This window comes from Salvelinus fontinalis, chromosome 1 (assembly GCF_029448725.1).
Source record: "Salvelinus fontinalis isolate EN_2023a chromosome 1, ASM2944872v1, whole genome shotgun sequence".
Taxonomy (NCBI): domain Eukaryota; kingdom Metazoa; phylum Chordata; class Actinopteri; order Salmoniformes; family Salmonidae; genus Salvelinus; species Salvelinus fontinalis.
In genome coordinates, this window is record NC_074665.1 from 91,767,780 (window position 1) to 91,839,868 (window position 72,089).

At 43.1% G+C, this 72,089-nt stretch overlaps 2 protein-coding genes across 5 annotated transcripts in view; both read right to left on the minus strand.

Annotated features, from left to right (window-relative positions):
• Positions 1-18,029: 18,029 nt before the first annotated feature.
• LOC129863671 (cdc42 effector protein 4-like) lies at positions 18,030-56,538 on the minus strand. Of its 3 annotated transcripts, none has more exons than XM_055935828.1 (2): positions 56,403-56,538; positions 18,030-24,277 (listed from the first exon to the last, which is right to left on the minus strand). In XM_055935828.1, the coding sequence occupies exon 2, from the start codon at positions 24,066-24,068 to the stop codon at positions 23,028-23,030; it is 1,041 nt and encodes a 346-aa protein (XP_055791803.1). In that variant the 5' UTR covers positions 24,069-24,277; positions 56,403-56,538; the 3' UTR covers positions 18,030-23,027. The 3 variants fall into 3 exon arrangements, with proteins under 3 accessions (XP_055791803.1, XP_055791794.1, XP_055791785.1); XM_055935819.1 differs by having other exon boundaries at positions 56,378-56,538; XM_055935810.1 differs by lacking the exon at positions 56,403-56,538 and adding an exon at positions 55,774-56,313.
• Positions 56,539-66,199: 9,661 nt separating this feature from the next.
• LOC129863688 (protein sidekick-2-like) overlaps positions 66,200-72,089 on the minus strand; it is a 221,182-nt gene continuing 215,292 nt past the window's right edge. For both annotated transcript variants that reach the window (XM_055935861.1, XM_055935854.1), the window contains one exon: positions 66,200-72,089. This exon is cut by the window's right edge and continues 1,490 nt beyond it. The gene's annotated coding sequence lies outside the window, so the exon portion shown is untranslated.

The following is a 72,089-nucleotide window of genomic DNA, read 5'->3' on the forward strand; positions in this document are numbered from 1 at the left end:
AAAACATTTTATTATTTAGATTTTTATGAAATTCACTGAGGATGATGGTCCTTCCCTTCCTCCTCTGATGAGCCAACACTGGTAGGGATGGTGGGCATCTCACGGATGAGGGCAACGACCTCTTCCTTGAGAGTCTGAAAGCTGGGCATGTCAATGCATCTCATGTGACCAATACAATTTGATTTGATTTGAGATATCCTTGATGAAAACCTGCTCTAGAGGGCTCAAGACCTAAGACTGGGGCGAACAGGACAACGACCCTTCCAACAGTACAACTACCCTAACCACACAGCCAAGATAATGCAGGAGTGGCTTCGGAAAACCTGCCGCCCCATCATTATTTTACTGTATGATTCAGTGCAAACTGCCTATCACATTATTCAAAATTGGTAAAAAAAAACTAACAAAAAAGGTTATGCATGCCAACATATTAAGCAAGAAACAAGAGTAGGAAAAGTGATCGTGTCAGTGAAAAATTATATCAAACATTTTACCATTGCAACATTTGATTCACAGTGGTTGTCTGAAGTGCCTATACATTTCACAGCTGGTGATGCCTCTTCGCGATTGGTTAATCCCCATAATTTGCAAGATGTCAATTAGCGTCATCGCTATCTTTCCTTTGCAGTACCTCAAACTCATGAGAAACTTTTATGAGTGAATTTTACTCATGGCTCAAAGTTTGTGTGAGCAGTGTCTTATCATCATCCTAAAACTTCCTCTGCGCTGGGAGTTTCTTTGTTGTTGTTGTCTTAAAACTGGTTTTAACAGGATTCCTAGGGCCTTTTCTGAGACACTTTGTAGATACGGGCCCTGGTCTCTCCTCCATTCTAGCAAGATGCACACAGTAGTACACACCACCACACTCACTGCCACTTGCCTGCCCTCCATGAAACCAAAGGCTCTTTTAAGAGCCACCTAGTATATTAAAATAAGTGTGTGTGAGGAAGGGGGGGGAGGCTGTCAAAACGGTTAACCACTTAAATGTAACTAAATGTAATCGAAAATGTAATCTACTTAACCCCAAAAGTAATTTATCATGACAGGGCCATAAACAATAACGAGTAATGCTGCATACTCAAAAAAAAAAAAAAAAAAACTCATCTTTTATGGTATTTTTTATTTGTTATTGCTGAGTTGTAGTCACTTTTGAGGACACAAGCTCAAGTACACAGTACAAATATTATATAAATATGAAATATTTTATATGATGTATTTCCTATTCAACAAAACTGTATTAATTAGGCTTGATGCTTTCTAGATATAGTATAATCAAATTAAAAAGCGAATAACTAAGATTTCACCTTCCTTAACTGTAAAATAAATATTTGTATGTTTAGTGTTAGAGTAAATGTATATGTATAAAATGTATATACATATTTTCTAAAGGTTTCTCTTGATCAAAACGTCTGCCCCCATCGCTGTGAACGTCTCAGAGTTCTAGCTTAGCTTCTTCAACTTGTTAGGAACGCATCGTCATCTCATATTAATCTTGTCCGACTATGACAAACAAAGTGTTTTTAGATGAATGGCTATAAATCGATCTCTGAATGCAGGGGCGCAACTTTCACAGGGGATAGGTGAGGACATAACCCCCCCACATTCTGAAATTGCATTTTTGTTCCCACTAGTTTTATCATTGCACTGTGATACAAAAAAGTGTCTCTAGTGTGCTTTAGGACCATGCAGACACCTCAAAGCGTTTCAGCTGGCTGGATTTAGGACCACACAGACAGATGTGCGAACAGAGGCAGCTGTTGTCTGCGTGTGTTGTGCTTTTTCTCTGAGTTTTATTAAAAGCAACCAGAGAATTGATGTAGCTGGCGAGGTAACTGCTGTTTGACTTGACAGAAAAAAATATTTATTCCCAGTGCTGAGCTAATAGTGTAACTGACATATAACGTTAGCTAATGTTTCATCCCCTCTCGACTGAAGTTCTGTCTGAAGTGAATGAACTAGCTAGCTAACGTTAGCCTCAAGCATACTAGACCTGAATCAAATGATGAAACCAGCGGCCAAACGATTGAAGACCGATATTCTGGCATTTTTTAACAGGTCGATGTGAGTTTTTATTAGAGTCAGTATAGCAATGTAACATTTTTAATCTGTCAGTTTCCATAGGTAATTCCCTACTTTTCACTGACACGGTATAAACAGCTCTACAGGCTTCACTGTCATACTGCACGGTCAGTACACAACACTATGCTCATCATGTTTTAGCAGGATTGGATGGTGACAGGTGTCCCAGTAGGGTCAGACAGCCAGAGAAGACCAGGCTATGGAGCGCAGGTGAATTTTGCAGTATATTAAAACAATCAGTGAATAGATACAAAGTTCCATCTTGAGTTGATGGGTAGAATACAGTCTGAGATCTGAGAATAATGGTCATTTCAATTATTGAACCATTGATTTTATTCTTAGATAATTATTTTCATTGGTAATTCTTTGCCATGCCTCATCTGAGCAGGATCAGACGGTGACAGTGGTCTCAGCAGGGTCAAAATGTAACGCTCTGATCCAGTGAAACCGTCATAAAATATCAGATTACTTCTTGTCCCTTGCACAAATAGCCGACAGCTGTGTCTGTCCCAAACTCACTGGCGCGGGAAACTGAGGGCCCAGAATATTTTATATAATCTTTCAAGTTTGCAAGCACGAGTTTCTGGACGACCCAGTTGATAGTTGATACATTGTTTCAAGTTTGTTGCAGACAGAACATGTGTAGCCAATGTAATTTATAGAATGTTTTTTGCTCAAATATTTTTTCTTGAGCACACACAACAATGGTGTACAGGTACTTTGTAGCAAAGACATGTATGCAATTCTTATATAAACATAAAAAAAGCAGACAGATACAGAAAATACCCCGATTTATAGGTACAAAATAAATAATACAAAATAAGATATACAGAACAAGGACAGGTAAACAGATATTACCTCCCACATCCATCCCTCATAGGATATGTATTTTTATCAGTATTGCAGCCTGCAGGCTGAAGCGTTTTTATGTGTTGTAGGCAATTTTACATAGTTGCCAATGGCAATAAAAGTTACTTATAGATTTGTATAATTTTCATTTAAATTTAGATAGAATGTAGATGAACCACAGACAATGATTTTGAGATAAAAAGACTATTATAAATGACATGTAACTTTTCCACTAAAATGTGCATATAAAAATCATAACTGGTACGCAGATTGGTAGAAATGGTAAGATAAATTGTTGCTCCAAATATAAAAGGTTGCCGATCGCTGGTGTAGCCTATTACCGGCAACTTCAGGAGTTTAATGGCAGAATCTACAAAGGCCAGCATCAGCGGGAGAAAGAGGGTCGGGAACAGGTATTTTTCTTCTGGTTAGTATATATTGATCTCTGGCTCATTCTTGAGTCATTTGTGTGTCTGTTAAGAGAATTATGTTCTCAATGTTCATAAACTGAACTTCAATTGAACTACTCGGTCTGTTACCAAGAATTTGTAAGATTCTTGTTGAAATTAACCAGACTACAATAGACAGCAATGTTTATTTACGAGAGCTCTGCTTATCATTTCCTGTACATTGGTTTATATACCTCTCATTTTGTCATAAATGTCCCTCCTCCTCTCAGACAATATAGTTCACAAGTCTTCTGCTACTCATACATTGCTTATCCCATCCTGCCACCTGTTATACAATCTACTACAAGCCCAAGGTTTCTCGCCTCCATGGGTGGGGAGACTTCCTTCCCTGTTATCAGTTTCACAGGGGTCACAAGTTGTCTGCCACAATTCCTTGTCTGCTAACAGTCCCTCTTTTCTTATCGACAAACATTCTTCATCATTATACAGAGACAGGGTAGAATTCTGTTAGATATAGTCCTATCATTACTTTAAATGTATACATCATTTAGTCATTATACATAAAATTCATAACAGTGTCTTAATTATTTAATCAAACAGCATGCTTAAAGCATCAGAAAAGGTCAGTACATATAGTTAATTTTAATAAAACACATCGGGTGTGTCTATATGTCGAAAAATACACGTTTAAAATGTTTAACCAGTCGATTCTGAGGGAGGACCCCCAGACTTCCTGCCAGGTTACGTCCCCCCCACTTCTAAAACCAAAATTGTGCTCCTGTCTGAATGTGCTACCGTGATAAAACCACTCTCTCCTGCTGCTCTACAATGTTTGCAGGCATGTCCTTTGTCAGTGGCTGTGACGTAGGGTTCAGTCAGGAGTTGATGGACAGTTAGAAGAGCAAATTAAATGGTAGGAGGTTCAAGTGGTTTCAGACTTCACATCCATCACACAGGCTCAGAAAATATACTCTGTGTCCATGGGAACCAGGGCTATCCATTTTCATGTACGGTATCCACAAATCGATGTCTATGCAAAAATATCAATCGGAACTGGTACCAAAACCACGCAGAATGTGTGACTGTATGCAAGCACCTACCTTTTGACTGTATCATTGCTTGTTGTAACAAAAACACAACGTCATAACAAACCTTTTGACATTTCACTAAATGGCCCAGTACCACTAAAACTACATCCCCCAGAAGGCTGAGTGATGCTTCCATCCTCTCCATGAATACAGAATCCCCTGTTGTAAAATTTTCTGACTATGACTGCAGTGATGAAAAGGGTACTCCATGGAGTATAACCAGTCATAGTAGCCCACTGATTCAATGGATAAAGACAGAAAAGATCACTACATTCACTAGTCACCATGCATACTCTAATTTCTCTATGATGCTACCCAATTTGACCCTTCTCACACCTCACAGTCATACTACACCATCATATATCATGCCAGAGATGGGGTAGAGACCTATTGTATCTCTCCTGTGGCCATGGAGGAACCTTCACGTGTAGCCATTCCTGCACTGTCTGCATATCCAGAACTGGAACACTATGACCCTCTTACAGTGGCTTGCGAAAGTATTCACCCCCCCATTGGCATTTTTCCTATTTTGTTGCCTTACAACCTGGAATTAACATGGATATTTGGGGGGTTTGTATATTTTGATTTACACAACATGCCTACCACTTTGAAGATGCAAAATATTATTTATTGTGAAACAAACAAGAAATGAGACCAAAAAAAAACAGAAAACTTGAGCTTGCATAACTATTCACCCCCCCAAGTCAATAGTTTGCAGAGTTACCTTTTGCAGCAATTACAGCTGCAAGTCTCTAGGGGTTTGTCTCTATAAGCTTTGCACATCTAGCCACTGGGATTTTGTCGCGTTCTTCAAGGAAAAACTGCTCCAGCTCCTTCAAGTTGGATGGGTTCTGCCTGTCTTTAAGTCATACAACATATTCTCAATTGGATTGAGGTCTGGGCTTTGACTAGAACATTCCAAGACATTTAAATGTTCCCACTTAAACCACTCGAGTGTTGCTTTATCAGTATGCTTAGGGTCATTGTCCTGAAGGAAGGTGAACCTCTGTCCCAGTCTCAAATCTCTGGAAGACAAACAGGTTTCCCTCAAGAATTTCCCTGTATTTAGCGCCATCCATCATTCCTGACCAGTATCCCAGTCCCTGCCGATGAAAAACATCCCCACAGCATGATGCTGCCACCACCACGCTTCAATGTGGGTATGGTGTTCTCGGGGTGATGAGAGGTGTTGGGTTTGCACCAGACATAGCGTTTTCCTTGATGGCCAAAAAGCTACATTTTAGTCTCATCTGGCCAGAGTACCTTCTTCCATATGTTTGGGGAGTCATATGCCTTTCGGCGAACAAGTTTGCCTTAAGCAATGGCTTTTTTCTGGCCACTTCCGTAAAGCCCAGCTCTGTGGAGTGTACGGCTTAAAGTGGTCCTATGGACAGATACTCCAATCTCCGCTGTGGAGCTTTGCAGCTCCTTCAGGGTTATCTTTAGTCTCTTTGTTGCCTCTCTGATTAATGCCCTCCTTGCCTGGTCTGTGAGTTTTTGTCAGCTGCCCTCTCTTGGCAGGTTTGTTGTGGTGCCATATTCTTTCTATTTTTTAATAATGGATTTAATGGTGCTTTGTGGGACACTCAAAGTTTCTGATATTTTTTTATAACCCAACCCTGATCTGTACTTCTCCACAACTTTGTCACTGACCTGACCTGTCACTGAGCTCCTTGGTCTTCATGGTGCTGCTTGCTTGGTGGTGCCCCTTGCTTAGTGGTGTTGCAGACTCTGGGGCCTTTCAGAACAGGTATATATATACTGAGATCATGTGACAGATCATGTGACACTTAGATTTCACATAGGTGGACTTGATTTAACTAATTATGTGACTTTTGAAGGTAATTGGTTGCACCAGATCTTATTTAGGGGCTTCATAGCAAAGGTGGTGAATACATATTCACACACCACTTTTCCATTTAAAAAAATAAATAATATTTTTTTCATTTCACTTCACCAATTTGGATTATTTTGTGTATGTCCATTACATGATATCCAAATAAAAATGAAATTAAATGACAGGTTGTAATGCAACAAAATAGGAAAAACCCCAAGGGGGATTAATACTCTTGCAAGGCACTGTATCTCTGTCGCTACTGTGGCAGCCTGGAGAAACAGGCTGAGGGGAGAGGACATGAGGGGAGAGAAATTAGGTTCCATATCAGTGCACTCAATGTAAAATGTGCTACCTGACGCTAGGGGGCAGTAGATACTAAAACAAGCTCGTGATTGTGGTTCAACGTGATGACAGAGCAGAAGAGAGCTCACGTCATCACGAAAGCCATTATTTATACGGATTATATATGTGTGTCTCTTCATTGGCCTGGGCTATTGTTTGCATTCAAGACCAGGTCGATTTTATTGCTCTCAGTTTGTCACTGTCAGATTAGCAACTCATTTCTGTCATGTGTGTGGTATTGAAAAATATTCAGCTGATGTCTAATGTAAATGACATATAATTGTTAAAAGGACAATTTTGTCTTTCCCAGACCCGGCTAAATAATGTTCCCCATGAGTGAAAATCCTAAAAACTTGACTGCTCAACTGTATGCCAGTACACATGCATTTATAGATGCATACAATGCTATATTGTAAAGGGGATTTTTTTGCACTCCCCTGGCAGCACCCCCAACAGGCCATGTATCTGTCTAAACGCAGCCAAAGAGACTTTTGATGTAACCCACACATCCACACGTTTAGTCGTCCTTCAAATAGTTTCCCCTGATCCAATGCACAAACAACAATTGCCGACTACAAATACAGGGATACAGCAACATTTTAATTATAGAGCAAATAAGTTGCATTTTCCTATCTTCATCAGCCTAACTCACTTCATCTGGTTTGTGTGCATTCAACCTCATAGCAATTGAGCATCCCTGAGATTACAGTGCTTTCAGAAAGTATTCAGACCCCTCGACTTTTTACACATTTTGTGGAGAAAGCCTCCACAGCCTTATTCTAAAATTGATTGAAAAGTTTTTTTTACTCACCAATTTACATACAGGATATGTCATAATGACAAAGCAAAAAATGGTTTTGACATTTTTGCTCATTTATATAAAAAAAACATTACAAAAACATTTAAATAAGTATTCAGATCCTTTACTTAGTACTTTGTTGAGGCACCTTTGACAGAAATTACAACCTCGAGTCTTCTTGGTTATGACGCTATAAGCTTGACACACCTGTGTTTGGGGAGTTTCTCCCATTCTTCTCTGCAGATCCTCTCAAGCTCTGTCTGTTGGATGGGGAGCGTTGCGGCACAGCTACAGTATTTTCAGGTCTCTCCAGAGATGTTTGATCGAGTTCAAGTCCAGGCTCTGACTGGGCCACTCAAGGGCATTCAGAGACTTGTCCCGAAGTCACTCCTGCGTTGTCCTGGCTGTGTGCTTAGGGTTGTTGTCCTGTTGGAAGGTGAACTTTCGCCCCAGTCTGAGGTCCTGACTGCCCTGGAGTAGTTTTTCATCAAGGATCTCTGTACTTCGTTAATCTTTACCTCGATCCTAACTAGTCTCCCTGTACCTGAAAAACATCCCCACAGGATGATGCTCCCACCACCATGCTTCAGCGTAGGCATGGTGCCAGGTTTCCTCCAGATGTGAAGCTTGGCATTCAGGACAAATAATTTAATCTTTGTTTCATCAGACTATGTGCCTTTTACTGAGGAGTGACTTCCGTCTGGCCACTCTACCATAAAGGCCTAATTGGTGGAGTGCTGCAGAGATGATTGTCCTTCTAAAAGGTTCTCCCATCTTCACAGAGGAACTCTAGAGCTCTGTCAGAGTGACCATTGGGTTCTTGGTCACATCCCTAACCAAGGCCCTCCCCCGATTGCTCAGTTTGGCCGGGCGGCCAGTTCTAGGAAGAGTCTTGGCGTTTCCAAACTTCTTCCATTTCAAAATGATGGAGGCCACTGTGTTCTTGGGGACCTTCAATTCTGCAGAAATGTTTTGGTACCCTTCCCCAGATCTATGCCGCAACACAATCCTGTCTCGGAGCTCTATGGACAATTCACTCGACCTCATGGCTTGGTGAATGCCTTTCCAAATCATGTCCAATCAATTGAATTTACCACAGGTGGACTCCATTCAAGTTGTAAAAACAGCTCAAGGATGATCAATGTAAACAGGATATAGAGTTGAAGTCGGAAGTTTATATACATCTTAGCCAAATACATTTAAACTCAGGTTTTCACAATTCCTGACATTTGATCCTAGTAAAATTCCCTGTCTTAGGTCAGTTAGGATCACCACTTTATTTTAAAAATGTGAAATGTCAGGATAATAGTAGAGAGAATGATTTATTTCAGCTTTTATTTCTAAGTCAGAAGTTTACATACACTCAATTAGTATTTGTTAGCATTGCCTTTAAAATGTTTAACTTGGGTCAAACGTTTTGGATAGCCTTCCACAAGCTTCCCACAATAAATTGGGTGAATTTTGGCCCATTCCTCCTGACAGAGCTGGTGTAACTGAGTCAGGTTTGTACGCCTCCAAATGTTCTATGGGATTGAGATCAGGGCTTTGTGATGGCCACTCCAATACCTTGACTTTGTTGTCCTTAAGCCATTTTGCCACAACTTTGGAAGCTTGCTTGTAGTCATTGTCCATTTTGAAGACCCATTTGCGACCAAGCTTTAACTTCCTGACTGAGGTCTTGAGATGTTGTTCAATATATCCAAGTAATTGTCCACCCTCATGATGCCATCTAATTTGTGAAGTGCACCAGTCCCTCCTGCAGCAAAGCACCCCCACAACATGATGCTGCCACTCCCGTGCTTCACGGTTGGGATGGTGTTCTTTGCCTTGCAAGTCTCCCCCTTTTTTCCTCTAAACATAATAATGGTCATTATGGACAAACAGTTCTATTTTTGTTTCATCAGACCAGAGGACATTTCTCCAAAAAGTACAATCTTTGTCCCCATGTGCAGTTGCAAACCGTAGTCTGGCTTTTTTATGGCCATTTTTGGAGCAGTGGCTTCTTGTTTACTGACAGATTAAACAGCATGATCATTACACAGTTACACCTTGTGTTGGGGACAATAAAAGTCCACTCTAAAATGCGCACACAACACAATGCCACAGATGTCTCAAGTTTTAAGGGAGCGTGCAATTGGCATGCTGATTGCAGGAATGTCCACCAGAGCTGTTGCCAGATAATTTCTTATTCATTTTTCTACCATTCTACCTCCATCGTCATTTTAGAGAATTTGGCAGTACATCCAATCGGACGACGTGTATGGCGGTTTTCTGATGTCATTATTGTAAACAGAGTGCCCCATGGTGGCGGTGGGGATATTGTATGGGCAGGCATAAACTACGGACAACGAACACAATTTAATTTTGTTGATGGCAATATGAATGCACAAAAATACATGACGAAATAGGGAGACCCATTGTGAGGCCCATTTTTTTAAGGTATTTGTTACCAACATATACATATCTGTAATCTCACTCACGTGAAATCCATAGATTAGGCCCTAATACATTTTTTTTTAAATAATGTTTTATCAGACCAGAACATACCGGATCTATTTTTCTCTCCATATCCCCGGATTTCAACCGCAAGCTCTGGACATTTACACCTGGATTTCGCAGCTAGCTAGCTGCTATCCGTGTGACTATTGGCTTACGTCGATCCCGGAGCAAACATCAATTATTCCGGAGCTAGCCAGCTGAAGAATTCCATCAGCCACTCCTGGGCTATAATCACCTATCCGGACCCGTTTTACTGCCAATGTAGCCCCCACCGGGCCTTCACGACTGGACTACCGACGTTATCTGTGTCCAGCTGTGTGTCCAGCTGTGCTCTGGACACAATATGTGAACTGATTAACCCCCATCTATCTTCAGAGCTCGTGCTGCTAGGTGACCTAAACTGGGACATGCTTAGAACCCCAGCCATACTACAATCTAAGCTTGATGCTCTCAATCTCACACAAATTATCAATGAACCTACCAGGTACCACCCCAAAGCCGTAAACACGGGGACCCTCATAGATAACATCCTAACCAACTTGCCCTCTAAATACACCTCTGCTGTTTTCAACCAAGATCTCAGCGATCACTGCCTCATAGCCTGCATCCGTAATGGGTCAGCGGTCAAACAACCTCCACTCATCACTGTCAAACGCTCCCTGAAACACTTCAGCGAGCAGGCCTTTCTAATCGACCTGGCCGTGGTATCCTGGAAGGATATTGAATATTGATCTCATCCCGTCAGTAGAGGATGCCTTGTTATTTTTTTTTAAATGCGTTCCTCACCATCTTAAATGAGCATGCCCCATTCAAGAAATTTAGAACCAGGAACAGATATAGCCCTTGGTTCTCTCCAGACCTGACTGCCCTTAACCAACACAAAAACATCCTATGGCGTTCTATATTATTATCAATGTTCTGAAAAAGCTGCAAAATCTGGACCCCTACAAATCAGCAGGGCTAGATAATCTGGACCCTTTCTTTCTAAAATGATCTGCTGAAATTGTTGCCACCCTTATTACTAGCCTGTTCAACCTCTCCTTCGTGTCATCTGAGATTCCCAAAGATTGGAAAGCAGCTGCGGTCATCCCCCTCTTCAAAGGGGGTGACACTCTTGACCCAAACTGCTACAGACCTATATCTATCCTACCCTGCCTTTCTACGGTCTTCGAAAGCCAAGTCAACAAACAGATTACCGACCATTTCGAATCCCACCATACCTTCTCCGCTATGCAATCTGGTTTCAGAGCTGGTCATGGGTGCACCTCAGCCACGCTCAAGGTCCTAAACGATATCTTAACCGCCATCGATAACCAAACAATACTGTGCAGCCGTATTCATGGACCTGGCCAAGGCTTTTGACTCTGTCAATCACCACATCCTCATCAGCAGACTCGATAGCCTTGGCTTCTCAAATGATTGCCTCCCGTGGTTCACCAACTACTTCTCTGGTAGAGTTCAGTGTGTCAAATCGGAGGGTTTGTCGTCTGGGCCTCTGGCAGTCTCTATGGGGGTGCCAGAGGGTTCAATTCTTGGACCGACTCTCTTCTCAGTATACATCAATGATGTCACTCTTGCTGCTGGTGAGTCTCTGATCCACCTCTACGCAGACGACACCATTCTGTATACCTCTGGCCCTTCTTTGGACACTGTGTTAACAACCCTCCAGGCGAGCTTCAATGCCATACAACTCTCCTTCCGTGGCCTCCAATTGCTCTTAAATACAAGTTAAACTAAATGCATGCTCTTCAACCAATCGCTGCCTGCACCTGCACGCCTGTTCAACAACACTACTCTGGACGGCTCTGACTTAGAATATGTGGACAACTACAAATACCTAGGTGTCTGGTTGGACTGTAAACTCTAATTCCAGACTCACATCAAACATCTCCAATACAAAGTTAAATCTAAAATTGGCTTTCTATTCAGCAACAAAGCATCCTTTACTCATACTGCCAAACATACCCTCGTAACACTGACCATCCTACCAATCCTCGACTTCGGTCATTTACAAAATAGCCTCCAATACCCTACTCCATAAATTGGTTGCAGTCTATCACAGTGCCATCCGTTTTGTCACCAAAGCCCCATATACTACCCACCACTGCGACCTGTACGCTCTCGTTGGCTGGCCCTCGCTTCATACTCGTCGCCAAACCCACTGGCTCCAGGTCATCTACAAGACCCTGCTAGGTAAAGTCCCCCCTTATCTCAGCTGGCTGGTCACCATAGCAGCACCCACCTGTAGCACCCGCTCCAGCAGGTATATCTCTCTGGTCACCCCCAAACCAATTCTTCCTTTGGCCGCCTCTCCTTCCAGTTCTCTGCTGCCAATGACTGGAACAAACTACAAAAATCTCTGAAACTGGAAACACTTATCTCCCTCACTAGCTTTAAGCACCAACTGTCAGAGCAGCTCACTGCACCTGCACCTTACTGCACCTGTAAATAGCCCATCTATAATTTAGCCCAAACAACTTCCTCTTTCCCTACGGTATTTATTTATTTTGCTCCTTTGCACCCCATTATTTCTATCTCTACTTCGCGCATTCTTCCACTGCAAATCAACCATTCCAGTTTTTTACTTGCTATATTGTATTTACTTCGCCACCATGGCCTTTTTTTTTGCCTTCACCTCCCTTATCTCACCTCACTTGCTCACATTGTATATAGACTTATTTTTCTACTGTATTATTGACTGTATGTTTGTTTTACTCCATGTGTAACTCTGTGTTGTTGTATGTGTCGAACTGCTTTGCTTTATCTTGGCCAGGTCGCAATTGTAAATGAGTACTTGTTCTCAACTTGCCTACCTGGTTAAATAAAGGTGAAATAAAAAAATAAAAAATGTTATTGTCTGACTTCCTCATATGGACTGCAACTCAGTAAAATCTATGAAATTGTTGCATGTTGCATATATATTTTTGCATGTGGCATACATAATTAAAATTAATGTTAAATCTTCCAGTCCATTGTCATGGTCCAAATGCAGAAGCATCTCAACATATGATTTCTTCAACAGGCTGAATGTAGACGTATTGTCTCATTAATGGATGACATGTAGACCTATTGTCTCATTAATGGATGACATGTAGACCTATTGTCTCATTAATGGATGACATGTAGACCTATTGTCTCATTAATGGATGACATGTAGACCTATTGTCTCATTAATGGATGACATGTAGACCTATTGTCTCATTAATTCACGGCATGTAGACCAATTGTCTCATTAATTCACGGCACATAGACCTATTGTCTCACTAATGGTGAGACAGGTGGTCGCCCCCAGGTGGAGAAGGTAGGAAGCAACATCTCCCCCCCACTGATCCTCAACACTGGCTCCAGGGTGCGTTCTCAGCCCTCTCCTGTACTCCCTGTTCACCCATGACTGCGGGGCCATGCACGCTTCCAACTCAATCATCAAGTTTGCAGACGACACTACAGTGGTAGGCCTGATTACCAACAACGATGAGACGGCCTACAGGGAGAAGGTGATGGCCCTCGGACTATGGTGTCAGGAAAATAACCTCTCACTCCTCGTCAACAAAACGAAGGAGATGATCGTGAACTACAGGAAACAGCAGAAGGAGCCCCCCCCCCCCCCCCACCCCATCCACATCGACAGGAAGTAATGGAGAAGGGGGAAAGTTTTAAGTTCCTCGGCATACACATCGCAGACAAACTGAAATGGTCCACCCACACAGACAGCATGGTGAAGAAGGTGCAAAAGCGCCTCTTCAACCTCAGGAGGCTGAAGAAATTTGGCTTGTCATCTAAAACACTCACAAACTTCTACAGATGCACAATCGAGAGCATCCTGTCGGGCTGTATCACCGCCTGGTACGGCAATTGCACCGCCCTCAACTGCAAGGCTCTCCAGAGGGTAGTGAGGTCTGCACAATGCATCACATGGGGGCAAACTACCTGCCCTGCAGGACACCTATACCACCCGATGTCACAGGAAGGCCAAAAAGATCATCAAGGACAACAAACAACTGAGCCACTGCCTGTTCACCCCGCTATCATCCAGAAGGCGAGGTCAGTACAGGTGCATCAAAGCTGGGACTGGGAGACTGAAAAACAGCTTCTATCTCAAGGCCATCAGACTGTTAAACAGTCATTACTAACATAGAGAGGCTGCTGCCAACATACAGACTTAAATCTCTGGCCACTTAAATAAATTGATTTAATAAAGGTATCACTAGTCACTTCAAATAACGGCACTTTAATAATGTTTACATATCCTACATTACACATCTCATATGTATATACTGTATTCTATACCATCTACTGCATCTTGCCTATGCCGCACGCCCTTGCTCATCCATATATTTATTGTATACCATCTACTGCATCTTGCCTATGCCGCACGCCCTTGCTCATCCATATTTATTTATTATTTAGTTGTTGTGAATTTGTTAGATTACTTGTTGGATATTACCGCAATGCCGGAACTAGAAGCACAAGCCTTTTGCTACACTCGCATCAACATCTGCTAACCATGTGTATGTGACCAATAAAATTTGATTTTATTTGATAATGGATGATCAAATCAAATCAAATTTCCTTTGTCATACGCTCCAAATACAACAGGTATACAACCTTACCATGAGAGGCTTACTTATTAGCCCTAAACCAATAATAATTCAAGAAATAGAATTAATAAAATATTTACTAAATAAACTAAAGTAAATCAAATCAATCAAAAAGTAACAAGAAATGTACATAGCAGTACGAGGCTATATACCGGGGGTACCGGTACCGAGTCAATGTACGGGGGTACAGGTTAGTGGGGGTAATTTGAAAAGGGGGGGGGGGTCAATTTAAATAGTCCGGGTGGCCATTTGATTAGTAGTTCAGCAGTCTTATGGCTTGGGGGTAGAAGCTGTTAAGGAGCCTTTTGGTACTAGGCTTGGCTTTCCGGTAACGCTTGCCGTGCAGTAGCAGAGAGAATAGTCAATGACTTGGGTGACTGGAGTCTTTGACAATTTTTTGGGCCTTCCTCCAACACCGCCTAGTGTATATGTCCTGGATGTCAGGAAGCTTGTCCCCGGTGATGTACTGGGCCCTATGCAATACCCTCTGTAGCGCCTTATGGTCAGATGCCGAGCAGTTGCCATACGAGTCGGTGATGCAACCGGGTCAGCATATTCTTGATGGTGCAGCTGTAGAACATTTTGAGGATCTGGGGACCCATGCCAAAATCTTTTCAGTCTCCTGAGGGGGAAAAGGTGTTGTCGTGCCCTCTTCTCAACTGTCTTGGTGTGTTTGGACCATGATAGTTTGTTGGTGATGTGGACACCAAGGAACTTGAAATTCTCAACCCACTCCACTTCAGTCCCGTCGATGTTAATGGGGGCCTGTACGGCCCTCCTTTTCTTATAGTCCACGATCATCTCCTTTGTCTTGCTTACATTGAGAGAGAAGCTGTTGTCCTTGCACCACACTGCCAGGTCTCTGACCTCCTCCCTATGGGCTGCCTCAGTGTTGTTTCGTTAGCAAACAATGATGTTGTTGGAGTCGTGTTTGGGCCACGCAGTCATGGGTGAACAGGGAGTACAGGAGGGGACTAAGCAGGCACCCCTGACGGGCCCCAGTGTTGAGGATCAGCATGGCAGATATGTTGTTGTCTACCCTTGGGGGCGGCCCGTCAGGAAGTCCAGGATCCAGTTGCAGAGGGAGTTGTTTAGTCCCAGGGTCCATAGCTTAGTGATGAGCTTTGTGAGCGCTATGGGTTTGAACGCTGACCTGTAGTCATTGAAAAGCATTCTCACATAGGTGTTCCTTATGTCCAGGTGGGAAAGGGCATTGTGGAGTGGGATTGAGATTGCATCATCTCTGGATCTGTTGGGGCTGTATGTGAATTGGAGTGGGTTTAGGGTTTCTTGCATGATGGTGTTGATGTGAGCCATGACCAGTCTTTCAAAGCACTTCATGGCTACCGATGTGAGTGCTACGGGGCTGTAATCATTTAGGCATGTTACCTTCACTTTCTTGGACACAGGGACTATGGTGGTCTTTTTGAAACATGTAGGTATTACAGACTCAGCAAAGGAGAGGTTGCTAATGTCAGTAAAAACTCTTGCCAGTTGGTCCGCGCATGCTTTGAGTACACGTCCTGGTAATCCGTCTGGCCCCGCAGCTTTGTAAATGTTGACCTGTTTAATGGTCTTGCTCACATTGGCTACGAAGAGCATGATCACACAGTCGGCCGGAACAGCTGGTGCTCTCACGCATGCGTCAGTGTTGGTTGCCTCGTAGCGAGCATAAATACATTTAGCTCATCTGGTAGGCTTACGTCACTAGGCAGCTCGCGGCTGGGTTCCCCTTTGTAGTCCGTAATAGTTTTCAAGCCCTGCCACATCCGATGAGCGTCAGAGACTGTGTAGTAGGATTCAATCTTAGTCCTGTATTGATGCTTTGCATGTTTGATGGTTTGTCTGAGGGCATGGTAGGATTTCTAGTAAGCTTCCGAATTTGTGTCCCTAACCTTTAGTTCGGTGCGGATGTTGCGTGTAATCAATGGCTACTGGTTGTGAAATGTACATACGGTCACTGTGCACTTATTGATGAAGCGGTGACTGAGCTGGAATAATCCTCAATGCCATTGGATGAATCCTGGATAAATCACGGAACATATTTCAGTCTGTGCGAGAAAAACAGTCCTGCAGCATGGCATCCGCGTCATCTGACCACTTCCGTATTGAGAAAGTCACTGGTACTTCCTGCTTTAGTTTTTGCTTGTAAGCAGGATTCAGGAGGATAGAATAATGGTCAGATTTTCCAAATGGAGGGCGAAGAAGAGTTTTGTATACATCCCAGAGTGTTGAGTAAAGGTGGTCTGGAGTTTTTTTGTCCTCTGGTTGAACATGTGACACGCTGGTAGAATCGGTTTGTGGTGGTAAATAGACGGCTACAAATAACATAGATGAGAACTCTCTTGGTAGTTAATGTGGTCTCCAGCTTATCATGAGGTATTCTACCTCAGGCGAACAATACCTCGAGACTTCTTCAATATTAGATATCGTGCACCAGCAGTTATTGACAAATAGACACACACACCCACCACTTGTCTCACCAGACGTAGCTGCTGTCTCCTGCCGAAACATGGAGAAGCCAACCAGCTCTATATTATCCGTGTCATTGTTCAGCCAAGTCTCGGTGAAACATAATATATTACAGTTTTTACTGTCCAGTTGGTAGGATAGTCATAATCATAGATCGTCCAGTTACAAAGCATCCCGCCCTCTGCCCCCTTTTTCTCTGTCTGTCTTTTCTTCATGCTGATTATTGGGATTTCGGCCTTGTCTCGACAAAGCAGTATATCCTTTGTGTCGGACTCATTAAAGAAAAAATCTTTGTCCAGTTTGAGGTGAGTAATCGCTGTTCTGATGTGCCGAAGCTCTTTTCGGGCATAAGAGACGGTAGCAGCAACATTATGTACAAAATGAGTTACAAACAATGCGAAAAAACTAACAAAAAAGCACAGTTGGTTTGGAGCCCGTAAAATGGCAGCCCTCCCCTCTGGTACCATTATTACCTTAATGGACCTATTGTCTCATTAATGGACGACATGTTGGCCTAAATCAGAGTTGCTAAATATAAAAAGTCTGATTCTTCTAAACCATATATCCCAATCTGACTGTGTAGGCGCCTCGTATTTATCCTTCTCAGCAAGAAAAAAATAAGCTTGACATTTTTCTGGGATTAATGATCTGTACTGTATCTGGCAGACAAAAAGCTAACACAAAAGATGAGATTATACAATGCACTCCCTATCAATACAGCTATACTAGCTTGTCTATGCTCATTACCAATGATCTGTATAGCAGTTATAATTTAAACTGAGGTTTATTTGGTAAGAAACACAGATTGGCTGTATTTTAATGTCGAATGGTATGTGAAGTGTGTGGACTTGATGGAGAGGAGCATCTCTGTCAACACTGAGTGTGAATACCAGCGTCTTACACAAGTTCCACCTCAGCCCCTTCTGCTGCTACCTGCATAAATAAAACGTGAACTGACTTGTTCAAGTATTTTCTCTATGAAACAGGTTCCCATAGGGACAGATAGACAACATAACATAACACAGAATACGAAATAAGACACAACACCGCTCCAGGTAAAGATTACCAACTTTCTTTTTATTGAAAAATATTGCTGTTATTTCAAAGAGGAGGACGTGTGAGGGAGGTAAATACACTGAACAAAAACATAAACACAAAATGTAAAGTGTTGGTCCCATATTTCATGAGCTGAAACAAAAGATCCCAGAAATGTTCCATATGCACAAAATTTCTCTCAATTTTGTGCACAAATTTGTTAACATCCCTGTTAGTGAGCATTTCTCCTTCGACAAGATAATCCATTCACCTGACAGGGGTGGCATATTGAGAAGCTGATTAAACAGCATGATCATTACACAGATGCACCTTGTGCTGGGGAAAATAAAAGCCCATTGAAATGTGCACACAACACAATGCCACAGATGTCTCAAATTTTGAGGAAGCATGCAATTAGCATGCTGACTGCAGGAATGTCCACCAGAGCTGTTGCCAGATAATTGAATGTTAATTTGTCTGAAATAAGCCATCTCCAAAGTTGTTTTAGAGAATTGGGCAGTATGTCCAACCGGCCTCACAACCGCATACCACGTGTATGGCGTTGTGTAGGCGAACGGTTTGCTGATGTCAACGTTGTGAACAGAGTTCCCCATGGTGGTGGTGGGGCTATGGTATGGGCAGGGATAAGATACAGTTTCATTTTAAATCGATGGAAATTTTTATGTACAGAGATACCGTGACTGTCACATTCCTGACCTGTTTTCTCTTGTTTTGTATGTGTTTATTGGTCAGGGCGTGAGCTGGGTGGGCATTTCTATGTGTTGTGTTTCTATGTTGGGTTAAAGGGTTAATTGACCTTGTATGGCTCTCAATCAGAGACAGGTGTTTTCGTTCTCCTCTGATTGAGAGACATACATAGGGAGGTTGTTTCTCACTGTTTGTTTGTGGGTGATTGTGTCTGTGTCTATGTGTAGTGGTTGTGTCAGCACTATCTAGATTTATAGCTTCACGGTCGTCTGTTTGTTGTTTTGGTTCAATTTTCTTCTTAAAATAAAAGAGAAGATGTATTTTCAACACGCTGCGCCTTGGTCCTCTCTCAGTCCCGTTGACGATCGTGACAGTGACGGCCCATATTGAGGCCCAATTTTTTCTTAAGGTGTCTTTGACCTTCGCAGTCATGAAATCCATAGATTAGGGCCTAATGAATATATTTCAACTGACTGATTTCCTCATGAACTATAACTCAGTGAAATCTTTGAAATTGTTGCATGTTGCATTTATATTTTTGTTCAGTATATATGTATACACAGTAGATTGAGAAAGAAAAAGAAAAGTAGCACATACCTGGCATAAAAACTAGCCTTGAGTAGAGAAAAATGAAACACTCTCCAGCTGAACCTTTAAGCCAGTTCTTTTTCACAATCCCTTCCCCTTGTATGAATCCCCCCCCCCTACAGGCAGTAGGCCAGGGCACTGAAATCTTCTTGTGATTAAAACCCACTTTACTTTCTGATGTCTCTTCATTAGCATCACTATGCCATAATGCCTATAACAAACATAGTAATAGTCACTGTTTTTCATGGATGGCACAATTAGTATTTATCTACTTCACTTCAGTAGCAAATAAAATGGAGGTGGACAGGTATGAGTGTTTTGATAGAAAATTAAAAGGTTCTTTATAAAGTGTCCCGGCATTGGTGAAGAACAGCTAAGGGATTGCAGCAGTTTAACCCACTCTCCATAGACAGATTCTACAACAATGGAACAAGCAACTGAGTTTAAAACAATAAAAACATAACAAAGAAATCCCAAATTTGGCCCATTTACAAATTAACAGTGTGAGAGGCCTGAGATTTAAGTTCACTGTACTGCTGTAGCCCGTAAATGTTTCCTTCAGACATCAAGACTCAATATGACATGTCAGAGGATGATTACATACATACTTGGCACATTTCCACCTGGTCATTTTAATCTCTGAACCAATCTCTCTTTAATACAGACATGTACACATGGAACTCTAACAAACATAGCATGAACATATGGCTGAGTGATGTCACATCCTGCCTGGCATTAGGCTCCTCCCCTGACCTAATACCATTGGATAATTTGTTCCCCCCTCCAAACAACCAACCAACACCATAACAGGGAACAAAAACAGTGATCCCCAGTGTCACATATGGCACTCAAGCATAAAGTCAATAGATTAGGTACTTTCAAGACAACTGGGAACTCTGAGGAAAAAACTAGGTCAAATCGTGACGTCAGTGATCTTCCGGTCGGAACATAAAGTCAGTTTTAGAAAGATGCCCGAGTTTCCGACTTGGATGACTGTTCAAAATGATTTTCCCAGTCAGACCTAGTTCAGAGATTCCCAGTTGTTTTGAACGCGACAATACTCAGGGATCCAGGAAGGCGTGAGCAGGGACTTCCTGCTTTACTTTAACAGATTAGATTTTTATCTGACCAAATTAATGAGAGGGAGGGGGGGACCTATAGTCACACTGTATTCATCCTAAATGGCACCCTATTCCCAATATAGTGCACTACTTTTGTCCAGAGCCTTATGGGCCCTGGTCAAAAGTAGTGCGCTATATAGGGAATAGGGTGCGATTTGGGATGCAAATGCTGTAGGAGGAATCTAAAGGGAAAGGGAACAGGCGCGCCTGCCATTTCCTTTCCCAAACATATGACTCATGAATGGATGAGTGGTTGGTTTGGTTACTGACCGATCAGCCAACTAAGTTCATGAATGAGAGGGTGGAGGGAAGCCAGAGGGTGTGCTGATTCAATCTGCTCCTACAGTATGTTTATGAATGAGAGGGAAGCTAGAGGGTGTGCTGATTCAATCTGCTCCTACAGTATGTTTATGAATGAGAGGGAAGCCAGAGGGTGTGCTGATTCAATCTGCTCCTACAGTATGTTTATGAATGAGAGGGAAGCCAGAGGGTGTGCTGATTCAATCTGCTCCTACAGTATGTTTATGAATGAGAGGGAAGCCAGAGGGTGTGCTGATTCAATCTGCTCCTACAGTATGTTTATGAATGAGAGGGAAGCCAGAGGGTGTGCTGATTCAATCTGCTCCTACAGTATGTTTATGAATGAGAGGGAAGCCAGAGGGTGTGCTGATTCAATCTGTTCCTACAGTAGCCAGGTCTGCGTGGCACAATGGAGACAGGAGGGTAATAATAGTGTTCTCCTATTACTGATACCCTCCTCCCTTCAAACTCCTCTCTTTCTCCTGATCTTACAAGCCTGGGGTGTGTATGGGGGAAGAGATGACCACATAGATATGACAGTCTACTGTACGGTCACTACTCTTGTCCACAACCACCATCTCTGCTCCTGTGAGTTATGTATTTGTTTTCATCTGTTTCTAAACATTTGTACAATAAAAGCACTACTGGTCATGAAAGCTTCTACAAAAAGGCCATTTATTTTCAAAATGTTCATTTTTTTGTATTTAATAATAAGTCAAGTTAATTTAAAACATTTACATGGAAACATAACAAAGATTTTTTATGTACAATAGTGTTTTAGGGAGTGAGCTATTTTGCTACACATTGGCAGTGTTTGCAGGGGATATATGACTGAGTCCATTGATCTAAGCTAAAGTGCCATGGACTCACGGCCAAACCTAAACCTAGCCTAATCAACTCCGAAGATAAGGCTTAAGCTGGATCACTGAGTAGGCTAGTACATTAGGCTTTAGAACAACTAAAGATCACCAAACTCCAACCTTTAACTAAATTCCTCCAATCAACATGACTTAAAACAGTGCACAATATGATCTACCCCTTATTAGAAGTAGTTATTAGATAACAAATGAAACAAGCTAACTGATCATGTAGGACTTCAGAGTGTGTTGGGCTGTATAGAGTATGTCTAGTGAACAGGACAATAAAGCGGACTAATGGTTGGAATAATGAACAACCAAGTTGTGCCATTGTTTAAGAACCTGAAGACCAACTTATCAATTCTGTATGTAGTAAACATAGGAGAAGCCACCTTTATTTACCCTTTGAAAATTAACAAAACTAATATTTTAACTGCATCTCACCTCACTCAACACACACATACAATCCATTCAATGCCCCAAAGAATGCTGGGATACATTTCACTTCCTTTCTCCAAAGCAGTGTGGGAAATAAACAGTTCAGTCCGTGACCTCACATGACTCTACACCTCCCGCATTACACCTCCATCTGGGTGATCAACAGTTCATGCTTCGACCTCTGTGACCTCTGTCAATCTCCATATGTCCACTTTCAAAGAATGTGACAATCAGTGTCATGACCGCTGGTTGGTTTTCCCTTACCTAATAATGGGCTATAAGGAATATGCTAGTACTGCAGCCAGGACTGTAGCTATGGTAACCATGAAGGGAAATCCTCTGAATGGAAAGACAATGGTGGCGTGGGTGGGTTATGGTTCATGTTGAATATGAGTGGATATGAGTGGTTGATCCCCTTATAAGGAGAAACACACTTTAATGACATATTGGAACTGTGGGATTAGATCATCATAATGACAGATCATAGTTCAACAAAAATAATCCCTCAAACCAATAACTGGTGTCTCAGAGTTGCAGTGTGTGTGAGTGAGAGAGAGAGTTAGTGGTCGACACGGAATTCTGTAATGGGCTGGAGAAATGGACTCATGGGACAGGCATTTTCGTTTCCATTAACTATCACACACACACACACACACACACACACACACACACACACACACACACACACACACACACACACACACACACACACACACACACACACACACACACACACAGGAGTAAATAAGGTTAAATAACAGATGGTGTATGGGTATTCCTGATCCAGGAGGTGTAGCAGAACAGGGTTGTCCCCGTATAGAAGTTCTCAGGATAGATCCATATGTAGGGATTTGTGCGGTCTTTATCGTGCTCCCAACCCCTCCCAGACTTATTATAGCTTCAAAACTCATGAAAAATAATTGTCTCCTTCGGTGACCTCACAAACCACGTTCTGGTGTCGTTATTAACCACATTCTGTGGTGGTGACATTACAGCCCTGTTCTGTTTTACACCCTGATCTCATCATCATCCTCGTCCATGAAGGAGAAGTCTTTATCGTCCTCCTCTCCAGCCCCCCGAGAGCTGTACTTGGCGCTGTCCATGTCCCCCTCCTGCAGGTGGTGGAGTGGTTTCTCCTCAAGAGCGGCAGAGCCGGAGGAGGACACGGAGCAGCTGTCCAGGTGGCTGTGGGGGTGGTAGTTCCTGCGAGGGGTGTAGAGGGGGTCGGCCATGACCTTCTGCTGAGGATAGGTGCGTGGGGGCCTGCCTGGAGGCTGTAGATCCACCTGGTCCTCGATCTCATCCTCCGTGGTGGGAGGGCTAAAAGGGGGTGACCCGCGGCCCTCGCTGCCCTTCCCCTCCTCGTACCCCAGGTCGTCTTCCTCCCAGCCCTTCTTTTCCATGACGCTGAGGATGTCCCCCAGCATGGAGGGTCCCAGGTCAATGTGGAATGACATGATGGACTCTGCGTGCTTCATCCCGCCACCCCGAGGATGTGATGGGGGCAGGTCAGTCAGTTCTCCAAAGTTACGCTCGTCAAACTCCAGATCCAGCATCGCCATGGCCGATGCACCGTTGACTGGTTTGCTGATTCCATCGACCTCGGGCAGCTTCTTCAGAGGGCTGGAGGAGACACTCTTGGGCATCTGCTGACCACTGCCCATCCTGACCACGTCCTCATCATTGAGGTAGGGCAGGGAGATGGCGTTCTTCACAAAGTTTGGCGAGCCACCGGGGGGCGCCAACGAGTTGTTCTTGTACATGTCACCGCGGTTCACCGACTGGGAGCGCTTGCTGCTCCTGAAGGTTCGGGACAACAGGCCTGGTTTGGGTCCAGGGGAGCTCTGCTGGACCTCTGGAACTTGTTCTTTAGGGGGCTCCCCAGACCGGGTACTTAGGAAAGAGGTGTCCCCGAAGGCGTCCCCACCACGACCCACATGCATGGTGTGTCTGAAGTCCCCCAGAGGGGCGCTGATCATCTCCGCAGTCAGGTCAGCCCGGGAGCGACGCTTGGACTGGTTCGAGGTTAGCTGCTTGAGAATAGGCATGGTGATGTCTGATGAAGTCTGATTTAATACGCCACAAGACCAGAAACACCTGATTGGTGCTGAGTTATGTGATGTTTGTGTCTTTCTCACATTTAATTGTAAACTGTGTTGTCAAAGCAAGGATTGAACCAGGTCTCTAGAGTACCCAGCCATTGTGGTCCTTCAAACATCTACGGTGAGTTCTGGTCCAGACAATCCACAAATCAAACCTAAGTGAAAAACAGAAGAGATGACACATTAAAGTCACATTGCAAGAACCATGCAAACCAACTCAGATCCTCAAAGTTGGCATGGAAACTAACTATAACACAGAGTAGCTTTGTAATTTTATTCCTTCGGAGAATAAGCACATGACAGTAAACAATCTATTTCCAATAGCTGCTGACTGCGTCTGCGGCCAGAATCATGACAACTTTCTTCTTCTATGCCGCTCTGCCTCAAATGTGGAAACTTTTGTTGCCAGGCCGGGGCTTTGAAATTAAACCTCCAGTTGAGTGGTTCCAAACTCTAGGAGGACAAAAGGTAGGTATTCTGGAATGAAATAGAGGGGGTGGGGGTGGGACTTAAGCTCTTTCTCACTTAACTGGTACTCTAACCTTTCTCTGCCTGAACTAAAAGTACTTTTTAAAAACAGGGGAAACACACGTTTCAAGTCATCAGAATACATTTTTCGTGCAAATACTTGTCTTTAATAGAACTTCCAAGTTCCCATAAATGCTGAAATATTGTTTAAAAGTAGCAGCCGGAATATTAATCAGTTGGGCTTTTCAATTTTTAGGAGACGGCTGTCTGTTGTCTGGAATCCCTGCTTCCACTACAGTACTCTGTTCTACTGCCGCAGTTCTGCAATTCCCATTTGGGCCTGTGCCTGCCTCTCTCTCCCTCTCTGCGCCTCTCTCTCTCTCTCTCTCTCTCCTACATTACCATACAGTCATAGGATACTGGGAGCTTGAGGGGGCTCCAGCTGCCAGGAATAAAGAGCAGATGAAAAAAACTATGAAGACAGAAGGGTTGGAACAGAATGATACAGTTAGTTGTTGACAGTCGATACATTTCTTCTGCAGCTTGGATTAATTTAGAGCAACAGCTCAGAAGTATCGACTGTCAATAACTAAATGTATCGTTCTATTGCAACCCTTGTCACTGACTGACTGTATCATTCTGTTCTAACCCTTCTGTCAAAGACTGACTATCGTTCTGTTCCAATCCTTCGGTCAGTGACTATCGTTCTGTTCCAACCCTTCTGTCACTGGCTGACTATCGTTCTGTTCCAACCCTTCTGTCAAAGACTGACTATCGTTCTGTTCCAATCCTTCGGTCAGTGACTATCGTTCTGTTCCAACCCTTCTGTCACTGGCTGACTATCGTTCTGTTCCAACCCTTCTGTCACTGACTGACTGTATCATTCTGTTCTAACCCTTCTGTCAAAGACTGACTATCGTTCTGTTCCAATCCTTCGGTCAGTGACTATCGTTCTGTTCCAACCCTTCTGTCACTGGCTGACTATCGTTCTGTTCCAACCCTTCTGTCAAAGACTGACTATCGTTCTGTACCAATCCTTCGGTCAGTGACTATCGTTCTGTTCCAACCCTTCTGTCACTGGCTGACTATCGTTCTGTTCCAACCCTTCTGTCACTGACTGACTGTATCATTCTGTTCTAACCCTTCTGTCAAAGACTGACTATCGTTCTGTTCCAATCCTTCGGTCAGTGACTATCGTTCTGTTCTAACCCTTCTGTCACTGGCAGATTAAAACTCTGAGTCTCTCCTGCTTGATCTAGGATTTCTGGCTCTCTCACGATTTCCAGACATCTTTTAGCCAAAGGGACGTTTGAAGCTTGTACTCTTTTCACACAGCCGTTTTTCTGCAGGTACTGGTTTCTGTGTAAATAATGACCAAAAGAATCTCACGCCCATCAGAACCTTCTTATATCTACCCCATTAAGCTACATATGGTCCATATGTCACCGGTCACTTGGATTATTGCAACACTCAAAGCATGCTGTGACTGATCACTGTGTTCAGAACTTAAGTTGTGATTAGAGTCAGGGGCCCTGATAAGTCTACAGCCCTGCCACGAGGATATCATTTACTGCTTACATGCTCTGGATTTCACAGCAAACACTTTGATCTGCAACCTGGCAGCATTTTGACCTATGACTCAATAAGCCTGATGATATGGGCCATTTCAGAAGCTGATGATACGGGCCGTTTCGAGAGTGTCTGCTTACCTAGGCCAATCTGTCTTCGTGTCACCATTGACCCCGCAATGAAATAAGATCTCAAAACATAATGGTGTGGAGTGGACAGTAGCAAAGGTGGCAGCTTTTAATGGGATAAAAGTTACTGTCCCCAGATAGGCCAGCAGCCAGCCATAAGGCCCAGTAGGCACATGAGTAGGCCTAGGTGATGTCAACAAGGGTTTCAATGTGGCTGCTAGGCGCCATCCAATCATTCTCATGTTTTAAAACCACAGCGCACGCGTGCACACACACACACACACACACACACACACACACACACACACACACACGACGACACACCCTCTAGTCTCTGTGTATTGGTGTATTCATACCCTCTGGATGAATGGGGCCTCAGGCAAAAATATTCCAAAGCAACGTCACCCTCGAAAACATTTACATCTCCGACAACAAAGGCCCATTCAACTGAAAAGGCAACTGTAGCAGCAGAGAGAACAGAGGGGGTTCTGAGAGATGATGTGTTAACCCAGTTCCTCTCCTTTCAAAGGGACAGAACGTCCCTAAGGACAGTTCAATGATCTTCTTGTCTGCCTAATGTGGTTTAACATCTTTATTCATTACCTTCAGGAAATCTGTCCTCAGTCATAAGGATTTAAGGATTAGTGTGTGGGGAGAGGTTTTGCACCCTCAACAAAGAATTCCACTTTAGACAAACACAAGGACAACTGTATTGACTAAAACTGAGCATGAATGACTGCACAAGGGGTTTGGAGAAGTAGAAACTTTATCATGGAATTTCCCATCTTCACCAACAACTAAAACACTAGCCATTATGAAGCGCTAACTGCTCCAAAACAACCATACAAATTAGCTCAGCCATCACCGCTTTCAAGGGTCACCATTGTGCAACCACACATTGTGCTGTTGTGGCTAAGGAAGTCCCTTAAGGAGGCCTAGCTTACTTTACTGCAGAGTGATCCGTCATTACCTATTACATTATTACACAACTCACTATGCATGAGACCCCGTCTGCCTCTCTTCTATATGCCAGCCCAGTCTGCCTCTCTTCTATATGCCAGCCCAGTCTGCCTCTCTTCTATATGCCAGCCCGTCTGCCTCTCTTCTATATGCCAGCCCGTCTGCCTCTCTTCTATATGCCAGCCCGTCTGCCTCTCTTCTATATGCCAGCCCGTCTGCCTCTCTTCTATATGCCAGCCCGTCTGCCTCTCTTCTATATGCCAGCCCAGTCTGCCTCTCTTCTATATGCCAGCCCGTCTGCCTCTCTTCTATATGCCAGCCCGTCTGCCTCTCTTCTATATGCCAGCCCGTCTGCCTCTCTTCTATATGCCAGCCCGTCTGCCTCTCTTCTATATGCCAGCCCGTCTGCCTCTCTTCTATATGCCAGCCCGTCTGCCTCTCTTCTATATGCCAGCCCGTCTGCCTCTCTTCTATATGCCAGCCCGTCTGCCTCTCTTCTATATGCCAGCCCGTCTGCCTCTCTTCTATATGCCAGCCCGTCTGCCTCTCTTCTATATGCCAGCCCGTCTGCCTCTCTTCTATATGCCAGCCCAGTCTGCCTCTCTTCTATATGCCAGCCCAGTCTGCCTCTCTTCTATATGCCAGCCCAGTCTGCCTCTCTTCTATATGCCAGCCCAGTCTGCCTCTCTTCTATATGCCACCCTTCTGCTTCTCTCTCTCATTCAATGTGCAGGCCTCCAGTGCCTTCAGAGAGTATTCATACCGATTGACTTCAAGCCGGATTTCAAAATTGATTAAAGAAATCTGAAAATCTCACACAATACCCCATAATGACAAATTAAATACAGAAATACACTATATATACACACAATAGTATGTGGACACCCCTTCAAATTAGTGGATTTGGTTATTTCAGCCACACCCGTTGCTGACAGGTATATAAAATCGAGCATACTGCCATGCAATCTCCATAGAAAAACATTGGCAGTAGAATGGCCTTACTGAAGAGCTCAGTGATTTTCAAGGTGGCAGAGTCATAGGATGCTACCTTTCCAACAAGTCAGTTTGTCAAATTCCTGCCCTGCGAGAGCTGCCCTGTTCAACTGTATGGATGAATCTGGGTTTTGCAGATGGTCTGGGGCTGTTTTTCATTGTTCAGGCTAGGCCCCTTAGTTCCAGTGAAGGCAAATCTTTACGTTTCAGCATACAATGACATTCTAGACGGTTCTGTGCTTCCAACTTTGTGGCCAACGTTTGGAGGAAGGTCCTTTCCTGTTCCATCATGACAATGGTTTGTCAAATTCAGTGTGGAAATACTTGAACGACCTGCACAGAGCCCTGAGGTCAACCCCATCAAACCCCTTTGGGATGAATTGGAACGCAGACTGCGAGACAGGCCTAAATCGCCCAACATCAGTGCCCGACCTCACTAATGCTATTGTGACTGAATGGATGAAAGTCCCCAGAGCAATGTTCTAACATCTAGTGGAAAGCCTTCCCAGAAGAGTGGTTGTTATAACAGCAAAGGGGGGACCAACTCCATATTAATGCCCATGATTTTGGAATGAGATGTTCAATGAGCAGGTGTCCACATACACTACCAAAAGTATCTCATTTACATAAGTATTCACACCCCTTTGCTGTGACACTCCAAATTGAGCTCAGGTGCATTCAATTTATTTTGATCATCCTTGAAATGTTACTATAACTTGACTGGAGTCCATCTCTGGCCAATACAATTGTTTGGACATGATTTAGAAAGAAAATACACCAACAATTGACAGTGCATGTCGGAGCAGAAAATATACAATTAAGTCCAAGGAACTGTCCATAGATCTCCGAGATAGAATTGTGATGAGACATATCTAGGGAAGGAAATATAACAATTTCTAGAGTGTTTGAAGTTTCCAAGAGCACAGTGGTCTCCACCATTGGGAAATTGAAAAAATATGAAACTAACCACACTCTTACTAGAGCTGGACGTCCGACCGAACTGAGCAACCGGCCAAGAAGAACCTTGGTCATGGAGGTGACCAAGAACCCAATGACCACTGACAGAACTACATAGTTCCTTGGCTGAGATGGGAGAACCTGCCAGAAGGACAAGTCTCTACCGTGCTTCACCAATCTGGCCTTTATGGGAGAGTGGCTAGACAGAAGCCACTCCTGAGAAAAAGGCACAACAGCACGCCTGGAGTTTCCAAAAATGTATGTGAAATTCTGAGCGCATAAGCCAAAAGATTCTGTGGTCTGATGAGACAAACATTAAACTCTTTGGCCTGAATGACAGGCACAGCTCATTACCCGTCTAACACCATCCCTACCGTGAAGAATGGCGGTGGTAGCATCATGCTATGGTGATGCTTTTCAGCGGCAGCGACTGGGAGAATGGTAAGGATAGAGGGAACAATGAATGGAGCCAAATAGAGGCAAACATTGATGAGAACCTGCTTCAGAGTGCAAACAACTTTAGACTGTGGCTAAGATTTACGTTCCAACAGGACAATGACCCCAAGCATACAGCCAAAGCAATGCTGGAATGGCTGCCGAACAAGAATGTGAAAGTCCTTCAGTGGCCCAGCCAAAGCAAAGACTTGAATCCCATTGAACATCTGTGGAAAGACTTGAAGATAGATGTGGAGCAGCAGTGAACAGCAAACTTAAGAGGTTGAGAAAATCTGAAAGGAAGAAAATCCCCAAATCCAGATGTGCGAAGCTGATACAGACATACCTAAGATGATTCAAAAGGTGTAATCACTGTCAAAGGTTCTTCTACAAAGTGTTGACTCAGGGTTGTGAATACTTACAGTACCAGTCAAAAGTTTTATAACACCTACTCATTCCAGGGTTTTATTTATTATTACTATTTTCTACATTGTAGAATAATAGTGAAGACATCAAAACCATGAAATAACACATATGGAATCATATAGTAAACAAAAAAGTGTTAAAACAAAATATATTTTATGAGATTCTTCAAAGTAGGCAACCTTTGCCTTGATAACAGCTTTGCACACTCTTGGCATTCTCTCAACCAGCTTCATGAGGTAACCTGGAACACATTTCAATTAACAGGTGTGCCTTGTTAAAAAGGTACTTTGTGGAATTTCTTTCCTTCTTAATGCGTTTGAGCCAGTCAGTTGTGTTGTGACAAGGTAGTGGTGGTATACAGAAGATAGCCCTATTTGGTAAAAGACCAAGTTGATATCATGGCAAGAACAACTCAAATAAGCAAAGAGAAATGACAGTCCATCATTACTTTAAAACATGAAGGTCAGTCAATCTGGAGAATCTCAAGAAATTTCAAGTGCAGTCGCAAAAACCATTAAGCGCTGATGAAACTGGCTCTCATGAGGACCGATACAGGAAATGAAGACCCAGAGTTACCTCTGCTGCAGAGGATAAGTTCATTAGAGTTAACTGCACCTCAGATTGCTGCCCAAATAAATGCGTTAGAGTTCAAGAAACAGACATCTCAACATCAACTGTTCAGAGGAGACTGCATGAATCAGGCCATCATGGTTAAATTGCTGAAAAGAAATAACTACTAAAGGACACCAATAAGAAGAGACTTGATTGGGCCAAGAAAAACAAGCAATGGAAACTAGACTGGTGGAAATCGGTTCTTTGCTCTGATGAGTCCAAATTTGAGATTTGATTCCACCCGCCGTGTCTGTGTCAGACTCAGAGTAGGTGAACGGATGATCTCCATATGTGTGGTTCCCACCATGAAGCATGGACGAGGTAGTGTGATGGTGCTTTGCTGGTGACACTGTCTGATTTATTTAGAATTCAAGGCACACTTAACCAGCATGGCAACGGCTGCATTCTGCAGCGATACGCCATCCCATCTGGTTTGCGCTTAGTGGAACTATCATTTGTTTTTCAACAGGACAATGACCCAACACACCTCCAGGATGTGTAAGGGCCATTTCACCAAAAAGAAGAGTGATGGAGTGCTGCATCAGATGACTTGGCCTCCACAATCACCCAACCTCAACCAAATCGAGATTATTTGGGATGAGTTGGACCGCAAGTGCTCAGCAGCATATGTGGCAACTCTTTCAATACTGTTGGAGAAGCATTCCAGGTGAAGCTGGTTGAGAGAATGCCAAGAATGTGCAAAGCAGTCATCAAAATATATTTAAATTTTTTTAACACTTTTTTTGTAAAAAGTAAAAAATATAAACAACTCTTGAATGAGTAGGTGTGTCCAAACTTGACTGGTGCTGTATGTAAATTAGATATTAATTCATTTAATTTTCAATAGATTTGCTAACATTTCTAAAAATAAGTTTTCACTTTGTCATTATGGGGTATTGTGTGTAGATGGGTGAGAGAAAAACATAATTTAATCAATTTTGAGGCTGTAACACAAAATGGAAGTGGAATAAGTCAAGAGGTATGAATACTTTGAAGGCACTGTATGTCCTTGACTTTTCTCTCCTGCAGTATACCAACCCACTTATATAATCATAACACATTAAAACAACAAGTTGCTTGCCAATCCTACTGTTAAGATTATATACGTTGACATTTTCAGTAATGCTGAAAAAGCAAGGAATTACTCCTAATGGATAATGTCACTGTCAACAACAGCAGTTGAATGTACTACCTGGCAATAGCCTACACCGACACAGTGCCCATGCCCACAAGGCTAGGAGGCAGCAGCCAACCAGGGAGACTTGGCAGCATGGATCCACAACCGAGTGCCTTGTCCTGGACTACAGTCCAGAATACTCACGTGTCCCTTCCTAGCTAGTTCTCTGGCCACGTCTCCATGGCGACTTCAGCACTGCCTGGCTGCCCAGCTAGCTAACTTCTATCTGTCTGTAAGGCCCTTATCTCCCCCAGGGTGACATCACCTTTCACTAACGGATTCACACGGGCTCCCTTAGAACTTTCTCTCCGTCCCAAATGGAGCCCTATTCACTATATAGATATATAGTCCATTAGCTTTGACCAGGACTCATACACACAATAACCCATTACCAAAGACATGGCATTGAGTAAAGCCAGTGTGTCTATGTATGCGGATGACTCAACACTATACATGTCAGCTACTACAGCAATTGAAATGACCTCAACACTTAACAAAGAGCAGCAGTTTGTTTCAGATTGGGTGACAACGAATAAGTTAGCCCTAAATGTTTCAAAAACTAAAAGCCTTGTATTTGGGACAAATCATTCACTAAACCCTAAACCTCAACTAGATCTTGTACTGAATAATGTGGAAATTGAGCAAGTTGACGTGACTAAACTGCTTGGAGTAACCCTGGATTGTAAACTGTCATGGTCAAGACATGTTGAAACAACAGTAGCTAAGATGGGGAGAAGTCTGCCCATAATAAAGTGCTGCTCTGCCTTTTTAACAACACTATCAACAAGGCAGGTCCTTCAGGCCCTAGTTTTGTTGCACCTTGACTACTGTTCAGTCGTGTGGTCAGGGCCTTTACAAAAATTACAATTGGCTCAGAACAGGGCAGCACAGCTGGCCCTGAAATGTACACATGAATAATATGCATGTCAATCTCTCCTGGCTCAAAGTAGAAGAGATATTGACTTCATCACTACTTGTTTGTGTAAGACGTGTTGACAAGCTGAATGCACCAAGCAATCTGTTTAAACTACTAGCACACAGCTCGGACACCCATGCATACCCCACAAGACTAGCCACCAGAGGTCTCTTCCCAATCCAAGTCCAGAACAGACTATGGGAGGCACACAGTACTAGATAGAACCATGACTACATGGAACTCTATTCCACATCAGGTAACTGACGCAAGCAGTAGAATCAGATAAAAAAAAACAGATAAAATACACCTTATGGAAAAGTGGGGACTGTGAAGAGACACACACACAGGGATAGACACACGCACTCTACACACATACATTGTAATATTGTTGTATGGTGATATTATACATTTTGTATTGTAGATATGTAGTGGTGTAATATTGTTGTATGGTGGTATTATACATGTTGTATTGGAGATATGTAGTGGTGTAATATTGTTGTATTATACATGTTGTATTGGAGATATGTAGTGGTGTAATATTGTTGTATTATACATGTTGTATTGGAGATATGTAGTATGGTGGTATTATACATGTTGTATTGTAGATATATAGTGGTGTAATATTGTTGTATGGTGGTATTATACATGTTTTATTGTAGATATGTAGTGGTGTAATATTGTTGTATGGTGGTATTATACATGTTGTATTTTAGATATGTAGTGGTGTAATATTGTTGTATGGTGGTATTATACATGTTGTATTGTAGATATGTAGTGGTGTAATATTGTTGTATGGTGGTATTATACATGTTGTATTGTAGATATGTAGTGGTGTAATATTGTTGTATGGTGGTATGATACATGTTGTATTGTAGATATGTAGTGGTGTAATATTGTTGTATGGTGGTATTATACAAGTTGTATTGTAGATATGTAGTGGTGTAATATTGTTGTATGGTGGTATTATACATGTTGTATTGTAGATATGTGGTGGTGTAATAATGTTATATGATGTTCTGTGTTATATTTTGCTTTATATGTAATGTAAGTGCCTTAATGTGTTTAGACCACAGGAAGAGTAATGGGGATCCCTAATACATAGAAAGAGGAGAAACAAGGCTAGAAACAGAAATAGGGTTATACATAGAAATAGGGCTGGCAAAAGTATTGCACTATGCAGAGAATAGGGTGCCATTTGACAGTGGTTCTTAAACCTCTCCTTGGGGACCACCAAACAATTGTGTTGTAGCCCCGAACTAGCACACCTGATTCACCTAGACAAAGGCTTGATGATTAGTTGAATTAGGTCTGCTAGCTGTGGAATAGATCAAATACATGGAACGGCTGGGGCTCCCAGAGGAGAGGGTTCAGAACCAGTGCCATATGGGACACAGTCTATGTCTCAGTCCCTGCCTATTGGGCTCCGAGGGGAAAACAACACAACTGCTACACTAGAGGGGGAATGGAATACGTTAGAAAACATTCATACTCAGGATAAAAGACCTCAGTGTGTACTCCTTTAATAACAAATAGGCCCAAACCTCACACCTTGGGTCACTATAGGAAATGGCCCTTAAGGGCCCCAGTGTGTGTTTGGGAGAAGTGTCTTACCACTTGGCCCGAATTACAATTACATCCATTCAAATACGGTTCCCACTATCCATAGCCACAGTCAAAATTGTCTATATCGAAAAAAATTCTTGAAAATAAATAATAATTTAAGGTTAGGGTTAGGCATAAGGTTAGTAGTGTGGTTAAGGTTAGTTAAATCACATTTTAAGATAAATTGTAGAAAAAGGCAGGGTTTATGACTTTGTGGCTGTGGTAACTAGTGACAACCTTTCATTACAGGTGTAGGATCTTAATTTGATCAATTTAGTTGCTGTGAATTTTCAGGAAATTAACATTTGTAGTGCATTTTAGTTTTAAAAAGGTGTCTAAAGTTATCAATATCCACTTTGAAAACATTGATTTGCCCCCCCAAAAAAAGATCAACCCCTACAAATATTCCCATTAATTTAAATCAACATAATAATTCACATTTCCTGGTGCTGCAGGATTATATTCCTGCTGTAGGAGACTGGCTCAAATTACGATTCTAAATTTGTCTGTGTTAACGTAAATCTAAATCATGCAAGCTATACGAAGCTACAGTACATACACAATCCACAAGCAATTCAAAACAACCTTCCAAAGTGCTTGCTTATTTGTAGCCCCTTCATTAGGATGGCAGGTAGCCTAGTGGTTAGAGGAGGCAGGTAGCCTAGTGGTTAGAGGAGGCAGGTAGCCTAGTGGTTAGAGGAGGCAGGTAGCCTAGTGGTTAGAGGAGGCAGGTAGCCTAGTGGTTAGAGCGTTGGACTAGTAACCAAAAGGTTGCAAGATCTGCCTCTGAACATGGCAGTTAACCCACTAAATCTGTATGCCGTCATTGAAAATATGAATTTGTTCTGCCTAGTTAAATAAAGGTCAAAAAAAAAAAAAAGCTGTGCATTTTACTAGGGCCGGGACGATATTTTTTCCATGGTAAAAATCGTAAATGGTAATAATGAAAACACGAAGCAGACCCGACTCTTTGGCCATTTAAAAACCTGCTCTATGTAAAATATTGTGTGATATAGATTGAAAAATAAATAAAATAAATAAACATAATTATGTTTGTTTCCAACATAAGGGCTGCTTTCGATATTTATTTTCCTTGTCGCGGCACTAATGAATATCACTGGTATCGTCCCGGCCCTTCAGTTTACGTTGAGCATTAACTAGACTGCAAGAAAAATACTAGTAAAAATGGAAGCCATTTGCTGCTTTGCCTAGGACGTCATGCATGGGTAAGAGTAGTCACTGGGGAATCCACTGAGCCCAGCTGTATGGACCATAATATGCTGTTCTACACACAAATACACAGTGGTTCTAAGAACACCGCTGAGGGCTGGATTATATCACAGTGATCTTTCAAATGCTGCTCACAGCTGGACTAGTCAAGAAGGCCAGGCAGCCCATGCTAGCTAGCATTCCACAGCTACACTCCAGACTTAAAGAAACACACATGACATCACAAATCTGTGTTTAACTTTAAATATGGTCTCCAAATTAATTTCAGCAACTACTTAAATGAGAGAATTAATAGGATGTGGGCTCTATTTTGCCCTTCTTCAATCTGTGCTTTGAATCTGAGCGTCATGCCAAAGCATTAGCCTAGCCAGCAATGGTGTCTTTATGTAACAAACTTTAAGCACTCAAAGCATCATGACACCGGATCCAACTGGCAGTAAGGTCTATGAATGATTAACAACATCTTATTTCGCCCTCAGCCCCAGGGCACCGACAGAGAGGATATTTTCTCCTCATCGCATGGTTCCAGGAACTGTAGTGGATGCATAACGTGCAGAGCCGGCTCTAGCCTTTTGCACGACCCAAGCGAGACTTGGTGGGCAAAACATTTTAGTGCCCCCCACCCTTGATGGCGGAGAGAAAAACATATGTTTTAAAGTGAATTTCCTGCAATTCTACATAGCATAAGTCATTTTGCAATGACTTACGCTATGTTAATGATATCTGATTGAGAGTGACTAACAAAATCAATTGGGGGCCCCCCTGGAGGTCAGGGCCCTGTGTGTCTGGTCGGTATTCTTAGCGGGCTGGGTCCCTCAGTGACTGCTTATGCCAGGTGCCAGCTCTGGTAACGTGGCCAGCCCAGTACAGCTAAGCGTGTCCCTATACTGTGAATCAGGCACATCTCCATCGACCTCTTACTCTGCTAATCCTCCTGGTTCACAATCCTCCAACTAGGTTCCACACAGATTACGCTCTTCACACCCTCTCTTCCTCAGAGTATGCACACACATAAGAGGTTTTGGAAATGTCATCCATGTAGCCAAGTCAAGTCAATCTTCCATCGCTCCTTCCTTTCACAGCTAGACTACCTAGGAGAGAAACAAGCACACACTGCAGTCCAAAACCATGCTAGTTTTATTTTGGGCTCCTTTTCATTTTTCAAAGGAAAGACAGAGAGAGAACATGACTTATTCACTAGGCGGAAGGGAGGGTACTGGTTGTGTAATATAAATAGAGTTAGTGGATCTTACACAACTGCAGTCACTAACATACTGTATGCCCAGTTAGATATTCAATTCTAACTGGGCATAGTCACATTTTAGTTTATATTAACAATGTCATAGGCTGTTAACTGTTAATAAGAGAGAAATAAACAGCTGACATGCTTGCGCCATAAGTTGTTAGCTTTATATCACCACAAAAATCAAGTTCCCTTTCAGCGTTCCACAACCATCACTCATGCCACATGTTCCCAATGTGTCAGACATGCTTGTGCAACTATTTCAATTCAAACTGTATTTCTCACATGCGACGAATACAACAGGTGTAGACCTTACCGTGAAATGCTTACTTACAAGCCCTTAACCAAAAATGCAGTTAAGAAAAATCAGAGTTAAGAAAATATTTACAAAAAAATAAAATAACAACAAAAACGAGGCTTTTATACAGGACGTACAGATACAGAGTCAACGTGCGGGGGAACAAGTTAGTCCAGGTAATTGAGGTAACATGTACATGTAGAAAGGGTGGGGTAAAGCGACTATGCATAATAAACAGCGAGTAGCAGCAGCGTAAAAAGGGGGGGAGGCAGTGCAAATAGTCCAGGTAGCCATTTCAATAGCTGTTCAGCAGTCTTATGGCTTGGGGGTAGAAGCTGTTGAGAAGCCTTTTAGACCTAGACTTGGCGCTCCGGTACCGCTTCTCTGCGGCAGCAGAGAGAACAGTCTATGACTAGGGTGGCTGGAGTCTTTGACAGTTTTCAGGGCCTTCCTCTGACACTGTCTGGTATAGAGGTCCTGGATAGCAGGAGGCTTGGCCCCGGTGACGTACTGGGCCATACGCACTACCCTCTGTAGTGCCTTGCGGTCGGAGGCCGAGCATTTGCCATACCAGGCAGCGATGCAACCAGTTGGGATGTTCTCGATGGTGCAGCTATAGAACTTTGAGGGGCTGAGGACCTAAAACAAGGCTTTATGTTTGGACCATGATAGTTTGCTGGTGATGTGGACACCAAGGAACTTGAAGCTCTCAACCTGCTCCACTGCAGCCCAGTCGATGAGAATAGGGGCGTGCCCGGCCCTCTTTCCTGTAGTCCACGATCATTTCCTTTGTCTTGATCACATTGAGGGAGAGATTGTTGTCCTGGCACCACACCGCCAGATGTCTGACCACCTCCCTATAGGCTGTCTCATGGTTGTTGGTGATCAGGCCTACCACTGTTTTGTTGTTGGCAAACTTAATGATGGTGTTGGAGTTGTGCTTGGCCACGCAGTCATGAAAAGGGAGTACAGGAGGGGACTAAGCACGCACCCCTGAGGGGCACCCATGTTGAGGATCAGCGTGATAGATGTGTTGTTGCCTACCCTTACCAACTTGGGCGGCACGTCAGGAAGTCCAGGATCTAGTTGCAGAGGGAGGTGTTTAGTCCCAGGGTTCTTAGCTTAGTGATGAGCTTTTAGGGCACTATGGTTTTGAACACTGAGCTGTAGTCAATGAATAGCATTCTCACATAGATGTTCCTTTCTGTCCAGGTGGGAAAAGGCAGTGTGGAGTGTAATAGAGATTGCGTCATCTGTGGATCTGTTGGGGCGGTATGCAAATTGGATTGGTCTCGGGATGATGGTGTTGATGTGAGCCATGACCAGCCTTTCAAAGCACTTCATGGCTACAGACGTATGCTACGGGCCGGTAGTCATTTAGGCAGGTTACCTTTGTGTTCTTGAGCACAGGGACTTGGGCACAGGGACTATGGTGGTCTGCTTCATGGGCTAACACTATAATTCTGTTAACATGCATAATGTAATATACCATGTCTAAGTTATTATCACATGTGGACGGTGCCTTGTTCTGTTCATGTGCTGCATTGTGCTGGTAGGGTCTGGAGGATCCAGGTTACCGGAGGATGACCAGTCCACTGTGAAGGCTAAAGTCCTGCTAAACTTTCCACCTAAAGCTTGTAGACTCTAGCCTGTGTGTTCATTACTGTTGATTTGGCCTCTCTATATTCCAAAAGACATATCCATGTATTCCTACTACTAGAGTGAAACACTACAACTAATCCATTTAACCACTGAGAGCATCCCTGTTTTGTTTAACTTTGAACTGGTAAATCCCCCATCCCTCCCCCATCGTTCACACGCCTTGAGAAACGTCTCACTGTGAACTCAATCCCACCCCCTTCAACTCACACCTCACAACACTGCATCCCTGTCTAACCTATTTACCCATCACCCTCTACTCTGAGCACAGTGTGAACTCATGACCTCCTCATTTCTTCACCAGGCCCTGGGCTAAAACCATGCAGCTTACACTACAGGTTAAGTATCTTCATGTTTAGATGCATAGACCTATTCCTTCCTGCAAGTTAAATACAAACCATCCAATTTCCAGGAAATGTCCAACCATATCCTATATATAGTGAATTCAGGGTGATGTGCGTAGGCAGCATTGTAGAATGATGTCAATATCATTTCAATGATATTCTGATAATGGCCATGTAAACAGAACAGTCATTCTGGACACAGGCTAACCCACTGCTTCAGTGTCACATGTACAGAAATAATTATCATAGTCACCAAAACCCGTTGTTCCAGTTTCTCTTTATAACCAATGGGTTGGTATGTTATCTGATAGAGCGGCCTTCATATGACTAATGAGAGTGAGAAAGCGCTACGGAAGGAGAAAGAAAGAGAAATGGAGAGATACCCCTCTGTATATTGTGAAATGCTGTTGTTGTCAGATCCTGGTCCACACTGAAGCGTCTAACTATCAGCAAACAGACACTCCTGGAGGGAGGGAGGAGCGACAGTGGGAGGAGCGACGGTGGCATGGTACTACTTTGCCATCTCTCACTCCCTGCCCAGAAGGAGTGCATGCCAACGCTGTGAACCAACACAGGCTTTTACACAGGCTGGCCTCCAAGCCCTGCATGGAGCATTTCCAAACTGTCATTTGCCCCTACAGAGAGGCACAGAGGGGGATTGTGTGTGTGTTATTAAATCAGTGAACCTCTCCCTCCCCCAGTCAGAGAGGCCTGATGGGCTCTCCTCTATCCCAGCAGCAGCCAGGAGAATACAGGACAGGCTCAACAGGCTAACAGGCTAACAGCTGCTCCACAATAGATTGAGAGAGCTTCTATTGAGGATCATTTTATATGAAAGGAGAGGCTGTGCCCCAAATCTCATTACATTGGAACAGATGCCCATACCATTGCCAGAATTAGGCTACAGTTTCCATTCACTCCTGTAGTAGGAAAAACACCTTCATGACAATGTGCCATTTCCCTAAACCCTGGGTGTACTTTGTGCCTACAATATTACTGGACAATGGAACACTGATTGGAGCTCATTGTCGTAGAGCCATTCGCAAACAGAGTGCTCACCCATGATGGCTCTGCCTATCTGTACCCCACAGAGTGAGCGGAGCGGCAGCTGGAGAGAATGTGTCAAATCACCAGAAAGATTAGCAGATACCAGCGTAGCACAGGGCAGAATCTGTTCAGCCAACGCAGCAGTTACTGCTGATAAACAAACACACACAGTTACAGTGGAACTCACGGGATAGGGAGCTCTGACCAAGCAGCTTTCTCTCTCTAATTGACAAGATAATAAACAGCAAGGTACTCACTTTTACAACACCAACAGCATACCACCCTGCATCCCACTGCTGCTTTGCTTCTGAAACTAAGCAGCATTGGTCCTGGTCGGTCCCTACACAGCCTCTCAAAAATATCTCTACACACACACAGCCTCTCAAACATATCTTTACTAAAGCCATAATACAGATTCACAAGCTAAAAAACACATCACAGTAAATAGGCTGGTCTGAGTGAGAGGCTGGCACGAACACATCACAGTAAATAGGCTGGTCTGAGTGAGAGGCTGGCACGAACACATCACAGTAAATAGGCTGGTCTGAGTGAGAGGCTGGCACGAACACATCACAGTAAATAGGCTGGTCTGAGTGAGAGGCTAGCACGAACACATCACAGTAAATAGGCTGGTCTGAGTGAGAGGCTGGCACGAACACATCACAGTAAATAGGCTGGTCTGAGTGAGAGGCTGGCACAAACACATCACAGTAAATAGGCTGGTCTGAGTGAGAGGCTGGCACGAACACATCACAGTAAATATGTTGTCTGAGTGAGAGGCTGGCACAAACACATCACAGTAAATAGGCTGGTCTGAGTGAGAGGCTGGCACAAACACATCACAGTAAATAGACTGGTCTGAGTGAGAGGCTGGCACGAACACATCACAGTAAATATGTTGTCTGAGTGAGAGGCTGGCACGAACACATCACAGTAAATAGGCTGGTCTGAGTGAGAGGCTGGCACGAACACATCACAGTAAATAGGCTGGTCTGAGTGAGAGGCTGGCACAAACACATCACAGTAAATATGTTGTCTGAGTGAGAGGCTGGCACGAACACATCACAGTAAATATGTTGTCTGAGTGAGAGGCTGGCACAAACACATCACAGTAAATAGACTGGTTTGAGTGAGAGGCTGGCACGAACACATCACAGTAAATATGTTGTCTGAGTGAGAGGCTGGCACAAACACATCACAGTAAATATGTTGTCTGAGTGAGAGGCTGGCACAAACACATCACAGTAAATATGTTGTCTGAGTGAGAGGCTGGCACGAACACATCACAGTAAATAGGCTGGTCTGAGTGAGAGGCTGGCACAAACACATCACAGTAAATAGGCTGGTCTGAGTGAGAGGCTGGCACAAACACATCACAGTAAATAGGCTGGTCTGAGTGAGAGGCTGGCACAAACACATCACAGTAAATAGGCTGGTCTGAGTGAGAGGCTGGCACAAACACATCACAGTAAATAGGCTGGTCTGAGTGAGAGGCTGGCACAAACACATCACAGTAAATAGGCTGGTCTGAGTGAGAGGCTGGCACAAACACATCACAGTAAATAGGCTGGTCTGAGTGAGAGGCTGGCACAAACACATCACAGTAAATATGTTGTCTGAGTGAGAGGCTGGCACGAACACATCACAGTAAATATGTTGTCTGAGTGAGAGGCTGGCACAAACACATCACAGCACCATAACACGCATTGCTATGTTGATTACATCCCTGCAAAATTTTGCAGGATTCACTGACTGGTGTCTTTTCACGGCTGACTGAGTCAGTTTGTGTGTGTGAGAGAGAGACTCTGTCCCAGCAACTTTACAGGAACGCCCAGTTCAGGGCATTTGCTATGGGAGGACGGGGGCATAGGACACATTTGCTAAAGGAGGACGGGGGCATAGGACACATTTGCTAAAGGGGGACAGGGGCATAGGACACATTTGCTAGAGGAGGACGGGGGCATAGGACACATTTGCTAGAGGAGGACGGGGGCATAGGATACATTTGTTAGGGGAGGACGGGGGCATAGGATACATTTGTTAGGGGTGGACGGGGACATAGGACATTTGCTAGGGGATGACGGGGGCATAGGACCCATTTGCTAAAGGAGGACGGGGGTATAGGACACATTTGCTAAAGGGGGACAGGGGCATAGGACACATTTGCTAGGGGATGACGGGGGCATAGGACCCATTTGCTAAAGGGGGACAGGGGCATAGGACACATTTGCTAGGGGATGACGGGGGCATAGGACACATTTGCTAAAGGGGGACAGGGGCATAGGACACATTTGCTAAAGGAGGACGGGGGCATAGGACCCATTTGCTAAAGGGGGACAGGGGCATAGGACACATTTGCTAGAGGAGGATGGGGGCATAGGACACATTTGTTAGGGGAGGACAGGGACATAGGACACATTTGCTATGGGATGACGGGGGCATAGGACACATTTGCTAAAGGGCGACGGGGGCATAGGACACATTTGCTAAAGGTGGACGGGGGCATAGGACCCATTTGCTAGGGGATGACGGGGGCATAGGACACATTTGTTAGGGGATGACAGGGGCATAGGACACATTTGCTAGAGGACAACGGGGGCATAGGACACATTTGCTAGAGGACAACGGGGGAATAGGACACATTTGCTAGAGGACAACAGGGGAATAGGACACATTTGCTAGAGGACAACGGGGCATAGGACACATTTGCTAGGGGAGGACGGGGCATAGGACACATTTGCTAGAGCACAACGGGGCATAGGACACATTTGCTAGGGGAGGACGGGGACATAGGACACATTTGCTAGAGAACAACGGGGCATAGGACACATTTGCTAGGTTAGGACGGGGGAATAGGACACATTTGCTAGAGGACAACGGGGCATAGGACACATTTGCTAGGGGAGGACGGGGGAATAGGACACATTTGCTGGAGGACGACGGGGCATAGGACACATTTGCTAGAGGACAACGGGGCATAGGACACATTTGCTAGAGGACAACGGGGCATAGGACACATTTGCTAGAGGACAACGGGGCATAGGACACATTTGCTAGGGGAGGACGGGGGAATAGGACACATTTGCTAGGGGAGGACGGGGGAATAGGACACATTTGCTGGAGGACGATGGGGGAATAGGATCCATATGAGCCAGTGGCCTTGGTCAAGCCTGCCACTGCTGAACAGATACATTGTACACTCAGACACAGTGTCACCTCTAATTGATAGAGACAAATACTGAGTCTGCAGCTGTTCAGAGAGCACTGTGGTAGTTGATACCAAATCTATGCCAGCCATGTTATTGCAACCCTCGTCTACCTGCATACCTCTCTTACCACTGTCTCTTTCTGTTTCCCTGTCACTATCCTCCTGTCTTTCTCTATGGGAGTTTGGCATTCAACTGACGAGCAGCTCTGATTTCCCAGAAATAATGAACAGTTTATTTTTTACTTAAGACAGCGAGTTTCCATGCAGAAGAGCCTTGGAAGAATGTCTTCATGTGTGTTCACTAGTATGTAGGCCAGGGCTATTCTAATATATTCTTACGGGGGGCAGACTTTAAACATTTTATTTATAGGGGGTCCAGACATTTTCTACATGGGATAACTTTTCCAAAGACTGTTATAAAAAGCAAAGCACAAAAAGACAATTATAATCTTATGAAGCCCTTTTATTTTATTAAAATGTAATGTTGCTAAAAGTTCCATTTTAAGTGCTTTAAGATTAGCTTAATTCAGGGCATCAAATGGTTTAAATAATGGAACATATTTGTACTTAGATCACAGTTGACCTGCATCATATTCATTAATTCCTACTTCCCTTTCTGTTTTACATTCATCTTTTGTTTTTATTTAAACGTAGGGAACCTTTATGGACGGCATATCTCAGTTGACCAGCATCACATTCTGCTTTCTATTTCTTTATATTCGGGTCTTTTTTTTTAACACATAGAAACCTTACGTATATGCATGACATCTCTGCTCAACTGAGATAAATCCCCCCCTCCCCCAATCAGTAGAGAACAGGTCCCTATAACAAACTGCACCCTCCCCCCATCAGTAAAGAACAGGTCCCTATAACAAACTGCACCCTCCCCCCATCAGTAGAGAACAGGTCGCCACAACAAACTGCATCCTCCCCCCATCAGTAGAGAACAGGTCCCTATAACAAACTGCACCCTCCCCCCATCAGTAGAGAACAGGTCGCCACAACAAACTGCATCCTCCCCCCATCAGTAGAGAACAGGTCGCCACAACAAACTGCATCCTCCCCCCATCAGTAGAGAACAGGTCCCTATAACAAACTGCACCCTTCCCCCATCAGTAGAGAACAGGTCCCTACAACAAACTGCACCCTCCCCCATCAGTAGAGAACAGGTCCCTACAACTAACTGCACCCTCCCCCCATCAGTAGAGAACAGGTCCCTACAACAAACTGCACCCTCCCCCCATCAGTAGAGAACAGGTCCCTACAACAAACTGCACCCTCCCCCCATCAGTAGAGAACAGGTCCCTACAACAAACTGCACCCTCCCCCCATCAGTAGAGAACAGGTCCCTACAACAAACTGCACCCTCCCCAAGCGGACTTCAACTCAACAAATCTCGTTGCAAATCTAGCTTTCAGTTTATCTAAAAACTCAGACATTTTGGGAGTGATCTGTACTGATGACTGAATATAGTTGCACAATCTAGGGAAATTGAGCATTTTGTTTGGGCTCAAATCAGGAGGAGAAAATAAGTACATTTTTCTATTGTGTCAAAAACTGTTTTATCCTTCCCCTGTAGTCCCAAATTAAGTCCATTCAATTGACTGAAGATGTCACTAAAAACCAACATCTGATATGAACTCCTAATCAAGCATTTCTGCTAGATGTGTTGGATTTCTTGTGGCGGCAGTCGAGGAGCAGAGCAACTATCTCCTCCCTAAGCTCACATAAGCTGCTGCTCTTGAGAGCACCATTACCCTTGCTTAGCCACCGAACATCCGTATGTAAAAGTAGATCATGATGCTCAGCAGACTACGAAACATATATAGGCCCTGACGTAGCCTATAGGAGAGCCATAAAGGCTTGGCACAGTTCCCTCCCTGGCAGTAGCGAACACACACAGCACGGAGTGTGAGTGTGTTTGAGCAAAGCGAGAGCCAGAATCGCTAATCTTGAACACATAATACAGTTGAAGTCGGAAGTTTACATACACCTTAGCTAAATATATTTAAACTCAGTATTTCACAATTCCTGACATTTAATAATAGTAAAAACTCCCTGTTTTAGGTCAGTTAGGATTACCACTTTATTTAAGAATGTGAAATGTCAGAATAATAGTAGAGAGAATGATTTATTTCAGGATTTATTTATTTCAACACATTCCCAGTGGGTCAGAAGTTTACATACACTCAATTAGTATTTGGTAGAATTGCCTTTAAATGGTCTAACTTGGGTCAAACGTTTTGGGTAGCCTTCCACAAGCTTCCCACAATATGTTGGGTGAATTTTGGGCCATTCCTCTTGACAGAGCTGGTATATTTGAGTTAGGATTGTAGGCCTCCTTGCTCGCACACACTTTTTCAGTTCTGCCCACACATTTTCTATGGGATTGAGGTCAGGGCTTTGTGATGGCCACTCGAATACCTTGACTTTGTTGTCCTTAAGCCATTTTGCCACAACTTTGGAAGTATGCTTGGGGTCATTGTCCATTTGGAAGACCCATTTGCAACCAAGCTTTAACTTCCTGACGGATGTCTTGAGATGTTGCTTCAATATATCCACATCGTTTTCCACCCTCATGATGCCATCTAATTTGTTAAGTGCACCAGTACCTCCTGCAGCAAAGCACCCCCACAACATGCTGCTGCCACCCCCGTGCTTCACGGTTGGGATGGTGTTCTTCGGCTTGCAAGCATCCCCTTTTTCCTCCAAACATAACAATGGTCATTATGGCCAAACCATTCTATTTTTGTTTCATTAGACCAGGGGACATTTCTCCAAAAAGTATGATCTTTGTCCCCATGTGCAGTTGCAAACCGCTGTCTGGCTTTTTAATGGCGGTTTTGGAGCAGTGGCTTCTTCCTTGCTGAGCGGCCTTTCAGGTTATGTTGATATAGGACTCGTTTTCCTCTGGTTATAGATAATGTTGTACCTGTTTCCTCCAGTACCTTGACTAGGTCCTTTGCTGTTGTTCTGGGATTGATTTGCAATTTTCGCACCAAAGTACAATCATCTCCAGGAGACAGAACACACCTCCTTCCTGAGCGGTATGACGGCTGCGTGGTCCCATGGTGTTTATACTTGCATATTAATAATAATACCTTCAGGTATTTTGAAATTGCACCCAAGGATGAACCAGACTTGTGGAGGTCTACAATTCTATTTCTGAGGTCTTGACTGATTTCTTTTGATTTTCCCATGATGTCAAGCAAAAAGGCACTGAGTTTGAAGGTAGGCCTTGAAATACATCCACAGGTACACCTCCAATTGACTCTAATTATGTCAATTAGCCAATCAGAAGATTCTAAAGCCATGACATAATTTTCTGGAATTTTCCAAGCTGTTTGAAGGGACAGTCAACTTAGTGTATGTCAACTTTTGACCCACTGGAATTGTGATACCGTGAATTATAAGTGAAATAATCTGTCTGTAAACAGTTGTTGGAAAATTTTACTTGTGTCATGTACAAAGTAGATGTCCTAACCGACCAAAGAAATGTGTGGAGTGGTTGAAAAACTAGCTTAAACGACTCCAACCTAAGTGTATGTAAACTTCCGATTTCAACTGTAGGTAGTTACAGTGCCTTCAGAAAGTATTCACACTCCTTTACTTTTTCAAAATGTTGTAGTGTTACAATTTGGGATTAAAATTGATGTAAGTGTCATTTTTTTGTCACCAATCTACAAAAAACACAAAGAAAATTTGAAAAATAAATTAAAAAAATAAAACAGTAATATATCTTGATTACATAAGTATTCAATCCCCTATGTCAATACATGTTAGAATCACCTTTGGCAGCGATTACAGCTGTGAGTTTTTCTGGGTAAGTCTCGGAACTTTGCACACCTGGATTGTACAATATTTGCACATTATTCGTTAAAAAAAGTCTTCAAGCTTGTCAAGTTGGTTGTTGACCATTGCTAGACAGCCATTTTTAAGTGTTGCCATAGATTATCAAGCCGATTTAAGTCAAAACTGTAACTAGGCCAGTCAGGAACATCAACTTGGTAAGTAACTCCAGTGTATATTTGGCCTTGTGTTTTATGTTATTGTCCTGCTGAAAGGTGAATTTGTCTACCAGTGTCTGTTAGAAAGCAGAATGAACCAGGTTTTCCTCTAGGATTTTGCCTGTGCTAAGCACTATTCTGTTACTTTTTGTCCTAAAAACTCCCTAGTCCTTGCCGATGACAAGCATAACATTGTGTTGGACTTGCCCCAAACATAACGCTTTGTATTCAGGACAAAGTTAATTTCCTTGCCACATTTTTGCAGTTGTACTTGAATGCCTTATTGCAAACATGATGCATGTTTTGGAATATTTTTATTCTGTCAAGGCTCCCTTCTTTTCACTATGTCATTTAAGTTAGTATTGTGGAGTAACTGCAATGTTTTTGATCCATTCTCAGTTCTCCCCCATAACAGCCATTAAACTCTGTAACCATTGGCCTCATGATGAAATCCCTGAGCGGTTTCCTTCCTCTGGGACAAATCACTCACCCAATGCTAAACCTAGATTAGATTATTATTGAATAATGCAGCTATTGAGCAAGTTGAGGAGACTAAACTGCTGGGTGTAACCCTAGATAGCAAGCTGTCAAAGTTAAAACAGACTCAATCACTGCTAAAATGGAAATAGGTCTGTCCATGATAGGTTGCTCTGCCTTCTTGACACATCAGTCGACCAGACAGGTCCTACAGGCCCTAGTTCTCTCACCCCTGGACTACTGCCCAGCTGTGTGGCCATGTGCGGCAAAGAAGGACATAGGTAAATTGCAGTTGATCCAGAACAAATCAGCACATATCACACTTAGATGTACACAGAGGGAGTGTCAGTAACATGCATGTCAATCTCTCATGGCTCAAAGTTGAGGAGAGATTGACTGCATCACTATTGGTCTTTGTGAGAGTGTGTTGAAGGTACAGTACTGAACTGTCTGCTCAAGCAGTTGGCACACAGTTCAGACACTCATCGATACAACACAAGACATGCAACCAGAGGTCTCTTCACAGTCTCCAGGTCAGAGGCTGGGAAACACAGTATTAAAATAGAACCATGACTACATCGAACTCTGCCAACCTAGGTAACTCAGACTAGCAATAAAAACAGATAAAAAAACAGATAAAATAACACCTTACTGCACAAAGGTGACTTGTATTATACACTGCTCAAAAAAATAAAGGGAACACTTAAACAACACAATGTGGCCTGCTGGAGGTCATTTTGCAGGGCGCTGGCAGTGCACCTCCTTGCACAAAGGCGGAGGTAGCGGCCCTGCTGCTGGGTTGTTGCCCTCCTACGGCCTCCTCCACGTCTCCTGATGTACTGGCCTGTCTCCTGGTAGCGCCTCCATGCTCTAGACACTACGCTGACAGACATAGCAAACCTTTTTGCCACAGCTCGCATTGATGTGCCATCCTGGATGAGCTGCACTACCTGAGCCACTTGTGTGGGTTGTAGACTCCGTCTCATGCTACCACTAGAGTGAGAGCACCGCCAGCATTCAAAAGTGACCAAAACATCAGCCAGGAAGCATAGGAACTGAGAAGTGGTCTGTGGTCACCACCTGCAGAATCACTCCTTTTTTGGGGGTGTCTTGCTAATTGCCTATTATTTCCACCTTTTGTCTATTCCATTTGCACAACAGCATGTGAAATTTATTGTCAATCAGTGTTGCTTCCTAAGTGAACAGTTTGATTTCACAGAAGTGTGATTGACTTGGAGTTACATTGTGTTGTTTAAGTGTTCCCTTTATTTTTTTGAGCAGTGTATATATTGTATTGTAATTTGCACTGTACTATGTATTAGACCTCGATATTGTGTGTATCTACAGATATATAGGCTGTGTGAGACATTTTAAATTGATGTATTCCGGTCCTTGACTAATAATGTTCAGTACTTTGTATTATGACATGTTTCATGTGGACCCCAGGAAGAGTAGCTGATGCTTTTGCAGCGGCTAATGGGGATCCTAATAAACACCAATACCAATTCAAAAATCATGTTCAACACTTATTGCACACGAAGTGAGTCCATGCAACTTATGATGTGAATTGTTAAACACATTTACTGCTGGACTTATTTAGGTTTGCCATAACAAATGGATTTAATACTTATTGACTAAATACATTTCAGCTTTTCATTTTTTCATTTGTAAAATGTTTCAAATAGACATAATTCCACTTTGACATTATGGGGTATTGTGTTCAGGCCAGAGACACAAAATCATTTTAAATTCATACTGTAACACAACAACATGTGGAAAAAGAAGTGTGAATACTTTCAGAAGGCACTGTATTTGTAGATGAGTGATTCATCAGTCAGACTAAAATGTATACACACACTTTCTCTCACGGTTCACACACACACATCCAGTCTGTCCCTATAGACTTAGACTAGCACAAAGCCAGCAGAACTGAAGAACCAACAACGTCACAGATTACAATGGACCCAGATCAACAAGAAACAAAGCAGTGCTTTCAGTGTAAAGAGGGACGGAAGCCAAACCCTAAAAGGGTTCCACACACACAGCACGTTGGGCCATCTCCTGAGAACTGACCCAGTAGACATGGCAGGCCAGTCCAGCCCAGAACACCCTCTACTCACCCAGAGTAAAAAGGACTGCATGGCTAGGATACTGCTGACAGACAAAGGACTATTAGAGGTATGACTCTCAGGGTATTATGTTACTTCTATAGACCAGACCAATGGTCTAGGAGGCACAGTGGTCTAGGAGGCACAGGATGGATCAGCCCTCTAATGGAGTGGCCAAGGTTAACACAGAGGAGGTCGCTGAAAAGACAAAGAAGGAATGCCGTCATCTCTCCCCAGTGGCCGTAGGCTTGAGAGATACAGATCGGAGGGAGAGCACGTAGGGAGAGAACAATGGAGAACCACTGAACTGTGAACAGGCCAGGGCATTTCTCTCTCTGACAGACAGACCAGCTGCACACTGCACATCACTCAGCACAATGTGTTTTGAATACATAGGACTGCTCTAGTGAGTAGTCTACAGTATTGCCCAACTGCCCAACTACTAGGCCAGTGAAAGTAGTGGTGGTGTGTCAGAGCCAGAGGTGAAGGGAATTAATGCAATCAGGGTTAATTGTTAACCATGTCTCCATTGAAACCTTTATCAAAGCAGACAAGGGACAATCAGACAGAAGGAGGGACAATTCAACTTGCAATCCAATATCTACGAAGTGTAAACACTGCAACCTCATTTACATATTGTAAACAAGAACACTCCCCTAAAACATTGTTCGATTTGGTTGAAGAGAAAAGCAACTGAAGATGACCTCAGACTGTACCTTGGGAATGTGACTTACCATGAGAAAATGACATGATTTCTAGTCATTTCTTTTGAGTTCAGACATGCTAATTAGGTATTATCAGGTAGTATTATCTGAAATTTCACAGCTTTTCCACGTCCATTGTCTAAATGCTTGTCTCTAAACGCTTGTCAATTAAACCCAGGCTTCTGGGTAAAAACTGTACTGTAGAAGCTGTTTGTGCAAAATGATACAAGATTGAAAGTGCTTCAGTGGGGTTGAGCGATTTTTGGGGAGACCTCTTCTACAATATGCTACTCCAAATATTGTGATATCCAATATAATCGTTTTGCTCTGGTACTGACTAGATCATCCTAGACTGTGCCATTTTTGTTTTTATTTAATATATTAGTTGCATTCTCATTAAATAATCTTAGTATGGAGAGAAAAAAAGGCTTAGTTAATTAAATTAGACTTGATATTCAACATATTGATACAGACTAATAAAACTGCACAGTTTGGATTCGTAGAGTTTAAATAGAGTACAGTCTCACACTTCACGATATATCATCAATGTCAAATATCACAATATTCAACTGAATTCTATAAAATCGTCCCAACCCTATGCTACAGTACAACAAATCCATCTTGTCAAGCAGAAGCTGAACATATCAGCCTGAAGTGTTGTTGAACCACAGATGCATACGTTCACCAGGCTCCCGAGTGGCGGAGCTGTCTAAGGCACTGCATTTCAGTGTTAGAGGTGTCTTACAGACCCTGGTTCGAGTCCAGGCTGTATCACAACCGGCTGTGATTGGGAGTCCCATAGGGTAGCGCACAATTGGCCCAGCATCGCCGGGGTAGGCCGTCATTGGAAATAAGACTTTGTTCTTAACTGACTTGTCTAGTTAAATAAAAAATTGACTGCAAAACCGGTAATTTATCTCTGCATTTGTCAAATTTTATGGAAAGTAACCAACACAGGTATGCTTTTGGAATGCACAGTACAGTATCAGATGCATCTCAACACAGCAAGAACTAGCTTTTACTGAGTATCAGCCTACTTATCCCTGGCTAAACACTGTCCTTTAAGGCATGGCCCAAGCCATTTGATGGGGTTGTAACCCACTCCACTAGGGTTACAGATCAACAGGAGAACCCTGTAGGTAGCTCAGAGGACGCTCATAGGATTACAACCTAGCGACGGCAAGAGCTGAAATGAGGACGCCTTTCAGCGTTAGGTAGCTACAATATCAGCTAACAGGGTCCAGGCCACTTCAGAAACACTCATTCCAATTCTAGCAGGTGAAGTCAGCTAAGGTCCATAAAACAATAAAGTTCAACAGGTAAAGTTCAAACCTCAAGAAAGTATAAAGATGTCAATTTTCAAGTTCAACTGCTTCTTACTTCCATGTTGAAAAGGTTTCAGATAAGTTCATGTCCTCAGCAAGATGTGTCTAACTTAAAAGGCATCTGCTTCCCGTTCAGGAGAAAGGTAGTTCCTGTAATTTTGCCAGACACATTATCCCTTCTCTGGGACTCCAGTCCTATCCAAGATCAACAGGAGGGAAAATAACCAAGACGAGTAGCCTGCTATCAACCACAAGAATGTGCACACACACACACACTAAGTGATACAGCAGGGGTATTCGACACTTCCCCAAGGAGGTCCTCCTGAGTACTGCTGGGTTTCTGTTCTACCTGATCATTAAGATGCACGCACCTTGTGTCCCAGGTCTAAATCCGTCATTGATTAGAGAGGAAGAATATACAAAAGCAGTGGAACTGACTTCAAGGTCCAGATTTATATTTGAGGGGCCTATAACCTAAACTGGCTACTCAAGTCACAAGGTTTCAACAGTTTAGAACGTTTGAATAATTCATATTGAATTACCGAAGAGAGTTTAGACCTCATCACCCACTGACACCCAATCCAGCCAACGTGTGTATAAAAATATCTCTAGATTTATGTGTCTTGAGTTCTGCGTGGCTATAAAGGTCACTGGGTTGAATGTTCACCTGGGGGTCAAAGGCTTGCATCACGTGAGGACTGATTGAGCCAACACCCTTGGGATAATACTTCATTCATTACGTTATCCAAAATACTTAATGAAAAATGGCATAATTAAAATGTATTGTTAAAAGATTGAATGGCCATTAAAATCATATTTGTGATTATGAGACTTATGGGCCTACATTGCATTGTGAGCCTCAGGCAGAGAGGTCAGACCCTGTGGTTCTGATGTGCTGCAGAGTCTGTAGACAAAGTAAGTGGACCCTTCAAGCCCAAAATGGCAAGTCTTCCTCTAATCATACCCAGTCTCCTATAGGCAGTCACTGGGGTGAAGGTAGGTAGGTAGGTAGGTAGGTGGACTGCAGCAAACTCAAACAATTTACATTTGCATTTCCTGCCTGGTTTAGAGGGGAACAGGCAGATCTACACATGGTCCACACAAGAACACTACATGGTCCACACAAGTAGGAAACCTTTAGTCAAATTGGGCATATGAGGCAGCTGATGATTATGGGCTATGGGTGTACAGCCATAGAAATCATCCTGAGGACTTGCCACTTTAACTTAACTCCCTGTTGAGTCGCTGGGGAATTTGTTTGGCACCTCTAGAAATTCGACACAATCTGACTGTGAAATACGCCTGAAGTCAGCTGTTTTTACAAGAAGCAGCCTCTCGTCAGTGTGTCTGAATCCACCCTCCCTCCAATGCTGCAGACTGTAGGGAGAGCATGATCTCAGAGTAGTGCAGAGCAGAACTGGGCAGGTAGCCAACAGGAGCCTCTGCCTTCACAATACCCAGGCAGCAGTTACCACCAATCACACTGCTTCAATTAAAGTACAGTCAGAGTCCCAACATCTGAGGGCAAAGGTCAGAGGCTGTATGCTCTGCAGTGCAACCCAACACAAAGCCAAGCTCATGTCACCATGTATCAATCATTTTGTTTAGAATAACAGTTGCTACAAGAAGGGGGGTATAATCACTGAACTTTGAGAAAAGTATTGACAAAATAAATGGAAACCCTAGCAGAAGTTAGAGGCTTTACTCGTGGTCGATGCTGTTTACAGTACTTGGCCTACACATGATGACTCAATTGCCTAGATGCAACACAATACCATGTCCTGTAATTATCCATCAGGTCCAATCAAAATCACTCGGCTGATGCGATACAGTGACACCCATCTACTGAGGAACGAGTGGCGTGCCAAATATGATAACAAGCTCAGGGCACAGAGGTAATGAACTGGAAAATAGACAATTTGGCAAGGAAAGAGGAGGATGGGGGTGAGAGAGAGTGAGAGATATGAGGGAAGGGGGGTGGGATAGAGAGAGAGAGGGGGATAGAGAGAGAGGGATAGAGAGAGGGATAGAGAGAGAGATCTCTATTACTCTCAGTACATGTCGCAAGTGTACCTCAGTTTATATTTTGTTTTTATTGCTACTATGGTGTGTTTCGTGTGTATGCTTTGAAAGTAAATGTGTATATCTACATGTTACCTCTTGGTGGGTTGGGGGAGAAAAGATAAGCCATTCTAGTTAAATTTGTCTTTTGTTTCTGTTAGTCTTTAGTGACATGGATAGAAGTACAGTCTGCTGTCATTCTGATCTAAGAATATTACTCCTGCTTATTATGAAGAAAAAATACATCTGTTTAACTTTGTAAACTAAAGGTGTATTTAGAATTATTTTTGTTGTATTAATGCTATTTAATCTCTCCTCAGACTAATATTATTCTGTTTGTCCTGTGGGTACCTTTGGCACTGTTCCACCCCTTGTGTATTGCGCTGTCATGGTGTATTTGTTAGCAGTGCCAAGAGGAGAGGGGAAGCGAGAGATGGGAGGGAAGAAGGAAAGAGGGGGATAGAGAGAGAGAGCAAGAGAGGGAGAGAGAGAGAGAGAGAGAGAGAGAGGAAAAGAGAGATGGGGAAGAGAAAGAAGGAGTTGGGGAAGAGAAAGAGGGGGGAAGAGAAAGAGAGAGAGGGGAAGAGAAAGAGATAGAAGAGAGAGAGAGAGAGAGAAAGAGATAATCTGTGTAAGTTTTTAATAGTAAACACAAGCATTAACTCAGTACTGTCAGACAGAATAACTCCAGGCTAGTTTGTTAGCTTCAGTAAAATTCTAATCATGCTAAAATGCCACGGGATGGATGATGATGCTCAAGGTTTTCCCATGTAGAGTAATGTTAAAATAACCTGTCTTGCTATTGGAGCACTGACGCATTACACCCCATTGCCATTTCTAAGTCCTACAGGACATTCTATCTACTGTATTAGGGAACTAGTTATTTGGAGCATTTATGTTTTCACCCCCAGTAAAACACTTCATAATCGCAAATAAATATTGCATTTAAGCCTATTTTATGCTCAATTAAAGTCCATTAAAAAAAATATGAATGAAAAGTGGAGGAAAGTACCTCAAATTTCTTGTCTCTCTCGCTCGGGATGGCAGAACTCACAACAATAACTTTTTACTAGTCACATATTTTCAACTTCAATGAATGCAGCCAGCACACGCTACAATAGAAGTAACAAAGATGAGCCTAAGCAATACATACATTAACCCTGTAGGTCATTGATTTAAAGTGGCAGACAACAACTTTCAGACGGGCAGATCATCTAAGGTGATGTTCAATTGTTGTAATGATGGGGGTCTTAATCAAAACTAACCCAGTTGATAAGACCTTTTTAAACACAATGAATATATCTTCATCGGCGGTGGGTTGAGTTACAGACACGATAAACAAAAAGGGGAAGACTAGGCTGCATGGTTGTGAGTTAACGCACAATAGACTGCGCTCTCCTATATTGAGGAACCAGCCAACTAACTGCCCCTACACGACGAGAGTGCAAGGCGCTGAGATTGTTCCACAAACATATTTTATATTCAAATGAGATGTACATTTATATTTTTATTTTTACCAATGTTGTTCCCCGATTCAAAGGTATTTGAACGTTGTATGAAATATGTTTAAGCGTTATGATCGTCAATAATAATTCAATATATATATATATATATATTAAATGTAATCAAGACAAATGTAATCAAGCCAATACTCAGCAGTTCAAATCACACAATTACAAATATGTCCAAAATGTTACCTTGATTTCTGGTAGTCCAGACTGGGAAATTGAATATGAGAAAGTTGAATTTCAAAATTGAGTTCTGAACAGAGCAGGATTAGTCTAAACCGCTTTTAAAGGACAAAGGATACCTTCCTTTTACAGAATACGATATCGCTAAAATCGTTTTTGAATCTGACTACTTCATCTCCAAAGTGTTATGAATATCCCACGAGTCCAACAATAAGGTAGGCTATGATATCGGTCCCACAGTCCTAATGAAGCCTACGTCCGTCAAGTTTGCTGTGCCGTGGCGCACAAAACACTGAACAGTCAGAGAGAAAGAGGCGAAGCGAGAGGGATAAGGTTCATTTCTCCCTAAATATTTTTCTCCAGGAGGTGGCGTTTTTACCCGCTCACAAATCCTAGAGTTTTAGTATGGAGGTTAACGAGAGTTTCGAATTTGGTCAACACAAATATAATAGTTTATTCACTCCGCGTCGCTTATTTGATAGAATATACGTTTCGTAATGGTTAGGTTGTCACGAGTGTACTGATATAAGTAGGACACATAACATCCCGGCAACTTTGAGAAAAAAACATTTGATTGTAGTTGTGCCTGTTGTTCACACGCGTAACTGACCTCTCATTGGCTAAATTAGTCCCACCTGATCTTGCCTCCGCCTGACCGCGTTCCATTTTTGAAGACACTTCTTTCCATTTTAGAGCGGACACTAGAGAATCTTGTCAATATAATGGATAATCTGTGGCGCAGTCCTATCCACTACTTTCTCTGCGCTCACCACCCTCCCATCTCCTGTCGCGGTTTAAAGGGCCAGTACACAATTTCCTGACTGTCACAAAGGAATATTTCTGTATCAAGTTACCATGGGTATTCAACCTGAGGTGAAATACTGCAGCAGGTCCGTGAAAATATATAGAAAATAAAAAAATAAGAGGAAAAATAAGTATTTTACTTCAAGGTTTATATGAATACTGCTAGCAGCAGCATAATTACAATTCCATGCCTATTGTACAAAAGAGGAGAATAACTAATACCTAATACCAGTGCCACCGGCTGCTGCTAAGCTTTCTTGACTTGAAAGTACATTTTTGCCAACACATGGCTAACCTTTATTTAACCAGCTAAACGGCTGCTAATAGCAGAAATCACAGTAGGTTGGTGGAACCTTAATAGGGGAGGATGGGTCCCTGTAGCAACAAAAGGTTCATCATCTTCATATTCACCAACATCACCATCACCATTATTATCACCATCATCATCATCTTCTTCATACTCATCATATTCACCAGCATCACCATCATCATACGGGGTGGCAGGTAGCCTAGTGGTTAGAGCGTTGGGCCAGTAACCCAAAGGTTGCTGGATCGAGTTGACAAGGTAGAAATCTGTCATTCTACACCTGAGCAAGGCATTTCCCCAGGCGCCGAAGATATGGATGATAATTAAGACAGCCGCCTGGCACATTTTTGATTCAGTGGGGTTGGGTTAAATGCGGAAGACACATTTCAGTTGAAGGCATAATTATTGCCATATTACAGAAAGCAGGTTACCAGAAAAGTGATTTTATTTTTTAATTTAGAAAGTAATGTATTTTGGTCATCATCACATCAGGTCAACTGACCATGTGGTGCAAGGACAACAACCTCTCCCTCAACGTGGTCAACGTGATCAAGACAACGGAGATGATTGTGGAAAAGGTCGACCGAGTACGCCCCCATTCTCATCAACGGGGCTGTAGTGGAGCAGATTGAGAGCTTCAAGTTCCTTGGCGTCCACATCACCAACAAACTGACATGGTCCAAGCACATCAAGACAGGCGTGAAGAGGGCACGACAAAACCTATTCCCCCTCAGGAGACTGAAAAGATTTGGCATGGGTCCTCAGATCCTCAAAAGGTTCTACAGCTACACCATCGAGAGCATCCTGACAGGTTGCATCATTGCTTGGTATGGCAATTGCTCGGCCTCCAACCGCAAGGCACTACAGAGGTTAGTGAGTACGACCCAGTACATCACCTAGGCTAAGCCTCTTGCCATCCAGGACCTCTATCCCAGGTGGTGTCAGAGGAAAGCCCGAAAATTGTCAAAGCCTCCAGCCACCCTAGTCATAGACTGTTCTCTCTGCTGCCGCACAGCAAGCGGTACCATAGCGCCAAGTATAGGTCCAAGATGCTTCTAAACAGCATCTACCCCCAAGCCATAAGACTTCTGAACATCTAATCAAATTGCTACCCAGACTATTTGCATTGCCCCCCCCCCCCCCCCTCCGTATTTTACGCTGATTCTGGTCTCTGTTATTGTCTCTGCATAGTCACTTTAATAATTGTAACTACATGTACATAGTACCTCAATTACCTCGACTAACCGGTACCCCCGCGCATTGACTCTGTACTGGTACCCCCTGTATGTAGCCTCGCTATTGTTATTTTCCTGCTGCTCTTTAATTGTTTGTTACTTTTATTTATTTTAATTTTTAGGTATTTTTCTTAAAACTGCATTGTTGGTTAAGGGCTTGTGAGTAAGCATTTCACTTTAAGGTCTACACCTGTTGTATTTGGCGCATGTGACAAATAAAAATAGATTTGATTTGATATTATGCCCAGAGCCAGTAAAGCATCACAACACCGTCAAGTGATTTTGTTTATCTCAGCATAGTCTAATAAAGAATATATTTAATCACACAGAATACATCCTTCGCACTAAAACACACAATATATTAAAATAAGTCCTGGTAGATACAATAGGTACTGTATGCGTGCCATTTGGGTCGTTCTGAAGGTCCCACAGTCAGATCCACCACTGTGTCTAGTAGCTGATTGAAATGGCGTTTCCACTGGCACAGTACGACAACATGATAACAAAAATATATTCTGAGAGAAAATAGATAATCTCTAAAGGCTTGATATCATCAACATTATTTATGTTGCATTGTTCCATAACCTTCTTTCAAATCGATCAGCATAATTTTTAAATCAATCGTAAGTGAATCATAAAAAAAATCGAATTCATATAAGAGAAAAACACTGAAGTAAAAACAAGATGTGGCACTGTTGGTTTAATCACTTTTCCATTGAAATACATTATTACTTCACAGCAAAACGTCTGTCCTCTTAATATAAAGGTTTGTTTTCACAAAGTAGTGCACTGGGCTTAACTAGTCCTGTATTAGCAGACTGATAGCCATCTGTAGTGTGTGCAATTCTTTTTTATCTGCCACTACTAACTGCCCCCACCCCCCCCCCCCTTCGTGAAAAAAAATCTCCGCACCCCACCCCCAAACATCTTCCAGCAGCTATAGACGGTGCCTGGACACAATGCTTTGATGGTGGTACCACTACTGTCAGGACCCGGTGTGAGAAACAGTCACTAATAAATCGGCAGAACCCAGAAGATGAGGCAGACACAGCAGTACTAGAGACGGTGGTTTAATCAAAGGAAAGATCTTCCGGCAAAAATATAAATCCACAACGTCAAAACAAAAGCCAAGAGACAAAAATAGATATCTTCCAAAATACAAAGAAAATCCACAAAGTGGTAAGAACAGCAAGGGAAAAAACAAACCTCAAAAGACTAATCCAAAATAAACAAGAACAATACCAGAGAACCTCTGGAAACTCCAACAAGAGAAAAAGTTAACAGCAGGGCTGGGGCTGGGTGCTAACGTACAAACACTGAGCAAAGAACTGAGGAACACACAGGGTTTAAATACCAACAAGGGAACGACATACAGGTGCAAACAATAATTAGAGCAAGGAAAAAAACAAAAGGTTCAAAAAAGGTGCAATGGGGACATCTAGTGACCAAAACCTGAACAGTCCTGGCCAAAACCTGACAACTACCCTTGGATATATTATTACTTTATTGTGTGCCCTCTGTTATGTTTCGTAATCAGAAATGGGCTGTGTGTGTGTCAAATCAAATCAAATGGTATTCGTCACATGTGCCGAATACAACAGGTGTACCATGAAATGCTTACTGACAAGCCCTTAACCAAGCCCTTTGATGATTTTATAAAAATAAAACGTTTTCTAAAAATGTATAAAAAATTAAACAAAGTAACGCAATAAAATAACAATAACGAAGCTATATAAATGGGGTACCGGTACCGAGTCAATGTGGGGGGTACAGGATAGTTGAGGTAATTGAGGTAATATGTACATGTAGGTAGGGGTAACGTGACTATACATAGATAATAAACAGTGAGTAGCATTATCTTTAAAAAAAGGGGGTCAATCCAAATAGTTGGGGTAGCCATTTGATGACCTGTTCAGCAGTCTTATGGCTTGGGGGTAGAAGCTTGCCCCCCCCTTTTCTGTAGTCCTCGATCAGCACTTTTGTCTTGCTCACATTGAGGGAGAGGTTGTTGTCCTGGCATCACACTGCCAGGTCTCTGATTTCCTCCCTGTAGGATGTCTCATCATTGTCAGTGATCAGGCCTACCACCGTTGTGTCATCGGCAAACTTAATGATGGTGTTAAAGTTGTGTGTGAACACGCAGTCATGGGTGAACAGGCAGTACAGGAAGGGACTTAGTGATGAGCTTTGAGGGAACTATGGTGTTGAAAGCTGAGCTGTAGTCAATGAACAGCACTCTCACGTAGGTGTTCCTTTTGTCCAGGAGGGAAAGGGCAGTGTGGAGTGCAATGGAGATTGCATCATCTGTGGAACTGTTTGGGCATTATGCGAATTGAAGTGGGTCTAGGGTTTCTGGGATGATGGTATTAAAACCTCTTAGCGCTAGAGGTCAGATATATATATATTTTTTTCAAATAATGTACCGAACGTAAATGGACATTTTCTCTGGCCCAGATCATAGAATATGCATATAATTTACGGATTAGGATAGAAAACACTCCAAAGTTTCCAAAACTGTCAAAATATTGTCTGTGAGAAAAACAATACTTATTCTGCAAGCGAAATCCTGAGAAAAATTAACCCGGAAGTGATATTTAAAATTAAAAAACTTTGTTTCCTGGCCTGTCTAACCTCCATTTAAAGGGGTATCAACCAGATTCTTTTTCCAATGGCTTCCTCAGGCTGTGACCAGGCTTTAGACATAGATTCAGGCTTTTATTTTGAAAAATTAGCGAGATGTTTCAAAAGAGGTCAGGTGTCCTCTGAATATTTCCTGCGCGCACGGGAGGAGCTCACCATTTTCATTTCCTCTCTTAATGAATAGGTTATGCTCCGGTTAAAATATTATCGATTATGTTTGTTAAAGACAACCTGAGGTTTGATTATAAAAAACATTTTAAATGTTTCTACGACCATTTCGGATACTTTTTGGGATTTGTCGAACGGAACAAGGCTTTTGTTTTTTCATCATAACGCTCTACCCAAATGGCGTTTTTTTGTGATAAAAGTAATATTTATCGAACAAAAATAACATTTGTTGTGTAACTGGGTGTCTCGTGAGTGGAAAACCCGAAGATTATCAAAGGTAAGCGATTAATTTGATTGCTTTTCTTACTTTCGTGACCAAGCTAGCCAAGCTAATATAAGGCTAAGCTGTTATAGCATTGAAAGCTACACTCACAAAAACTTGGATTTCTTTCGATGTAAAATATATTTTCAAAATCTGACATGATAAGTGGATTAACAACAAGCTAAAATGTGTTTTGGTATATTTCACTTGTGACTGCATGATTATAAATATTTTTAGTGATATTTTTTAATCTGATACGTTTGGAAATTTCCATCTTCCTTTCAGGACCAGAACGAGGCTGTAGTTTTTTTCATCATAACGCGCAACCCAAATGGCGTTTTTTTTGTGATAAAAGTAATATTTATCGAACAAAAAGAAGATTTGTTGTGTAACTGGGAGGTCTCATGGGTGGAAACGTCCGAAGATTATCTAATGTAAGCGATTCATTTTATTGCTTTTCACACTTTTGTGACCATGCTAATTTGGGGCTAGCTGATGTAGCATTGAAAGCTACACTCACAAAAGCTTGGATTTCTTTTGCTGTAAAATATATTTTCAAAATCTGACACGATAGGTGGATTAACAACAAGCTAACCTGTGTTTTGGTATATTTCACTTTTGATTGCATGATTATAAATATTTTTAGTAATATTTATGCATTTGGCGCCCTGCAATTCTAGTGGTTGTTTAGGAAAGTGATCCCGTATTAGGGATGCGTAGCGCAGAGAAGTTAATGTGAGCCATGACCAGCCTTTCAAAGCACTTCCGATGTCTGTGCTATGGGGCGGTAGTCATTTAGGCAGGTTAACTTGGCATTCTTGGGAACAGGGACTATGGTGGTCAGCTTGAAACATGTAGGCATTACAGACTCAGTCAGGGAGAGGTTGAACATGTCAGTGAAGACACTTGCCAGTTGGTCAGCGCAAGCTCTGAGTACGCATCCTGGTAATCCGCCTGGCCCTGGAGCCTTGTGAATGTTGACGTGTTTTAAGGTCTTACTCACATCGGCTACGGAGAGCGTGATCACATAGTCGTTCAGAACAGCTGGGGCCCCCTTGCATGGTTCAGTGTTGCTTGCCTCAAAGCGAGCATTGGAGGCATTTAGATCATCTGATAGGCTCGCGTCACTGGGCAGCTTGCGGCTGAGTTTCCTTTGTAATCTGTAATAGTTTGCAAGCCCAGTCACATCCGACAAAACGTCAGAGCCAGTTTACGACCCTGCCTCACACAGGAAGCGGCGCAGGTCCTAATCCAGGCACTTGTCATCTCCCGTCTGGATTACTGCAACTCGCTGTTGGCTGGGCTCCCTGCCTGTGCCATTAAACCCCTACAACTCATCCAGAACGCCGCAGCCCGTCTGGTGTTCAACCTTCCCAAGTTCTCTCACGTCACCCCGCTCCTCCGCTCTCTCCACTGGCTTCCAGTTGAAGCTCGCATCCGCTACAAGACCATGGTGCTTGCCTACGGAGCTGTGAGGGGAACGGCACCTCAGTACCTCCAGGCTCTGATCAGGCCCTACACCCAAACAAGGGCACTGCGTTCATCCACCTCTGGCCTGCTCGCCTCCCTACCACTGAGGAAGTACAGTTCCCGCTCAGCCCAGTCAAAACTGTTCGCTGCTCTGGCCCCCCAATGGTGGAACAAACTCCCTCACGACGCCAGGACAGCGGAGTCAATCACCACCTTCCGGAGACACCTGAAACCCCACCTCTTTAAGGAATACCTAGGATAGGATAAAGTAATCCTTCTGACCCCCCCCCCTTAAAAGATTTAGATGCACTGTTTGTAAAGTGGCTGTTCCACTGGATGTCATAAGGTGAACGCACCAATTTGTAAGTCGCTCTGGATAAGAGCGTCTGCTAAATGACTTAAATGTAAATGTAAATGTAGTAGGATTCAATCTTAGTCCTGTATTGAAGCTTTGCCTGTTTGATGGTTCATCGGAAAGCGGGATTTCCTATAAGCGTACGGATTAGTATCCTGCTCCTGGAAGGTGGCAGCTCTAGCTTTTAACTCGGTGCAGATGTTGCCTGTAATCCATATGTGCAGATGTTGCCTGTAATCCGGATATGTACGAACGGTCACTGTGGGTTCGACATCATCGATACACTTATTGATGAAGCAAGTGACTGATGTGGTAAACTCCTCAATGCCATCGGATAAATCCTGGAACATATTCCAGTCTGCGCTAGAAAAACAGTCCTGTAGCATAGCATCCACGTCATCAGACCACTTCCGTATTGAGCAAGTCACTGGTACTTCCTGCTTGACTTTTTGCTTGTAAGTAGGAATCAAGAGCTTTGAAAGGCTGGTCAGACCACTTCCGTATTGAGCAAGTCACTGGTACTTCCTGCTTGACTTTTTGCTTGTAAGTAGGAATCAAGAGCTTTGAAAGGCTGGTCAGACCACTTCCGTATTGACCAAGTAACTGGTACGTCCTGCTTGACTTTTTGCTTGTAAGCAGGAATCAAAAGCTTTGAAAAGCTGTGTGTGGAGTAAAGGTGGTCTAGCAGTTTTTTTCCTCTGATTGCACATGTGACATGCTGGTAGAAATGAGGTAAAACGGATTACTAGGTAAAATGGCCACTAGAAGCGCCGCTTCTGAGCGGGCATACTCTTGTTTGCTTAACTTCTTATGGCTGCAGGGGCAGTATTGAGTAGCTTGGATGAAAGGTGCACAGAGGTGCCCATAGTAAACTGCCTGCTCCTCAGTCCCAGTTGCTAATATATGCATATTATTATTCGTATTGGATAGAAAACACTCTGAAGTTTTTAAAACGGTTTGAATTATGTCTGTGAGTATAACAGAACTCATATGGCAGGCAAAAACCTGAGAAGTTCCACTTCCTGTTTGGATTTTTTTTGAGGTGGCAGATTTTCAACCAAGCTCTCATTGAAATTGCAGCGAGATATTGATGAGTTTTCACTTCCTACGGCTTCCACTAGATGTCAACAGTCAATAGAACTTTGTCTGATGACTATAATGTGAAGGGGGGGCGAAGGAGACAGGAATTAGTCACCACTGCCATGAGCTGACCATGCTTTCACCATGCGCGTTCACATGAGGAGGACCTCCATTCCACCGCTCATCTGAAGTCAATCTAATTCTCCGGGTTGGAACGTTATTCAAGATGTATGTTAACAACATTCTAAAGATTGATTCAGTACATCGTTTGACATGTTTCTACTGACTGTTACGGAACTTTTGGACATTTCGTCACGTTATAGTGATTTTGGGTTTGATTACAGGATCAAAAATGGTTCCTCTGTCCAGTGTCTGTGTTCTTTTGCCCATCTTTTATTTTTATTGGCCAGTCTGAGGTATGGCTTTTTCTTTGCAACTCTGCCTAGAAGGTCAGCATCCCGGAGTCCCCTCTTCACTGTTGACGTTGAGACTAGTGTTTTGTGGGTACAATTTAATGAAGCTGCAAGTAGAGGATTTGTGAGGCGTCTGTTTCTCAAACTAGACACTCTAATGTACTTTTCCTCTTGCTCAGTTGTGCACCGGGGCCTCACACTCCTCTTTCTATTCTGGTTAGAGCCAGTTTGCGCTGTCTGTGAAGGCAGTAGTACACAGCGTTGAAATCTTCTGTTTCTTGGCAATTTCTCGCATGGAATAGGCTTAATTTCTCAGAACAAGAATAGACTGACGAGTTTCAGAAGAAAGTCCTTTGTTTCTGGCCATTTTGATCCTGTAATCGAACCCACAAATGCTGATACTCCAGATACTCAACTAGCCTAAAGAAGGCCAGTTTCATTGCTTCTTTAATCAGGATAACAGTTTTCAGCTGTGCTAACAAAATTGTAAAATGATTTTCTAATAATCAATTAGGCTTTTAAAATGATAAACTTGGAGTAACTAACACTATGCGCCAGTGGAACACAGGAATGATGGTTGCTGATAATTGGCCTCTGTACACCTATGTAGATATTCCATTAAAAAATTGCCGTTTCCAGCTACAATTGTCATTTACAACATTAACAATGTCTACACTGTATTTCTCATATATTTGATGTTATTTTAATGGACAAACAATTTAGCTTATCTTTCTAAAACAAGGACATTTCTAAGTGGCCCCAAACTTTTGAACGGTAGTGTATATACTCTACAAATAACATTATGGCACAGTTGGAGTGTGTGTCTACAAATAGGACCAGGGATGCGGTTTGGACAGTCTAAAAAGGAGCAGACCATATTCTTTTTGTCTCTAAGAATTTTTTAATTTTTTTTTAAAGGCAAAAAGAGTCCAGGTTATTTTCTGACCAGCTTTGATTTCTCTCAAATGACCTCCCCACTACATGTCTGTTACTGGACAAGTTTATCAGAACAATGAATGAGCTGATGAATGATTTGCTATAATTTCTGTTGTGAAACTCCCTCCTCTCATTGAGAAGATCATAGAGTTATGTAATTGTGGTCTGAGTGGACTGGACTGGGGTGAACTGGGCAAGGTCAGGAGGGGACAGTTGTAGCCATATAACAGGATTTCTCAGGTCTACTGATCCAATAACCCTACACACTGATAGAAGCCATGTGGGATTTCAGCTTTCAGCGCCTAGCCTACAGTACACACAAGATAACACACAGGACACTAAAACCCTGCTTTCCTCCTCGTCAGTGTTCCTCTGAAGTATGGGATATCCACAAGTGGAAGGGTCGCTGGCCTTTATAGGGAAATCATCGTAGATTATAAATGAGCTATTATTAAGTTATAATTGAATGTGATGTTCCTACTCAACACTTCTATCTGGCATTCCCTTCCTGTGTACATGACACATTCACTGTTTACTGTCAACACCGTCTCAGCGTATGGTACCATAGTTACAGTCATACAATTTCATTTCAATGCCACTCTCCATTCACATCAACCCCATTCTCCAAATCCTTTACCCCCCTCCCCACCACTCTCCTTCCATTCCCTTTACAGTATTGATACAGTACCAGGACAGGACTCCAATTGAAAAATAATTTATTTTGGAAATGTATCGTTATCATATATCCATTCAGAATCAGCATAATGATAGTTATTTTATTTGCGTACAGTGAAATCACCCCACAGAGAAAAAAACACATGACAATTTTGGAATTCTGATTAAACTGTGACTACCACCACTGAGTCTGGAATTAAATGTGTCTGTGTCCTGGCTGTGGCCTGCCTGTGGCCTGCCTGTTTCTACTGTGTCCTGCCTGTAGCTGTATTAGTATGTGGCTGTGTCCTGCCTGTGGCTACTGTGTCCTGCCTGTAGCTGTAATAGTATGTGGCTGTGTCCTGCCTGTGGCTACTGTGTCCTGCCTGTAGCTGTACTAGTATATGGCTGTACTAGTATATGGCTGTGTCTTGCCTGTGGCTGTACTAGTATGTGGCTGTGTTCTGCCTGTGACTGCTGTGTCCTGCCTGTGGCTCTACTATTATGTGGCTGTGTCCTGCCTGTGGCTGCTGTGTGCTGCCTGTGGCTGTGCTATTATGTGGCTGTGTCCTGCCTGTGGCTGCCATGTCCTGCCTGTGGCTGTAATAGTATGTGGATATGTCCTGTCTATGGCTGTGTCCTGCCTGTGGCTGTGGTAGTATGTGGCTGTGTCCTGTCTGTGGCTCTACTATTATGTGGCTGTGTCCTGCCTGTGGCTGCTGTGTCCTGCCTGTGGCTGTAATAGTATGTAGCTGTGTCTTTCCTGTGGCTGCTGTGTCCTGCCTGTGGCTGTGCTAGTATGTGGCTGTGTCCTGCCTGTGGCTGCTGTGTTCTGCCTGTGGCTGTAATAGTATGTAGCTGTGTCTTTCCTGTGGCTGCTGTGTCCTGCCTGTGGCTGTGCTAGTATGTGGCTGTGTCCTGCCTGTGGCTGCTGTTTCTTGCCTGTGGCTGTGCTAGTATGTGGCTGTGTCCTGCCTGTGGCTGCTGTGTTCTGCCTGTGGCTGTAGTAGTATGTGGCTGTGTACTGCCTGTGGCTGTACTAGTATGTGGCTGTGTCCTGCCTGTGGCTGTACTAGTATATGGCTGTACTAGTATGTGGCTGTGTCCTGCCTGTGGCTGTACTAGTATGTGGCTGTGTCCTGCCTGTGACTGCTGTGTACTGCCTGTGGCTGTAGTAGTATGTGGCTGTGTCTTTCCTGTGGCTGCTGTGTCCTACCTGTGGCTGTGCTAGTATGTGGCTGTGTCCTGCCTGTGGCTGAACCAGTATGTGGATGTGTCCTGCATGTGGCTGTACATAGCATGTGCCTGTGTCCTGTCTGTGGCTGTACTAGTTTGTGGCTATATCCTGCCTGTGGCTGTACTAGTGTGCCTGTGTCCTGCCTGTGGCTGTGTACAGTATGTGCCCTTTAAGTTGGTCATGGAGGGCAGGTGCCAGGCGGGCAGTGCCTACCTACCTACCCTCCCTCTTCTTCTTCTTCTGAGCATCCTGTACAGTGTCTTGTATCCAGACACACAGTGGACACTCTAAAGCTTTTGTCGACGAAGTGTTATCATCAATTGTCACCACAGACAATAGTCTCATATTCAGATAGGACTCAAAGTCAATCACAACTGCATTGTGCATTTCTGAATCCATTCCATGACATCATCTCTTTGCTTCGGCTCAAAGGCTTCCTCCCCGCGATGATGATGTCACTGACAGAGAGCAGCACCTGAGCCAGATGAGACATGCAGAGGCGCTTATTCTCTGTCTGTTTTTCAAAATGGCTCTTGTGTTTGAGCCTGCTCCTTTCTGTATGCCCACATGTGAGAATCATTGAACTCAAAGAAACGTAAAATGTTGCTGGCTGTGTTATTTATCATGACACATTGTATTATATACATCATTACACATTCACTGTCTACTGTCAACACCATCTCAGTGTATGCTACCATGGTTACAGTCATACAATTTCAAAGCCACTCTCTGTTCACATCAACACCCCCCACTTACACACACTCCTTCCATACCCTTTACAGTATGCAGTACCAGAACTTTATTTTGGAAATGTACCGTGATCATATATCCATTCAGATTCAGTATAATGATGGTTATTTTATTTGCGTACATTAAAATCACCCCACAGAGATAAAAGCAGATGAGAATTTTGGAATTATGATTAAACTGTGACTACGACCACTGAGTCTGGAATTAAATGTACGTGCCCTTTCAGCTTGCCATGGAGGGCAGGCGCCAGGCGGGCAGTGCCTTAGCCTGGGCATCCTGTACACACAGGGGATGCTATGTATAAAGCTTATGTTGAAGAAGTCTTATCATCACACGTCAGCACAGACAATAAGTCTCATTCAGATAGGACTCATAGTCAGTCACACATGCATTGTGCGCTCATCATCATCACCGCCATCATTGTTACACAACATGAGAGGTGAATCCATTCCAGGACATCTCTTTGTACAAGCTCAAAGACTTCCCATGATGATGTCACTGACAGAGAGCAGCACCTGAGCTAGATGAGAGAGACCCCAAAGAGCCGATAGATGAAGAGCTCCAGAAACTGCTTCTCCAATAGAAATCCCAGATCACGCTTGTAGGCGATGTCATGGCAATGTTAGCTAGCTAAGCTCATGTGCAGGCCGTAAAATCAAAGGCACTCCTTCTATATAAAGTTGTTTTTTTACAAAATGAAAAAAAGTGTCAGTTTGTCACTTTCACAAGGTCGAAGTAATGACATGTTCAGCTACTTAAGACATTGGCTCGAATCTAATCTGGGTTTGAGAACTCTGTGGAGACCAGCGGAAATGCATATTCTCCGTCTGTTTTTCTAAATGGCCCCCATGTCTGAGCCTGCCTCTCTCTGTGTGCCCACATGTGGGAACCAATGAACTCAAAGAACACTTTAGATGCTGTCTGTGTTATCATTTCCAGTCTTTATAGTTTGATGTGGAAGCATGATGATGTCACAGATGTTGTTGTGGGCCACCGGGTATGTGCGGTGACAGTGTGTTCATGAGGGTTGTGAGTGAGTCGTGATGCCACAGGTTAGGTTAGATCATCAGTATAGGAACGGCTTTTAGATGTCTTCACACCCAGCACCTGTCAGATCTGTAGAAGGCTCATAGTGGCTGATGAGCCTCTGTAGGAGTAATGACCTGGAATGCATCCCAAATGGTACACTATTCTCCTTTTATTGCACTAGTTTTGACCAGTCCCATAAGACTCTGGTCAAAGTAGTGAATTATATAGGGAATAGGGTACCATTTGTGCCGCAGACCCTGGTATGGCCCATGAAACAGTCTTCTTTAGTGGTGTCAGATCAATACACTGTACAAATATACGTTATAATTAGGAATTAACACCAGTATCCGCGACCCCCCCCCCCCACAAAAAAAAAAATGCCGGGATATCGGGAACAATAATATACAGTGCTTTCGGGAAAAATTCAGACTGACTTTTTCCACATTTTGTTAGGTTACAGCCTTATTCTAAAATGTGTTAAATAAAACATTGTCCTCATCAATCTACACACAATACCCCACTAAAACAAAGCGAAAACAGGTTTTTCCAAATTTTTGCAAATGTATTAAAAAACTAACAGAAATACCTTATTTACATAAGTATTTAGACACTTTGCTATGAGACTCGAAATTGAGCTCAGGTGCATCCTGTTTCCATTAATCATCCTTGAGATGTTTCTGCAACTTGATGAGAGTCCACCTGTGGTAAATTCAATTGATTGGACGTGATTTGGAAAGGCACACCTGTCTATATAAGGTCCCACAGTCGACAGTGCATGTCAGAGCAAAAACCATGCCATGAGGTCGAAGGATTTGTCCGTAGAGCTCCGAGACAGGATTGTTTCAAGGCACATATCTTGGGAAGCGTACCAAAGAATTTCTGCAGCATGAAGGTCCCCAAGAACACAGTGGCCTCCATCATTGTTAAATGGAAGAAGTTTGGAACCAACAAGACTCTTCCTAGAGCTGGCTGCCCGGCCAAACTGAGCAATCGGGGAGAAGGGTCTTGGTCGGGAGGTGACCAAGAACCCGATGGTCACTCTGACAGAGCTCCAGAGTTCCTCTGTGGAGATGAGAGAACCTTCCAGAAAGACAACCATCTCTGCAGCACTCCACCAATCAGGCCTTTATGGTAGAGTCGCCAGACGGAAGCCACTCCTCAGTAAAAGGCACATGAAGGCCTGCTTGGAGTTTGCCAAAAGGCACCTAAAGACTCTCAGACCTTGAGAAACAAGAATCTCTGGTTTGATGAAACCAAGATTGAACTCTTTGGTATGAATGCCAAGCGTCACGTCTGGAGGGAACCTACCACGATCGCTACAGTGAAGCATGGTGGTGGCAGCATCATGCTGTGGAGGTGTTTTTCAGCGGCTGGGACTGGGAGACTAGCCAGGTTTGAGGCAAAGATGAACGGAGAAATGTACAGAGATCCTTTATGAAAACCTGCTGCTGGTGCGAAGGTTCACTTTCCAAAAGGACAACAACCCTAAGCACACAGCTAACACAACGCAGGAGTGGCTTCAGGACAAGTCTCTGAATGTCCGTGAGTGAACCAGCCCGAGCCCGGACGTGAACCCGATTGAACATCTCTGGAGAGACCTGTAAATAGCTGTGCAGCAACGCTCCCCATCGAACCTGACAGAGCTTGAAAGGATCTGCAGAGAAGAATAGGAGAAACTTCCCAAATACAGGTGTGCCAACCTTGTAGCATCATACCCAAGAAGACTCAAGGCTGTTATCGCTGCCAAAGATGCTTCAACAAAGTATGGAGTAAAGGGTCTGAATACTTATGTAAATTCGATATTTCTGTTTTTTATTTTTAATACATTCGCAAAAAATTCTAAAATCCTGTTTTAGCTTTGTCATTATGGGGTATTGTGTTTAGATTAATGAGGGGGAAAAAACTATTTAATCAATTTTAGAATAAGGCTGTAACCTACCAAAATGTGGAAAAAGTCAAGGGATCTGAATAGTTTCCAAAGGCACTTTATAATTTCTATGGAAAAATATTAAACAGATTTTAACTCTGACTTCATCCACATATTAGACCACTGATCACAATGCTAGCGGCCTACCAATTCAGACTACTCAACACAAGTCCCCAATTGATTCCTTTTAACTGGCATCGTTGACTAACATAAAACTGTAGCAGACTACATGTGACCTTTGCTTACCATAACTGCGTTGAATCTCAATCTCACGGTCACAAATCTCCAAACTAGCTTTGCGGCACTGGCAGAGGCTCCAAAATATAAACTGCTATTCACTGTTAACAAAACGGCTGATACATTGTGTCCGCAAAAGCACTCAAGGAAATAGACATTTGCAACGTTGTTCCATGATGTTACACTAACAGAAGTGAGAGCAGGATTTTAAAGATCTGCAGGGAATTGATAAACCATGGTGCTGAATGTCCGCTACTGCGGCCATTTGCTTTTCTGTTTGTTTAGCGCAGCATCAGACTACATTCCCTAAGACTAAGGCAACACAGTAAGCGGCAGGTATTCTACCGGTTAAGAGCATTGGGCCAGTAACTGAAAGATTGCTGGTTTGAATCCCGAGCCGACGAGGTGAAAAATCTGATGTGCCCTTGAGCATTTCACTTAACCCTAATTGCTCCTGTAAGTCCCTCTGGATAAGAGAGTCTGCTAAATGACTAAACTGTTGTCAAAACAACCACTACTTGGCCTCATTCCCATGATAGTGAGAGGAAAGGACCAACAAGCTTTCCGTCAATGGTAGGCTAAAACGAATGAAGTTTTCACTAGGCTGTAATAACCTCCGGATATTCTACAAGTCGGCCAACAGTGCTTCATATGCCTACATTAAAACTAAATTACATCAACGAAATAGTGTGGTGACTGAGAACTTTTAGTTGATTAAAATGAAACAAAAACAAGAAACTGTTAGATTCCTGTGTATATTTTTCAGTGGTAGAATAATGTCAGATTTCCTTCGCTGGTATTATATGCTTTTAAATAGC

What these genes read in the sequence shown, in the direction of transcription:
- LOC129863671 (XM_055935828.1), bottom strand. Translation starts at nt 24,068, where the DNA reads ATGCCTATTCTCAAGCAGCTAACCTCGAACCAGTCCAAGCGTCGCTCC.